The sequence below is a fragment of the Loxodonta africana genome, chromosome 10 (assembly GCF_030014295.1).
Source record: "Loxodonta africana isolate mLoxAfr1 chromosome 10, mLoxAfr1.hap2, whole genome shotgun sequence".
In the NCBI taxonomy this organism is placed as follows: domain Eukaryota; kingdom Metazoa; phylum Chordata; class Mammalia; order Proboscidea; family Elephantidae; genus Loxodonta; species Loxodonta africana.
In genome coordinates this window covers 26,564,842-26,636,930 of record NC_087351.1, presented here as the reverse complement: position 1 = coordinate 26,636,930, position 72,089 = coordinate 26,564,842, and the positions used below count along the sequence as shown (strand labels likewise).

Genomic DNA, 72,089 nt, shown 5'->3' with positions numbered 1-72,089 from the left:
CCAATTTGGATGCACTTTATTTCCCTTTCATGCCTTTATACTCTAGCTGGTACATCCAATACTTTATTGAATAAGAGTGGTGATAAAGGGCAACTTTGTCTGATTCACCTTCTCAAAGGGGTATGCTTTCACTCTCTCTCCATTGAGAATAACATTGGCTGTTGGTTTTACATATGCTCTTAAATACATTGAGGAATTATCCATCTATTCCTATCTTGCTGAGTGTTTTTTCAGGAAAGGTTATTGGATTTTATCAAGTACTTTTTCTGCATGGATTGAAATGATGATGTACTTTTTTTTACTTTGTTGGATTTATATGGTGAATTAAGTTGATTAAGTTTCTAATGTTGAACAGTCCTTGCATACCTGGTATGAATCCCACTTGATGATGATGTATTATTTTTTTGATATGATGCTGAATTCTATTGGCTAGAATTTTGTTGGGAAGTTTTTCATCTATATTCATGAGGGACATTGGTTTATAATTTTCTTTTTTAGTGGTGGCTTTAAAAAAAAATTTTTTTTTTTGCCTGGATTTGGTATCAGAAATATGCTGGCTTCATGGAATGAATTAGGGAATATTCCTTCTTTTTCTAAGTTCTGGATTAGTTTGAATAGAATTGGTGTCAGCTCTTCTCTGAATGTTTGATGGAATTCTCCAAGGAAGCTTTTGGACCAGGGCTTCTTTGTTGTTGTTGTTCAGATTTTTTTTTTTTTTTTAAAGACCTCTTCAATTTCTTTTTGTCTTATGGATCTATTCAAATTTTCTACCTCAGTTTGTGTTAGTTTAGAAATTTGTCTATTTCTTCTAGGTTTCCAAATTTTTTGGAGTACAATTTTCCATAATATTTTATTATCGTGGAACTATTTCCCTTTTCAGTACTGTTAGAGTTTATTTTATGTATTTTGAGCATAAATATTTATTATGGTTATGTCCTCTTGGTGGATTGACCCTTTAATCATTACATAATGCCTTTCTTTGTCCCTTATGATAGATTTTACCTTAAAATCTATTTTTATCAGAAATTAACATTGCCAATCTTGCTCTTTTTTACTGTTTGCTTTATGTATTTTTTCCCAGTCTTTGTGTTTTAATCTATTTATATCTTCATGTTTAAGGTGTGTCTCTTGTAAGCAACATATTGATGGGGAATGCTTTTTTTTTAACCCATTCTGCCACTTTCTGTCTCTTGATTAGTGCATTTAAGCCATTTACATTCAGCGTGATTATCAATAGATATGAATTTACTGCTGTCATTTTTTGTGCAGTTTATTTGTTCCACTTAATTTTCTGTGCTGGGTTCTTTTTGTTTATGGATTTTCCTTTAATTTCCTTCTTTGTTATTGATTTTGTGTTTACTGAGTCTTTATGATTTTCTTTTTTATTTTAGAGTTTTGGTTTGTTAATTTTCTCTGTGGTTATTCTGAAATTTCCCAAGTTTATATTTCCATGTTTAAAAGAGTCTGTTATTTCTTGATATCACCTTGACTTCCTCCTCACATGGAAGTTCTATAACTGCAACAATTTATTATCTTTCTTGGCCTTGAAGTTGTCATTATTTACAAAAAAACTTTTGTAACTTTATTTTGCTTTTGAAAATTCTTTATCTGGGTTGGTATCTGAGTGACACTATTGTGCGTCTTAACCTCAGGTTGTCTGATGTTGTTAGTTCTCTGTCTGAAGGACTCCCTTTATAATATTTCTTGCGGGGTTCATCTGGTTTTTATAAATTCTGTTCATTACTGTTTATCTGAGAATATCCCAGTTACACCATCATATTTTAGAGACTATTTTGCTGGATATATGATTCCTGAATGGCAATTACTTTCTTTCAGGGCTTTATATATGTCATCCCATTCCCTTCTTGCCTGCATGGTCTCTGCTGAGAAATCAGAGCTTAGTCTTATTGATTCCCTTTTGCAGATGACATTGGTTTTTCTTGAGCTGCTGTCAAGATTCTTTGTGGATCTTGGTTTTTGAAAGTTTGATTATGATATGTCTTGGTGACTTTCTTTTGGGGTCTCTCCTGTATGGGGTTCTTTGAGCTTCTTGGATGGAAATCTTCTCATCTTTCATGATATTAGGGACATTTTCTGCCAACAAATCTTTAACAATTCTCTCTGTGATTTTTTTTTTTGTCTCTTCCTGCTCTGGAATTCCAGTCATGCATAAAATATTCTTCTTGATAATGCCCCACATAACTCTTAGGCTTTCTTCATTTTTCTTCATTCTTTTTCTTAATTTTTTTTAAAACAAATTAGTATAAGGGATTTGTCTTCTATTTCACTAATTCTTTCCTCCATTGATTCAATTCTACTTTTATGTCCTTCCATTGAGTTATCTATTTCTGATATGTTGTTGTTAATCTTTTCGATTTCTATTTGTTGTTTTTATATGGTTTCTAATTGTCTATTTTGTCAATTTGTTCTTGTATTGATTCCCTATATTCTTCTAGAGGTTTATCTTGTTTTCCTTGAACCCTTTGAGGATCCTATATATCAGTCTTTCAAATTCCTTTTCTGGCAGTTCCATTATCATTTATTCCTCAGCAAAGTTTTTTAATCCTTTATTGTGGCAACTTACTTGAGCCATCTTGTCCTGTTCCTTATATGATTTAATATTGTCTGTTGTCTCCAAGGTATTAAGGTGTTATTTTATTTATTTATTGAATGTATGTCTGTTTGCTTCATCTGGGCCTGTGGGACAGGTATACTCTGCTGGTCATTAGTCTGGTGGTACAGGGGTGCTCACCACCTGTCTTCAGGTATGTGGGGCAATGGCTGCTAGTGTAAACACAGGTCTTTGTCTTCTGGTCATGCATGGCAGCTGATGGCAGACTGGGTAGGCATTGGTCATACTTGTCATCTTTCCAGTGGCATGGGTGTGGTGAACAAGTAGGAGCAAAGGAGCATGTTATCTTCTCTTCCCCTGGTCAGTGGGGGGATGGTGGTGGTGGGTGAGTGGGCATGTGGGAGCATATTTACTGAGATGGGGGTGGGTGGCAGCTAAGCAGGTATATGACAGCATGCTTACACTCGCTCAACAGGTGGGCAGGGGAGGGTGGTGTATAGGTTTGGGTGGGGAGAAAAGGGGTTCTTGTGTTTTGTCCCTGGGTGGGCAGGGTGGCAGGGGTATGGAGTTTTTCACCACTGTTGACCAGGAAGGTAAGGAAAGAGGGAGTGTGCTCCTCTGGTCACCAGATGTGGGTGCCTGAATACTTCCTGTTGGCTGTAGTAAGCAATCTGGACCTGGCCCTGACCAGATGCAAGGAGGGAGTGGCTTCTTAGAGTCTAGTTGGGTGGGGGAACTTCCACTGACACTGTATGGATCTATTATTTCATGTGCACCACCCACCTTAATGATCAGGGACCACAGCTGCTGAGTCTGACTCTGGGTCCTGGTTCCCTCTCTACCCTGTAGATTTTATAGACTTTGGACATAGTCATTTTTATAATCAGTTAGACTCATATGTGTGAACATTAAAATAACTTAAAAGGACATTAACATCTACCTTAGGATTAGTATCTTTATTTGCTATTAATGTGATCCTCATATTGACTTTGTAGAATTTTGACATAGCCTTTTTTTGTTATTGAGACATAACTAAATACTATTTATATATTTAATAACAAATATTTGTCAAGCATCCACTCTATTTCAGATCTAGGCATTGAACTAGGAGTGGAGATAGAGCATTTAAGAAGATACATTCCAAGACTCAAGGATCTTTCAGTTTAGAGGAATAAATTATACAGGCGATCACAAAGTATGTAGTGAAGTGAGAGCTGTGATAGGAAAAAATAGAATATGTTCTGAGAGCCCATAAAAGGGAAACCTAGCCCAGTACTGATGGTTACTAAAAACTTCCTGAGATCCTTCCATGTCTCTCTGATTTCAAAGGATTCCATACTATTAAATTAAATAATGTATATAGGGTGTTGAGCATATAACTGGTCATATATTGAGTGCTCAAACACATGCCATATCTCACAAGGTGTTTCTGACTCTCTAGAACCATCCAATGACTCACTTCCTATTGCCAGTTTCTTCTCAGCTTCCACCTTGTTGTGGCTAAATTCATGAAGATGTATGTGGCCATTGCAGTATCCATTCGGGGCGGAAATCCCTAGGGTATAGTTGTCTGGACTGAATAAGCATGACTGCAGGATGTGTTACTGAAACTTAAGTGAGAGGAGTCACCAGTTACTGTTTGACACAAACTGTGGGCTCTTGCAAAGGGTGCTCACCATTTTCAGTGTATAGAAAGCCACAGGTTCCGAATAGATGAAATTCTTTGAATTTTCTGGAAATATTTATGAAATAAATAATAAAAATAAATAATTTTCACAGGGTTTTTTTTTTTTTTTTCCGTTTTAGTGCTTTAAACATGGCACCGTATTGTGTTCTGGTGCACATTGTTTCTGCTGAGGTATTGACTGTTAATCTAATTGAGTGTCCCTTGTACATGATGAATCACTTCTCTTTTGCCACTTTCAAGATTTTCTATTTGTCTTCGTCTTTCAACAGTTTTATTGTAATGTGCCTTGGATGGATCTCTTTGCAGTTATCCTTTGTGCAGTTCATTTGCCTTCTGGAATGTGTAGATCCAAGTATTTTATCATACTGGGGAAATTATGGAAATTATTTTTCAAATACCCTTTCTTTCCTTTATTCTCTTTTTTCCTTCTCGGACTCTGATTATGCATATGTTGGTATGCTTGACAGTATCCCATAGGTCTCTTAGACTCTGTTTTCTGCATCCTTTTTTTCTTTCTATCTGTGAGACAGAATAATTTCAATTGACCTATCTTCAAGTTCTTTTATTCTTTTTTTTACCTCCTTAAATTTATTACTGAAACTATATAGTAATTTTTTTTTAATTCTGTTACTCTACTTTTCAGCTCCAGAACATTTGTTTGGTTCCTTTCTATAATTTCTATCTCTATTGATATATTCTGCTTGTTGAGATGTTTTCTTCTGGCTTCTTTGGGCACTTTGAGAATATTTGAACTATTAACTCAAAGTCTTTATCTCATAAGTCCAATTTTTGTGTTTCCTCAGGGGCAGTTTCCATTAATTTCTCCTGTGAATGGGTCATATTTTTTTTTCTTTCTTTACATGTTTTGATTTTTTTTCCTGAAAATTGAACATTTTCAATTTAATTATGTGATAACTTTGGAAATCAGACTCCACCCCCCCTTGTTAAGATTTTTTTTCTTGCTTCCTGTGGGTTGTAGTTGTTTGTTTAGTGACCTTTCTAAACTTTTAAAATTGAATTTAGTTTTTCTTGTGGGAAAATTTGCTATTTTAAAATTTTTAATATGTACTATTCAATGACATTAGTGCCAAAAAAGAAGAAAAAAAAAGGGGGGAAGGATGAGAAAAAGAAAATTCTTTCAGTCTTTGAAGATTGACTCTATGCTGGGGCACTCCTGAAACATTTAGCCTAGCCATTTTCAACTCTGTTTTAGCCTTCTCTTACTGTTTGCTCTGAACCTGAAGATCAACCACAGCTAAAATCTTCGGACATTTTCGTGTCTTTCCTGAGCGTGTGTTCTGCCCTGTGCCTATGTGTAGCTCTCTAAATTCCTTTGTATGCTTAGACACTTTTTTTAATTTTCCAAAGAAACTCTCTTCAGATTTTTCTCCCAGAATTTCAACATATGTATTATTTACTTCAATTGTTACTTCAATTGTATATTTCTGCTCCAATTAGCAGGGATAATTTACTTGCCTTACAATGTTTTCTAGGAACGGAGGGGTCGATTATTAGTGTTGGGGAAGGTGGAAGTTTATGCTTTCCACTTTTTTCCCCCCTTGGTGGTGTTTGGTTGGTACAGAGCACTTATTGTCTGAAAGCTTTTATCTTGGATGTATGTGCTTTACCTTGTTCTTTGCCTAGAGGGTCAGCTTTTCTTAGAGCTAATTTTATCTGCACCTGCTGGCATTTCTGAGTTTCTGGCTTCTGTAACACTCAGTCTGAATTATACAAAGCAAAAAGAAAAACGAAGTATCTCACTGCCATGTTGTTCCTTGGATCTTGAGATCCTTACCTGGTCTGACTTCTCTCTACCATTCAGTTTTCTTATATTTGTTTTTTATTTAATGTTCTGGATTTTTAGCTGTACTTAGTGGGAAGCATATAGAAAAGTACATCTACTCCATCTTGTTGTAGAATTGGAAGTCTACAATTGATTTTCTTGTATTGACTTCATATCGAGTAATTATTAATTTTAATTTACTTAGTTTTCTTTGAAGTTTCTATATATAGTGTCATCTGTGACTAATGAGTGCTTAAGCCTTCCTTTCCAATTTTTATATCATTTTGTGTATTTGCAAATAGGTGCCCAGAAAAATACTGAATTGAAGTGACTGTACCATGTATTTTTGTCTAATACTCTTGAGGTAAAAGTTTTCAGTATTTCATCAGTAAACATAATATTTGTTTTAGGTATTTTTGCAGATACTCTTTATTAGATTAAGTATTCCCTAGTATAAGATTCTCTATTATTAATAGAAATTTGGAAGACAGCTATTTGGCCAACCATTTGGAAGAGATCTGTATTTGTGCCAATTCCAAAGAAAGATGATCCAATAAAATGTGGAAATTATTGAACAACATTATTAATAGCACAGGCAAATAAAATTTTATTGAAGGTAACTCAAAAATGGTTGCAGTACTATAAAACAGGGAACTTCCAGAAATTCAAACTGAATTCAGAAGAGGATGTGGAACAAGGGACATAATTGCTGATGTCAGATGGATCTTTGCTGAAAGCAGAGAATACCAGAAAGATATTTACCTGTGTTTTATTGACTATGTGAAGGCATTCAACTGTGTGGATCAAAAAAAATTATGGATAATATTGCAAAGAATGGAAATTCTGGAGCACTTAATTGTACCCATGCGGAACCTGTGCATAGGCCAAGAGGCAGTTGTTCGAGCAGAACAAGGGGATACTGCACGGCTTAAAATCAGGCTAGGTGTGTGTCAGAGTTGTATCCTTTCACCATACTTATTCAATCTGTATGCTGAATAAATAATCTGAGAAGCTGGACTATATGAAGAAGAACATGGCATCAGGATTGGTGGTAGACTCATTTACAACCTTCTATTTTTTTATATGCAGATGACACAACTTTCCTTGCTCAAAGTGAAGAGGGCCTTAAGCACTTCCAGATGAAGATCAAAGATTATAGCCTTCCATATGGATTACACCTCAACATAAAGAAAACAAAAATCCTCGCAACTAGACCAATAAGGAACATCACAATAAATGGAGAAAACACTGAAGTTGTCAAGGATTTCATTTTAGTTGGATCCACCATCAATGCCCATGGAAGCATCAGTCAAGAAATCAAACAACTTATTGCATGGGGAAAATCTGCTGCATAAGACCTCTTTAAAATGTTGAAAAGAAAAGATATCACTTTGAGGACTAAGGTGTGCCTGACCCAAGCCACGATATTTTTAATCACCTCATGTATACCTAAAAGGTGGACAGTGAATAAGGAAGACCAAGGAAGGATTGTTGCCTTTGAATTATGATGTTGTCAAAGAATATTGAATGCACTGTGGATGCCAGAAACAAGTCTGTCTTGTAAGAAGTACAGCCAGAGTGTTCCTTGGAAGCGAAGATGGTGAGACTTTGTCTCATGTTCTTTGGACATGTTATCAAGGGGCCATTCCGTAGTGAAGAACATCATGCTTGGTAAAGTAGAGGGTCAGAGAAGAAGAGGAGGAAGACCCTTGACAAGATGGGCTGACAGAGTGGCTGCAACAATGGGCTCAAACATAACAATGATTTTGAGGATGGCACAGGACCAGGCAGTGCTCATTTTATTGTGCGTGGGGTCACTATGGTCAGAAATGACTTAATACCACCTAACAACAACAACAGAATAAGATTTCCTATTATTAATACCTTTCAAAATGTTTTTAGCCAAATCTGTGTTGAATTATATAAAATTTTTCTGCATTTATCAATATGTAAATGTTGTGAATCACATTAATTAATTTAAAAATCTTAATTTAACCTTACATAGATATCTTGGATAATATAAATTGGCCAGTGGATTCAATTTGTTAATATCTTGCTAAGGATTACTGTATTAATGTTCACATGAATGTCCATATGTTTTTATGTTCATGTTCATTCTTGTGAGATTGTTCTGTAAGTCTCGTTTATTAGAACATCTTTATTGAATTGTGAAATTAAAGACATGCTGGTGACATAAAAATAATTAAAATTGTTCTCTATTTTTTATTTATGGGGAGAGTTTGTGCAAGTTTGGTGTTATTTCTTCCTTAAGTTCGAAGAATTCACTAAAATGGGTTTTCTTTGTGGAAAGGATTTTAAGAATAAAGTTAATAAATAAATCATATTCTATGCACATTTTGTAAGTCTGCTGACTGCCTTGAATAATTATATTTTTAAATAAATTTTTATATTTTACTCAAACATTGAATATATTGGTGGTATTCCATTGGTCAATGAAATATGAGAGTAAGATTCATTAGCTACTGTTAAGATTTACCACATCCCTTTTCCTCAACACCATCAATATTAGAATTTTTTGCAATAGTTGCACCTTCATCAGTGTAGATCTATTAATGACTACAATAAACAGAAACCAGTTGACCTGTAGCCCACATTAGTTTTATGATATGAATTAAAAATAAACCTCCCACCTGTCCCCTCTCCCTACTTTTGACACCAGCCCAGCATCATTCCTAGCCCCTCACACCCTAAGCCAAGAGCCAGGGTTTAAGCGCATCTGCCACTAGCACTGGGGTTCCATGGATTTTCAATGTCCTCCACCCACTCCAATCACTCCTGATAATGCCTTGCTGGCCAAGTCAGCACAGCGTAGCCATCCTTGGACACCTGGGCAGCATTCCCAGCTGAAGCCCCCTTCATCTTCAGCAGCTAAATGTGAGCGACTCTGCGTGCAACTCAGAGTCTTGCAAAGATTAAGTTCAGGCACCCCAGACACCACCCACACAGCCTACCCCCCAGGCATGTGAGGCCCATGGCCTGAGGAGCACTCCCACTCTCCTTGCCCATCCCCTTCTCCCACGTTTAGCAGCTGCAGACCTGTGGCCTTTGATACTACAACATCCCCTAAGCCAGTAGCTTGTGGCCTGGTCTGGCACACCTGCCCCTTCACCCAGCCACTGGCACAGGGGATGCATGGACTTGCAGTGTATTCTGCCCGCTCCAGTTATCTGTGCCAGTGCCCTGCTGGCCATCCCTGCACAGTGTGCCACACTGAGAAAAGCAAGCAGCATTCCCAGCCAAAACCCACTCCACCTGGTGCAAACAAGCAGGAGTTACTCTGCACTCACGGATGGAGTCAGCCAGGAGTACTTCATGCCCTACGAAAGTTAACTGCACAAACCCCATTCACCATGCACAATTCAGCCCCCCACCCTGTGCTGAAGGTCTGTGGGTCTGAGGAGCACACCCACCCTGAAGAATCTTGAGAGCAGCTAGGGAAAAACGCAAAGCACCTGCAAAGGAGAACCAATAAGACTAAGCTGTCACTAAGCAGAAGAAACTATGCAGCCAAGAAAACAACAGGATTACATATATAAAGCATTAAAGGAAAAAATTGCCAACCCAGAAATATATATTCAGCAAAATTCTCTCTCAAATATGATGATGAAATTAGGTCATTTCCAGATAAACAAAAATTAAGGGAATATGTAAAAACCAGGCCAAAATTACAAGAAAAATTAAGGGAGTCATCCAGGTAAAGAACCAACAACACCAGACAATAATCCAAGACTAGAACATAAAAAAAAAATCAACCAGATAACAACCCAGATGTGGAATTCTCAAAAATAAAACAAAGCAAAAAGACTGAAAATAGGGAACCAGAGACACCAATATGTAAACAACAAAAATGTCAAAACAAAAAAGAGTGAATAAATGGTGTAGTTATAAAACTTCTAATGGATAGGAAATCAAGGCAACATCAAGAAATAAAAAAACAGATTTAAAGTTAGGAAAATACAGGCAAAAACCAAGGTAACCACAATGAAACTAATGATTTCTACCCATCAAAAACCAACAACAACAACAAAAAAACATAAAGACTCAGTAAGCACAAAATAAAAAATAAAGAAATGAAAAGAAAATTCATAAACAAAAAGAACTCAGCACAGAAAATTAAGTGGAACAAAGAAATAGTCAACACCACACAAACACACACACACACACTCAAAACACAACACAACAAAATAACAGCAGTAAACAGACACCTATCAATAATTACGCTGAATATAAGTGACTTAAATGCACCAGTAAAGAGACAGAGAGTGGCCAAATGGATTATAAAACATGATCCATTTATATGCTGTGTAAAAGAAACACACCTGAAAACACAAAGACATAAACAAACTAAAACTCAAAGGAAAGAAAAAAGTATATTAAGCAAACAATAACCAAAAAGGAGCAGGTGTGGCAATATTAGTCTCTGAAAAATAGACTTTAAAGCAAAATCCACCATAAATGATAAGGAAGAACACTATATAAGATTAAAGGGTCAGTATACCAGGAGAACATAAAAATAATAAATATATATTCACCCAATGACAGGGCTCCAAAATACATAAAACAAACTCTAACGGCACTGAAACAAGAAATAGACAGTTACACAATAATATAGGAAACTTCAGCACAACACTTGGTGATGGACAGAATATCCAGAAAGAAATTCAATAAAAGATACAGGAGATCTAAATGCCACAATTAACCCACTCGGCATCACAGACATGTATAGAACACTCCACCCAACAGAGGCAAAGTATACATTCTTCTCCAACACTCATGGGACATTCTCCAGAACACACCACATTTTAAGCCACAAAGCAAGCCTAAACAAAATCCAAAACATAGAAATAATACAAATCACCATCTCTGATCACAATGCCATAAAAGTAGAAATCAATAACAGGAATACCCATCGCTGTCAAGTTGATTCTGACTCATAGTAATCCTATAAGACAGAGTAGAACTGCCCCATAGAGTTTCTGAGGAGCGCCTGGTGGATTTGAACTGTCAGCCTTTTGGTTATCAGCTGTAGCACTTAACCACTACACCACCAGTGTTTCCATAATAACAGGAATAGTAAGGGGAAAAAAAAATCAAATACATGGAAAGTGAACACTATCTGGCTTAGAAACCACTGGGTAATAGAAGAAATAAAGGATAGAATAAAAAAAAAAAAATCATAGAGTCAAATGAGAATGAAAACAAATCTTACCAAAAACTTTGGGACACAAAGTAAAAGCAGTGCTTAGAGGTCAATTTATAGCAATAAACACCCACATCAAAAAAGAAGAAAGTACCAAAATCAAAATATTAACTCTACAACTCTAACAAGTAGAAAGCAGCAAAAGAAGCTTACAGTCACCAGAAGAAAGGAAACAATAAAGATTAGAGCAGAAATAAATGAAATAGAGAACAGAAAAACAATAGAAAGAATCAAGAAGACCAGAAGTTGGTTCTTTGAAAGGACCAACAAAATCTATAAACTATTAGACAAGTCGATAAAAGAAAAACAGCAGAGGAAGCAAATAACCAGAAAGAAAAATGAAAGAAGTGATATCACAAGAGAGCCAACTGAAATAAAAAGAATCAGAATACTAGGAACAATTGCACTCCAAAAAATCTCAAAACCTAAAGGAAATGGACAAATTTCTAGAAACACTCTACCACCTAAACTAACACAAATTGAGGCAGAAAAAATAAACAGATACATAACAAAAGAAGAGATTGAAGAGGTCATTAAAAAAAAAAACTCCCAACAAAAAAAAAAAAAAAACTTTGGCCCAGACAGGAAAGCTTCACTGGAGAATTCTACCAAACATTCAGAGAAGAGCTGACATACTACTCAAACTATTCAAAAGCACAGAAAAGGAAGTAATACACCTGAATTCATTCTATGAAGCCAGCTTAACCCTGATACCAAAGCCAGGTAAAGACACTGCTTAAAAAGAAAACTATAGGCCAATGTCCCTCAAGAATATAGATGCAAAAATTCTTGACAAAATTCTAGCCAATATAATTCAACAGTATATCAAAAAAAATAATATATCATGACCAAGTGGCTTGCATACCAGGTATGCAAGAACAGTTCAATATTAGAAAATGAATTAACATAATCCACCTCAGAAATAAAACAAAAGAATCACATGATCATCTCAATTGATGCAGAAAATGCATTTGATAAAGCCCAACACCCACTCCTGATAAAAAACTCTTAGCAAAATAGAAGAGAAATTCCTCAATATAATAAAGTGTGTTTATACAAAAAACCAACAGCCAACATCATTCTCAATGCAGGGAGATGGAAAACATTCTCTCCTGAGAGTGGGAAACAGACAAGGATGCCCTTTATCATCACTCTTATTCAACACTGGGATGGAAGTCCCAGCTAGAGCAATAAGGAAAGAAAAAGAAATAAAGGGTATCCAAATTGGGAATGAAGGATAAAACTATCCCTATACGAAGATGATGTTATTCAATCTATACATAGAAAACTTCAAACAATCTACAAGAAAGCTACTGGAACTAATAGAAGTTTTCAGCAAAGCAGAAGGATGCAAGATTAACATAAAAATGTAAGTTGGATTCCTCAGAACCAACAGAGAGAACTTAGAAAAGACTATCAGGAAATCAATACCATTCACAATAGCTCCGAAAAAGATAAAATACTTTGTAATAAATCTAATCAGGGATGTGAAAGACCTATACAAAGAAAATTACAAAACACTACTGCATGGAAAACAAGAGACCAACATAAATGGAAAAACATGCCATGCTCATGGATAGGAAGGCTCAACATTGTGAAAATGTCAACACTACCCAAGGTGATCTACAGATTAAATGCATACCAATACGAATTCCAAAGGCATTTTTTAATGAGATGGAGAAACTAATCAACAACTTGATAGGGAAATGAAAGAGGACCTGGATAAGTAAAGCATCATTGAAGAACAAAGCGGGAGGCCTCACACTACCTGATCCTAGAATCTACTATACTGCCACAGTAGTCAAAACAGCCTGGTACTGGTACAATGACAGACACATAGACCAATGGGACTGAATTGATGACCCAGACATAAATCCATCCACCTATGGGCACCTATGGGCAGCTGATATTTGACAAAGGGCCAGAGTCCATTAAGTAGGGAAAAGACAGTCTCTTTAACAAAGGTGCTGGCATAACTGAATGTACATCTGTAAGACACTGCACCAAAGAAGACATTCAGGCGGCTAAGAGACACAGGAAGAAATGCTTGAGATCATTAGCCATTAAAGAATTGCAAGTCAAAACTACAATGACATTCAATCGAAGCCCAACAAAACTGGCACTACTAAAATATCTGAAAATAATAAAAGTTCGAGAGGGTGTGGGGAGGTTTGAACTCTTATGTATTGCTGGTGGAAATGTAAAATACTGGAACCTCTATGAAAAATGATGTAGCATCTCCTTTAAAAGCTAGAAATAGAAATATCACATGATCCAGCAATCCCATTCCTAGGAATATATCCTAGAGAAATAAGAGTCATCACATAAATAGACGTATGCACATCCATGTTTATTGCAACATTATTCACAATAGCAGAAAAATGGAAACAACCTAAGTGCTATCAATAGATGAATGGATGAATAAACAATGATACATACACACAATAAAACACTATGCAACAATAAAGAACAATGATGAATCTGTGAAACATCTCACAACATGAATGAGCCTGGAGGGCATTATACTGAGAGAAATAAGCCAATCACAAAAAGACAAATATTGTATGAGACCACTATCGTAAAAACTCAAGAAAAGGTTTTCACACACACAAAAAACAATCTTTGATAGTTACGAGGGAAGGGTATGCAGGGCACATCACTAGCTAGATAGTAGAAAGCATCAACTTTGGTGTAGGGGAAGACAACACAGATACAGGGAAAGTCAGCACAACTTGACCAAGGCAAAGCTTATAGAAGTTTCCCAGCCACATCCAAACACCTTGATGGACTTAGTTGTCGGGGAAGGGGGCTCAGAACTATGGCTTCAGGAGACATCTAGGTCAACTGACATAGCTTATAAAGAAAATATACAACATCCTACTTTGGTGAGTAGAGTCTGGGATCTTAAAAGCTTTCGAGCGGCCATCTAAGACACATCTATTGGTACCATCTTGCCCAGAGTAAAGAAGAATGAAGAAAACCAAAGATACAAGGAAAATATTAGCCCAAAGGACAAAAGGATCATGTGAACCACAGCCTCCACCAGCCTGAGCCCAGAGGAAGTATGCGATGCCTGACTACCATCACCAACTGCTCTGACAAAGATCACAATAAAGAGTCCTGGACAGAGTGGGAGAAAAAAAGGACAATAAAATGAAAATTCACGCAAATAAATCGGACTTAGTGGTCTGACAAAGACCGGAGGGACTCCTGAGACTATGGCCCTTGGACGCTCTGCTAACTCAGGACTGAAACCACTCCACAGCTCACTTTTCAGACAAAGATTAGACAGACCTATACAACAAACAATAACAAAAACACACATGAGGAACGTGCCTCTTAGTTCAATCAAATACACAAGACCAGTTGGGCAACTCCTGCCCAAAAGGAAGACGACAGGAAGGGACAGGAAAACTGGATGTATGGACACAGGGAATCTGGGGTGGAAAGAGGAAGACTGCTGTCACATTATGGGGATTGCAATCAATGTCACAAAATATTTTATGTATCAATTTTTGAATGAGAAACTGATTTGCACTGTAAACTTTCACCTAAAGCACAATAAAGTTAAAAAGAAAAATAAACCTTTCTTGTGCTAAGTGAATATGATTTTAGGTATTGTTTTTGAGTTCATTATAAAGCGGCCTATTTGACTAATAGTATCAAACTGGTGGAATTTTTTTTTTTTAAACCTGAAGTCTACATATTTTATTTAAATAGGAGTATTAGATATTGGATTAAAGATTAAATGTATAATATATGTGTTGGTTACCATATAAAGTCCTTAACTTTGTGTCTCAGTATTCTTAATATAAATTTGTTCTTTTCTTACAGCATTTGATGTTACATTGTAAATGAACATAGCCTTTGGAAAGAATAAAAGCAATTCAAATTGCTAGTGTGGTTAATAAATTCTGAGAATTTACTTACACACAAAGAAATACTCTTCAATATGGGTATTTCCTTGAGAATTTCTAGAACGCCTTATTTAGACATGTATTCTAATTTATTCTGTAGAATATTTTCTTTTTATTATACACATGCTAAGAATTGTGACTTTATTTTGCGTGGTTTTGGTCATGTCTTACTCCAAAATGGTAAATAGTTATTTAATTCCTAAGTATCACTTTTTCTAGATATTTTTGATTAGTGGGAAATTCTGGAAGCATAGATAGACTCTATATTAATCTCTTGCAAAATCAACTAGATTATATCTGTACGATTAATTGCCACAATTCTGTTCAAGTTTAAACCTCAGCTACCTCATCCGTTAGTAGTAATGTTCAAATACAGACTGAGAATTCAGATATAGACCTCTCTGATTACAAAGTGAATTCTTTATAGATGAAGTAATACCATCTATAGGTGCATGTACTCTGAAATGCATTACTTGATTAGAAGCTCAATGTTGAAATACCATCTGATTTATCTGATAAATGTGATGGCATATCCAAAAGTGTTCCGGTGTCTATATAGGGTTTCAGAGTTATATAAAAAGGCTTGGTCAATTCTTGCTTCTGTAAAACCTCTCAAATAGTTTCCTATGTTTCACTGAGAAACTATTTCCAATTTACAAGTTATATTTCCAGTATGGTAAAGGTAAACAGCTCTTCAACATCTCCTCCCTAATAATTAACTCCCAATTCCTAGAAAATTACATCGTGATTGGTATAAAGTGGAGGTGCAATGAAAGCAAGGGAGGCCTTCAGTGAGAAGGATTAACACAGTGGACAAAACAATAGACTCAAACATAACAACGATCAGGAAGATGCTGTAAGGTTCTGTCATACATAAGGTCAGCATGAGTTGAAATCAACTTGATGGCAACTAACAACAACAACAATCATTACTGTATTGATCAAAGATCTTAAAGCCTCCTTTATTCATTCAACAAGTTGGGCTTTTTAGTAGATGTTAGGAATATAAAGATGGTAAAGATACAATCTCAGCCTTTGAGGAATTTTCCAAACATTCTTACCTTCTGTGCCTGTTTGCTGTACAAATTAGATATTGAAATAGCTTCTATTATCCACTGACTAGAAAAGTTATAAATATGAAAATACTTCATAGCCCATTTGTATATTAAATTTACATTTTATTTGGGACTAATATATTCTAACCTTGAATGTCAATTTAATGTTCTTATCTTTGATTATAAAATCTCAATAAGCAGTAACCAGACCTATGGATTAGTTTAATTCTAAGCATAGAACCTATGTCAGTGAGCTGTTCCTCGATGATGATGGTGACAGTAACATAACCTATCCCCAATAACTGATAGAAGTAAAAATGTCATGAGCCTATTTCTGCACGCTTTACAACATCCTTCAAAAACAAACAGCAGTAGATCAGACTGTTGTTGCATTAAGGCAAATTAAGTAATTTAGAATTTTACCACCTGCATCTTACTGTTACTAAAAAAGCTATTTTAATGAAAAAATGATTGGTGAACCCTGTTATGAACCAGGCACCAAGATAGACCCACTCATATTTATTGTCATTTTTAGTCCTCACAACAGCACTAAGAGGTGGGCACTTGTATGCTACAAATGGGAAAATTAGGGGTTCAATAATTAAAATGACTTGTCCAGATACACTTGGTTTGCCATTCAATGAGTTAAGTTTGAACTCAAACTATCAGTAAATTGCTCTCTCATTTACACTATTGGATGGTGAGTGAGTATTGTGGTGACGTGAGAAAGCTAATATATCTCATTTGTTTATTGTCAGGCAGTCATTTAAATCTAATGAATTCTAATTCGTTTAACTGATATCTCTTTAAATGTTTATGACAGTAAGAAATACATGTAAATTCCTTATCAATTAACTGCAAACATTTAGTTAGAATAAGATGCACCTGATAAAAAAAATAGAACCTATGTCAAGGTAGAGAAGAAGATGACATGAGAGCTCGAAAGAGTGGTTTGTACACTATGCAATGGCAAACTGAATGGAATAAAACTTGGTCAGATGAATGGATACCATGGGCGAACACAAATGGATAGAAAAAATAGTAAGCAGATTTACTTCAAAAAATAAAAGAAAGCTGAAGACAGAATAATTTGGTTTGACAGAACTTTTTCTAAGTTATAATTCACATTTAATTCATGTAGCTAGAACTATGATTATTATTTAATAAAAGAAAATAAAACTAGCCTACCATCTCCTAATTCATTAGTCATTCAAATGACTATTCAAAAGTCATTATTCCAACCTCAGGTTCTCTACCTTCAAAAAACTCCCTTCAACTTCTTATGTCTCTTGTTTTTTCTTAGTAAGTCCACTCCTGTCCCACAGCTTCCACATGGCTGATTTGACATTTTTGTTCCGTAGTGTGTAGATGAGTGGATTCAGCATGGGGGTAACAACATTGTAGAGCACAGACACCAACTTGTCCACAGAGAAAGTGGAAAAAGGCCAAGCGTAGATGAAAATACAGGGTCCAAAAAAGAGTGTTACCACCATGAGATGGGAGGCACAGGTGGAGAGTGCCTTTTGTCTCCCCTCCTTGGATCGAATCTTGACCAGGATAGTGGTATAAGAAGAAATCAGAACCACAAAGGAGCTGGTAGAGATCAACCCACTGTTAGACACCATTAGTAATTCAATGACAAAGGTGTCTGCACAGGCAAGTTTGATGACAGAAGGAACATCACAAAAGAAGTTGTCCACCTGCTTTGGCCCACAAAAAGGCAGATGGTTAGTGAGAATTGTCTGAACAATGGAGTGCACAAATCCCCCAGTCCAGGAAGCAGCTACCAAAAAACAGCATAACCTTCGACTCATGACGGTGGTATAGTGAAGGGGGCGACAAATCGCAACATAGCGATCATAGGCCATCACCGTGAGCAGGAACATTTCAGCTGCCCCTACAAAATGAAGGAAGAAGAGTTGCACAATGCATTGGTCATAGGTAATGAGCTTTTCATTTTCAAGGAAGTCAGCCAGAAGCTTAGGAGTAGTTACAGTTGAATAACAGAGATCCAGGAAAGAGAGATTGCCAAGAAGGAAATACATGGGTGATGAATTCAGGCAGTTATCAGAGACCACTGTGAGCATGATGAGGACATTGCCCACCCAAATGGACACATAGAAGAAGAGAAATAATACGAAGAGCCCTGCCTCTATAGCTGGTGTCTGGGAGAAGCCTGCTAGGACAAATTCTCTCACAAATTCTGTCTGGTTTTCATCCATTTGACCTGGCTCCCCCTAAGGGAAAAAAAAAAATCTGGAATTAGTAACATTAAAAAGGAAGGGCATATTTCACGCCAAATTCAAAAATCTGCTCATAGCAAAAGAGATATATTTTCTCTAGGATGTATGCAGATTGATTACATAAGAGAAATTATTTCATCCTTAGCTGATATATATGCTTTCCAATGAGTTCCAGCCTTGACTCATTGATGAAGTGGGCTAAGATGCTTTGGAGCATGAAGTCACCTGGTCCTGGTCCTTCAACTTTGACTTGATTCATCCCTTTCTTTCATCAGTCAGTATTTTCTTTCTCTCTCCTTCATGTTTAGTCTCGAGGAATATGCTACGTTTCCTCAAGATACTAATATTTAAAATATAAAAACCTTTAGGGGGGAAAAAAAAAAACTTGAAGGGAGAATTTCAGGAGAAATTTTAAGATTCCAGAGAACAGATTTTAGGGTGGGTAGAGGTTTTATTTGGGAAAGAAAGTCATATTATGTAGATGGTTAGGCTACTATGATTACCCTGTGCTTTTTCTTCCCCATCAAGCTAATTTGGGTGAGGCTGTCCCTAATGGAAATGGCTGCAGGAAGGATCACATTTCATGTTAGGCTTATAGTTATTTCATCAAGCCCTACCTAAGTTTCCTGATGGCCTGTCCAACTCATTATTGTCTGTATAATATACTTGTCATCTTAAATCATACTGTGGGCATAAAGGCACAGATTATACTTTTTATGATTCAAACACGATCATAAAATAGCTCCTCATGCATTCGAATGACTCTCCCTTTTGACTATCCTACCAAATTGAGTAAAAAAGACTTGCTTCTCTAAAATAAAAAAATTAGCAATTCTTGTGTGTGTGTGTGTGGTGTGGATTTTATCCATCTCTGTGTAAGCAATGAGTAGAAGGTGCTATTACCTGAGATGAAATAGGTGATAGTTTATTGAGAACTCTGGGGCTTGTAAGAGCTGCTATTGAGTCATATCCCACAGCCAAGTTCTGTGCGACACTGAGCAACATTTTGAGGAATTAACAAATATTTCATAATTTAAAGTTTAGAATAATTTGGAGAATTTTCTTTATTTTGTAGTTTGTATCGCCTCTAAATCTATGAACCGCATACTTGCATTTGACCAAATCAATAAAAATAAAAATCTTTTCAAGAAAAAAAATTTAAATAATATAATTAGCATAAATAAAATGTAACAAAATAATATACTCCTTAGTCAAGGCTATTATGTAACTATAATATTTCATTTGTATTATGCTCTTTCATAAAAAAATTAAGAAATTATATGAAGAAAATACCTCAAAATTTAATATTATTTTATCAAAATGATGTTTACAAAGAGCTTCATTAACATGGAAATAGTTACATAATAAATCAAAAAGGATAGCAAGTTATTTTTAAAATATGTTAAATCTATAAATGCAGAAAATTAAACTGTAAGAAAATAGACTAATGGTAAAGACAATGAAATATTTATACACGTTGATGTTGAGTATTGGGACTTTCTTCTTTCTTATTGATAATTTTCATTTTTTTATAATTGAACTCAATTATATTTATGATAAGTATATAAACTTTCTATGAATTTATGTGAACCTATGCATATCCCCAGGTTTTATGACTTACCATTTTGTTTTTATATAAAAATTTAAAAAAATGGAAATTGTTAGCATCCTTCAACTTACTTGTTATTTACTTACAGTAACTAAATTTCGGTGAAATTTCACTCGGTTATTAACTATATAGTTTATTTTGAGATTAGCAGTTGTTGTCCAAGTACAACAAAAATAACCTCAGATTTTTTCAAGATGGATTTGTTTTGCAAAATATATTGCACTAGTTATTCAACTTTTGTGGTTTTAATTGTTTTTTCATTACCAAAAATAATGCATGCTTATTGCTGAAATTTAGAAGCAAGAAAAATATGAAGAAAATAATCACTCTCCCAATACTCAGAGGTAAACACTGTTAACTTTAACCAAAATTCTTAAACTCCTTTTAAATTTCATTGTTTTACGTACTTGATATAACATTGTACATGCAATTTGATGTACTACTGAAGAAGACTGCTGTAAGCATTAAGTGCTGGTCATATGGTAGCAAGAGACACTGTGTCAAGTAGATAGATACAGATAACAGGGTCATGAAGAAAGGCACTCACTACAATAGACTTTAAGGCAAATTACATACCTTTTGTCTATAAAACATAGATTTTTAGATACTACAGTCACAGATGCCTAACACATTAACACTACAGAACTGACCCAGTCAAGAAGATAAATAAAATAGGGTAGAACTCTGGTTACGCTAGAAATCATTAAGAATTTTTGATGTTTAGGGACTTAGGGATTTAGGTACTCATAGTCAAATCGCAAAGGGAATCATTAGAAAAACTTTAATCACAACCTTTTGCCAGAAAGTATGGAACGCAAAAATGCATGTGTATTGGGGTTATAGTGTGATACAAGAGTAAAAAGCAAAGAATGGAGGGGGAAAAAAAACCTGATGTAACAGACACAATAATGTCAGTTGGGTTTTACTGAGGAGAGTTAAGTGCTCTCCTGGACCACAGAGCTGAGGCTGATGGGAAGGATAATGGAACATTAAGGAAGATTTGACTACATGTGGCTTGCGTTTCTCCTAAAACTACCACTTCACTTGTGCACCTTTCCCCCCTCTGGAGTACCTTTCCTGAACAGGGTTTTTGACTTCAGATTTTATTTCATTTTATTCTTTCAAATGTGATAGAAATATGTAAAGTAAAAAGAGGATGGGATGGAGGGAGGGAGGGAGGAAAGAAAGTAGGAAGATAAAAAGACACACACATAGAGATTGAGATTTAAAAAGCTTTTTTTTTTAACATCTCTAAATCAGATGACTGAATACGTGTTACACTACCACTATCTACACGTTTTTCTACAACTTGATTTTATTCCTCAGAAGTACATTGTGGATATCCTTGAATGTTTTCATGCACTGTGTCCAGATCTAATTATTCTTAACTGATACATAATCTTTCAAGATCGTGGGTATGCTATAATGAAATAAATACTCTATCAGTGGGCATTTAGGCAATCAATTATTTATCACTATTACAAATCGTGCTCCAATAGTAGTTCCTCAGACACTTATTAAGTATTTTTAAGGCAGATAATCCTGAGAATGAAATTTCTGAGACAAAAGCTGACAATTTTTTTTTCCCCCCAAAAGGTTGTACTAATTTACACTCACTGGGATAGTGTATATACAATGTTCTGAGAAAATAAATCAAACAATGCAGGGCTCTTTGGGTCAGAACAAGTCATGACAATACTGACTGGTACCAAACACACTGCTGTCGAGTCAATTCTGACTCATAGCGACCCTACAGGACAGAGTAGAACTGCTGGATAGAGTCTCTAAGGAACGCCTGGTGGATTCGAACTGCAAACCTCTTGGTTAGCAGCCATAGCTCTTAACCACTGTGCCACCAGGGTTTCTCTCGCTGGTACGGTCACAAGCTTTTATTACTTACACAGCAATCAGGGCAAAGAGGAACAGAGAAAGGTTTATCCTGAGCCAGTCTCCCCAGTAAGGCCGTCCAAGGGTGTAATGTTTAGTTACCTCCATGCACACCTCTTGTTGCATCATGGATGAGAGACAGAAGAGGCAAGGGACCCTGGGTTTATAGCAGGGACCAAAGGAGGGAGGAGAGAGAGGAGGGTTTCTTTGTTGAGAGGCAGAGAGTATATTGTAACTTTCAGCCTTGTGGGATGGAGGAAACACTCTTTTCGTGGCTTCAAAGAAACACTCCCTCTTTCTCCAACTACAAGATTACATTTCACAAACCTACACCTGCTAACTGCACAGTGGATTAGAAAAACACCAAGCGGTCAGTTCCTCATGGGGCACACTCTTTGATGTTGCCCGTAGAGACAGTGGGGGCCATACCGCTTAACCTCTAGTATATGACCCTATTTCCATACTCTTTCCAACAGTGGATAATATATTTACTTTTATTTTAATTTTTCAAATGTGCCAGCTAAAATTTATATGTTATTATCTTAGTGTGTGTTTGCCTCATCATCAATGAGAATGAACACTTTTTCGAGGGTTTATTATATATTTTTTCTTTTGTGAATTGCATGTTCATAATATTTTTCACTTTAGCTATGGAGTGTTTATCAAAATTCTTTATTAACATATAGAAGAGCGCTACATTTCAAGGATATTACATGATTCAAATGTTTGAAATATTTATTCCCAGCCTACCATTGTATATATATAACGGAGGTAAAAATTACATAAAGTACACAAATCTAAAATTTAAAATTGATCACATTTTTACTTTTATAAATTTTTCAATCAGATGGAAATATAAAACATTAACTACCTCAGATGGCTTCTACGTGTCCCTATCTCAATCAGTAACCTCCAAAGATTACCTCTTTTATAACAAACTTTGCTTAGTTTTGCATGTTTGAACTTCATATAAATGGGATTACTAGTATATACTCATTCTGTGTGTGTGTGACTCTTTTCACCTGGTATTATGTTTGTGAAATTTACCCATGGTATTACATGTATTAGTGTTTGTACATTTTTATTGCTAAGAGCCTTGTTGTCGCTTCCATTCTGTGAACAGAGCCCTGATGGCAAAGTGGTTAAGGGCCATGGCTGCTAACCAAAAGGTCTGCAATTTGAATCCATCAGCTGTTCCTTGGAAACCCTATGGGGCAGTTCTTCTCTGTCCTACAGGGTTGCTATGAGTCGGAATCGACTTGACCGCAACATTTTCCTTTTTATTGTGTGAATAAGCTATAACAACATTGAGTGTTGTCATACATGAACATGATATATCTTTCCCCTTATTTTATATATCTCAGTTATGTTTTGTAGTTGTGTGTGTGAATGTCTTGTATAAATTTCATCATATTTAATCTAACAAATTTGAAGTTTTTACATTATTGTGAATTTTTTTATTTTCCTTTAATTTTTTTGATTGTTGTAGCAACATTGGTATTTTTAGTAATCTCTAGTATTTTGCTCACAGATTCTACACTCACCGTCACATCATCTGCAGAAATATGACAGGTTTGTTTTATTTTACTTTTTTCCTGAACTCCTTTTTCTATCCAGGATCTCTTGCCATTCCATGTGAATTTGCAGATCAGCTTTTCCTTTTCTGCAAAAAAAGCCACTAGAAATTTGATAGGAATTGGATTGAATCTGTAGATCACTTTGGGTAGGACTGACATCTTAACAATGTTAAATATTCCAATCCGTGAGCATGGATGTCTTTGCAATTATTAGGTCTCTCTAATTTCTTTCAGTAATATTTTTAATTGTACAAGTCCTTCACCTCCTTGCTTAAATTTTTTTCTGGATATTTTATTGTCTTATACGCTACTATAAATGGAATTGTTTTCTTAATTTACTTTTCAGATTGTTCATTGCTTGTCTATAGAAATAGAACTAATTTTTTATATTTTTATTTTTGTGGGGTAAAGGATGTGGTTTTTCCCTAAGTAAGATGGCCTTTCTCCTTGGCTCCAGAGAAATAACTCTTGGAGTAATTAAAATACCTTAGTCTGGAACTTCCAGGCCACACCTGAGAATTTGTGCTGGTGAATATGGGTTGGCCAGGCAAGAAAGACTTATCTGGGAGGCTGATATCAACTAGCCTCAGGAGGCATGATTTAGCTTATCAGGCAGGACTGGCCAATAAAAGCAGGAAACATGGAGGACCAAGGAGCCTCCTGGTTAACAAGAACATATGATCTCAGGAGGGCAGTGCATCCTTTGGGACATGAAATGTCCGTGCTGGGAACCCTTCCATACCTCGCCCTGTCATCTTTTCATTTATATCCTTTTTGGTTATAATAAATCTGTAGACATAACTATGGTATACTGTGAGTTCTGTGAGTAGTTCCAATGAATTATCAAAAACAAAAGGGATTGTGGGAGCCATCAGGTCAGAAAGTAAGAGTGTTATGTGGACTCCCAAGCTTGTACCTGGCATCCTGAAGTGTTAGTGGAAAACCAGCCCCAAATTGGTGAGAAGGTTAGTATGTCACGTGGACTCCTCAAACTTACTGCTGCCATCTGCCCATTTGGTAGTCTGAAGGATGATGTCTTTTTAAATTGTAAGCTCTGATCTAGGTAACCAGGGTCAGAGAAAGACGGTGCTATGCAGGCAGGTAGTGACGAGGATGAAGAAGTGGAAATGTGAGGGCCGGATGAATCTCCATGTTTTGGGAATTAGTTTCATGCTGATCCTTACTGTGTAATCTTGTACCCTGCAACTTTGCTGAATTCACTTATTAGCTTTAGTAGTTTTTTGTTAGATGCTTTGTAATTTTCTATACATAAGACCATGTCATGCGAATAGGTATGATTTTACTTCTTTTACAATTAGGATGTCTTTTACTTGTTTTTTTTTTTTTTTTTTTGCCTAATTTCTCTGGGCTGAAACCTCTAGTACAATGTTGAATAGCTGTGGTGAAAGTGGACATCCTTGTCTTGTTGCTGATCTTAGCAGAAAAGTATTCAGTCTTGACCATTGAGTATGATATTAGCTGTGGGTTTTTCGTAATCATTCTTTATTATGTTGAGGAAATTCCCTTCTATTCCTAGTTTCCTGAGAGTTTTTTAATCATGAAAAGGTGTTGGAGTTTAGCAAGGGCTTTTTCTATATCAATTGATATGATCTTTTTTTTTTTTGTGTGCTATTAATGTGATGTGCTGCATTGGTTGATTTTTATCATGTTTAACCACCCTTGCATTTCTGGGATAAATTTCACTTGTTGGTCTTGGTGTATAATTTTTAACATCCTGTTGTATTAGTTTGCTAGCATTTTGTTCAGGATTTTTGCAGTTATATTCATAAGGGATGTTTGTTAATCTATACTTTTTTTCTTATAATGTGTACACTTGGCTGTGGTACTAGTGTAATACTAACTTCATATAACTAGTTAGGAACTGCCTCCTCCTTTTCTTTATTTTTGAAGAGTTTGAGAAATATTGGTAGATTAAATGTTTGGTAGATTATACCAGCAAATCCATCTGGCAATGTATTTTCTTTGTTGGGAGGTTTTTGGTTACTGATTCAATCTCTTTATTTGTTATAGGTCTGTTAAGTTTTTCTGTTTCTTCTTGAGTCAGTTTAAATATAATTTTTATATTTCTAGATATTTGCCCATTTCATCTAGATTATCTAATTTACTGGTGTATAATTGTTCATAGTATTTTCTTACAATCCTTATTTATGTAAGGTCAGTAATAATGTCCCCACTTTAATTTCTGACTTTAATTTTCTGTGTTCTGAAACAAGATGTGAGAACTGGTGTGCTCATTGCTATTGGGGTATAATAAAACCAAGATCTAGGCACTGAGTATCAGAGTTTCTAGCCTCTTTCAGCGGGTAAAGCTAGGAAGCCTACGTATGTATATTAACTCATGTAAGCACACACATTTATATATTCTCTGTACCTATATACTCCTGTGTAAATACATTAAAATGAGTAAATATTGATAGGACTTCCAGTACAATGTTGAATAGACGTGATGAGAGAGAACATTTTTGTCTTGTGTCCAAACTTAGGAAAAAAATAATTCATTTAACATTAAGTATGATGTTTTTTATCTATATTTTTTATGATGTTAGTTGAAAGCTTATTGAAGAGGCCCTTTATTAGGTCATGGAAGTTCCATTCTATTCCTGGCTTGTTGAATAAGTGTTGAATTTTGTCAAATGCTTTTTCTGCATCTTGAGAAGATCATATGAATTTTCTTTTTTATTCTCTTAATATGGCTGAATTTCAAATATTGAAGCAACCTTGCATTTCTGGAATGGACACCATTTGGTCAAGACAGATTATCCTTTAAATACATTGATGAATTTGATTTTCAAAAATTTCTTTGAAGATGTTTACATCTATTGGTAATGAAGAAGTTAAACTGTCCCTATTTGCAGGTGATATGCTATACTTAGAAAATCCAAAAGACTCCATGAGAAAACTACTGGAACTAATAGAAAGATTCAGCAGAGTAGCAGAATACAACATAAATATACAAAAATCGGTTGGATTCATAAACACCACTAAAGAGAACAATGAAAAGGAAATCAGGAAAACAATACCATTTATAATAGTCCATAAAAAAAATAAAATACTTGAGAATAAATCTAACCAGGGATGTAAAAGACCTATACAAAGGAAACCACAAAACACTACTGCAAGAAACCAAAAGAAATCTACATAAATGGAAAAATGTACCATGCTCATGAATAGGTAGACTCAACATTGTGAAAATGACAATTCTACCTGAGGCAATTTACAAATATAATGCAATACCTATCCAAACACCAACAACATTCTTTAAAGAGATGGCCAAACTTACCATTAACTTTATCTGGAAAGGGATGAGGCCCTGGATAAGTAAAGCACTATTGAAGGAGAAGAATAAAGTAGGAAGACTAGCACTGCCTGACCTCAGAACCTGCTATACAGCTGCATTAGTCAAAACAGCCTGGTACTGGTACAATGACAGATATATTGACCAATGAAACAGAATTGAAAGCACAGATGTAAATTCATTCACTTACTGTCACCTGATCTTTGACAAGGGCCCAAAGTCCACCAAATAGGGAAAAGACAGTCTTTTTAACAAATGGTGCTGGCAAAACTGGATGTCCATCTGCAAAAAAATGAAACAGAACCCATACCTCACACCATATACAAAAACTAACTCAAAATGGATCAAAGACCTAAATATAAAGCCAAAAACTATGAAGTTCGTAGAAGAAAAAACATGATCAATGCTAGGTCCCTAATACAAGGCATTAACAGGATACAGACCACAACCAACAACAAAAAAGCTCCAGAGAATAAGCTAGATAGCTGGGATCTTCTAAAAATTAAACACTTAAGCTCATCAATAGACTTCACCAAAAGAGTAAACAGAGAACCTATGGACTGGGAAAAAAATTTTGGCTATTACAAATCAGACAAAGGTCTAATCTTTAAAATCTACAAGAAAATCCAACACGTCTACAACAAAAAGACACTCCAATTAAAAAATGGGCAAAGGAAATGAACAGAGTCTTCACCAGAGAAGACATTCAAGTGGCCAACAGACACTCGAGGAAATACTCATGATCTCTAGCCATCAGAGAAATGCAAATGAAAACTACAGTGAGATACTCTCTCACCCTGGCACTACTGCCACGAATCAAAAAAAACCAGAAAATAACAAATGTTGGAATAGCTGCAGGGAGATGGGAACTCTTATGCACTGCTGGTGGGAATGAAAAATGATACAACCACTTTGGAAAATGATATGGTGCTTCCTTAGAAAGCTAGAAATAGAAATACCACATAATCCAGCAATCTCACTCTTAGGAATATATCCTAGAGAAATAAGTGTCATCATACAATTAGATATATGTACACCCATGTTCATTGCAGCATTATTCACAATATCAAAAGATGGAAACAACCTAGATGCCCATCAACAGATGAATGGATAAACTATGGTACATACACACAATGGAATATTATGCAAAGATAAAGAACAATGATGAATCTGCAAATCATCTCATAACATGGATGCATCTGGAGGACATTGTGCTGAGTGAAATAAGTCAATCACAAAAGGACAAATATTGTATAAGACCACTACTGTAAAAGCTTATGAAACGATTTACATACAAAAAGAAACAATCTTTGATAGTCAGGAGGGAGGGGAGGAGTGGTGATGGAAAAACACTTAATGGACAATCAGAACCAAAAAAACCAAACCCAGTGCCGTCGAGTTGATTCTGACTCATAGAGAACCTATAGGACAGGGTAGAACTGCCCCATAGAGTTTCCAGGGAGCACCTGGCAGATTTGAACTGCTGACCCTTTGGTTAGCAGCAGTAGCACTTAACCACTATGCCACCAGGGTTTCCCTAATAGACAATAGATAACCGGTAACTTTCTTTTTTTTTTTTTCATGAAGAGGAGGGCAGTACACGATACTAGGGAATCCAGCACAACCTGTACAAGGCAAGGTCATGGTAGCTCCAGAGACACATCCAAACTATATGAGGGACTGAAATTGTTGGGTTGAGGGCTATGGGGCCATGTTTTCAGGGAACATCTAGCTCAGTTGGCATAACATAGTTTATAAAAAAAATGTTCTACATTCTACTTTGGTGAGTAACGTCTGGGCTCTTAAAATTCTGTGAGTGGCCGTCTAGGATACTCCACTGGTCTCACGCCTTTGGGAACAGAGAACAATGAAGAAAACTAAAGACACAAGGGAAAGATTAGTCCAGAGGACTAATGGGCCACATCTACCACAGCTTCCACCAGAATAAGTCCAGTACAACTAGATGGTGCCCGGCTACCACCACTGATTACCCTGACAGGGATCACAATAGAGGATCCTGGACAGAGCTGGACAAAAATGTAGAACAAAATTCTAATTCATAAAGAAAGAATAGACTTGCTGTTGAGACAGAGGCCGGCAAAACCCTGAGCGTATGGGCCCTGGACACCCTTTCAGCTCAGTAATAAGGCCACCCCTCAGGTTCACCCTTCAGCCAAAGATTGAACAGGGCCACTTTGTAAAGTGCTTTTTTTTTTTAAATTACAGATTCAATTTTATTAATAGATATAATACAATTCAAATTTTCTCTTTTTAATTGTTGCAGTTTTGGACTCTTGGAGTGTTTTGGTCAAATAGCTTGGCTATTTAATCCAAAATTTACTAACATAAAGTGATTCAGGATATTCTTTCATTAACCATTTAATGTCTGTTCTACTGATGCCTGACTTTTAGTTCCCACTATTGTTCGTTACTGAAGTTTTTCCTTATTTTTTCTTTGCCAGTCTTGTTAGGATTTATCAATATTAATTATCTTTTTAAACTCCATACTTTGTTGTATGTCTATTAACTTGTAAATGTATGATCTTGTCTTAATTTTCATTATTTACTTTCATAGTGTTTACTTTGCTGTTCCTTTTTAACGTCTGATTTGAAGTTTAGACCACTGATTTTCAACCTTACTTCTTTTTCAATTTTATCTAATGCCATTCCTACTCATATTAAGAAGTTCCTATGTTTTTCTCTATTTATTAATGAATATAAATTATATTCTTAATGCTATTTACATATGGCATAATATTGGATAATTCCTAAATTAATGGAAAAACTATTTAACCATATATTATTTGGCAATATTCTACTATATAATGTGGGTTAATATATTTAGAATCTTCGTAGTCCTAGTCATAAGTGATTACCAGTTAGGGAGTCATTACATAATATATTATGTGACCATACAACGCTGTATTGTGGAGCCATTAAAAAGATATCATCAAAGTGGTAAACTGTGTGGGAAATTTTCACAAATATGCCTCTTACTGAAAGAAAATATTCATATCTTAGGAATTTATCTCTTAATGCAGCAGTGGTGAGCTTGTGGTAGGGCATGCAAAGCGAAGCTGAGAGGATGGGTTACCCTAAAACACATAGACATGAGTCTTCAATATGACTCATTTTATTTGCTTCTAATCTCTATGCTAACTTATACCCCAGGTACTTTTCTCTAAGCTTGGAACTAAGTTTCATTACCAGAGTCATAACTTTTTCTTTACCATCAGAGGGGAGATTACTTTCAATTACAATTAAAGCAGCAAACTTACATCTGGTGAAATGATTTTATTTCTCGTCATTATTCCAAATTTAAAAAAAAAGAAACTGAGTTACAATAGGAAAAGTATAAGGAACTGAAACAAATTCTGGCATGCCGTGTAAAGGGTGGAACAGGAAACCATGGTTCAATATGACCACTGTGTTATAAATTCCCTCTCTAGAGAGCCACTCCCCAAAGATGACCTTCACAAAACGGACAAGGTCTGGAAATTTCAGCTGTATGTTTGATTCTGCTTAATCATGAGAAACTATATTCTCTTTGCAACTGTTAAGTTGTCTGTTGCATCTTCTACCTATATAAGCAAGATGACCACAAAAAGCAAGCCCTAAATGACGTCCTTGAGGGATTTACTAATTCTGCAATGTTCTTGCTACTAAAAGCCTCCATAGCACTTCATATGAGGTTTCACACTAATGTGTGGAACACAATTATGTTGAGTTTTTCTGAGATCTGAGGCTAGGGTTTGCACTCTGATATGGAGGATGACATTCAACTATACAGATATCTATGCTACCCACCTTGTATCTTCAGGTAAGTGTAAAGTTCTGATGACTTCAACTTCCCTGTTACCATCCTCCCACCCCTGCTATAGCTTTCTATTCTACCACTGAATATGTGAATTATGAAAGCATTGATTCTCCGAACAAAACCCAAGGTTTTATCTGAAAGCTTATAAAAATGTTATTTCAAAAGTTTACTGTTAAAGAGGCTTGTCTGTTCCCTTTTTGCATTTCTCCTATATATGAGGGAATTCAGACCCTAAGTCAGGGCAAAGTTTTAGGAAATGAATATGGACATACTTTCCTCAATGAAATGTAAAATAATATATTGCATGGTCGTATTACTTTCTATCAATTTTAGGGACTAGGAGGCAAGAAAAGTTTATTTTCCCTTGGATGGCAAAGTTTGAGGGTTAGTCTTTGTGAACATAACCAACTTTGACATTTCTTTTTAAATGATGTATGTTTGACTTTAATATCAAATATTTTATATCAACTGTAAACTTAGCTGAAGAACAACATAAAGATTAGGAATTGAATTTGATATAAATGACAATGTTATCCTAGAGCCTGGGTCCTTAATTATGCCAGATTGTCACATTTTGCCTCCAGACACATTGATAGAATTAGCCCACTTTTCTAGAAAGCTCTTCGTCTTTTAATTACTAATTTGTAGCACTAATTTGGAAATTCCAGATGCTTCCGATTTAGGTTGCAAGTCCTTATGCTATGCAGATACAAAACAGAACAATGGTATCATAATTTTATTTATTTATTGGCTTATTTTTTCAAAGTAGGACCTCATCGTTCTAGAATGTCTGAATGTTAATTTAAAATAAGCATGTGATTTTTTTTCCCTAAAGATTATTTTTTTGCTCTACATCAAACTGCTGTTTTCCAATGTGGATCACGATGTTTAGAGAAAATACCAAGAATAAAATATGTCAGTGAAAAAAAAAAAATCAGAAACAAGTCAAGCAGCATACAAAGCTCTTGTCCAAACGACAGTTAGCTCTGAACAGCTAGGAAAGGGATTTAATTATCCTAGGCAAGATTGACCTAGAATAGTGGTTCTCAAGCTTTTTGATTTCAAGATATCTTTATGATCTTAAAGACTATCAAAGACCCCCAAAAGCTTTTGTTTGTGTGAGTTACAGCTATTAATATTTTCCATTTTGAAAATTAAAATGAGAAAAATAAACATTTATAAATTCACTTAAAAATACAAGCAATAAACTGACTTTTTGTTAATAAAATGATGTATTTTTAAGAAAAATAACTACTTTTACCTAAACAATAAAAATTAGAAGAGTTTCATTCCTTTACAGTTTTGCAAATCTCTTTAATGTTTGGCTTAATAGAAGACAAATCAGATTCTCATATCCACTTCTACAATTAGTCTGTGTCTGTTGTGGTATCACACATCATATAGTTTGGAAATGTTCACTTAATAATCATAACAGAATTGAGAGTACAAAAAGGAAATAATACCTCATTATTATTATGGAAATAATAATAATTATTCTGGCAGTCCTGGAAGATTCTCAGACACCACCTGGTGTCCCTAGACCACACTTTGAGAACAACTATTCTAGAATATCAGCTTTGAGTATTTGTTCTTTTTACAAATTCATCTGAGGTTTGAAGACTCACACTCCATGCAAATCATATGGTATCGAAGAGCCTTACTAAATGTTATCCTGTATCTCACATATTAATTTCATTTAAAGGGTTTATTGAGGTGATAATTATGAAGACTACAGTTTCAAAATACTTAAATTGCAAGATTAAAAGAACCAGTTTAGACAAAACGTTATCAAACAATATTTATCACTAGTACCTGAAATGAAAATGATGGAATTTCTTCTCTATCAGATTACAAAGAGGAGACACATCCATTTTTCTGGGTGTCTTTGCTGATACAAATCCAACGATCAATATCTCTTTGACCTCCTATGCAGTATTCCAAGTATTATAATGCAATGAAAATTTTTTTAGAAATTTATACATGTAGTATTTTTAAGAGGATACTTTAATAAAAAGAAATTTGAGGTGTGAAATTTTCTAATAAATATTCATAATATTTCTCCTTAATATTGGGTTAGAATATATTCTAAAAATAGATGTAGGGATATAGCCCATATTCAAACACAATAAAGCTAAAATGAATCATTGTGCATATAGTATTTTAAATCTATAAATGCACCTGGATATTGTCCCTAAATCAGTTTGACAGTACATAGAGGTGTACATTATTCAACATAAATCTCTTTAACCTATATGTCAAGAACATGTGTTATCTCCACTGTATTTAGTTCTTATTCATTGACTGATTGATATAAAATTGTAAGTTACAGTTTTCAATATCAATTCTCTTTGATTGTAAACCTCAAGACAGCTGAAAAGTGTCTGTTTACTTTGTATTTATTGTGTCCAGAATGTTGTTGCTATTAGGTGTCATTGAGTCAATATTGACTCATAGTGACCCCATGAGACAGAGCAGAACTGTCCCATAGGGTTTTCTAGGATGTAATCTTAATAGGAGCAGATCACCCTATCTTTCTCCCACAGAGCTCCTAGGTGGACTTGAACCACCAACATTTTGTTTAACAGCTGAGTGATTAACTGTTGTGCCATTAAGTCTAGGATAGGACTATAAATATCTGAAAATCATGAAAAAAAGCCTGAATGAGTCATGGCATTATGTTATTGATTGACACACATACTCGTTTGACCCTACTTAAGGCATCTGCTTAATGAAAATTCTATGTAACATCACTTTTAATACAGAAATCTGTGGTCTTTGCAGCTTTAAAATCAAATAAAAACGCTAATGTTAATTGCTCTAGTTCTGTGAGTAAATTCATCCTCTTAGGCTTCCCTTGTACCTGGGAGATTCAAATCCTCCTCTTCTCATTCTTCTCTGGAACATATATCCTGACGTTGATTGGGAACCTATCCATTATCTGCATTGTAAGGTGGGATCATCAACAACAAACTCCCATGTATATCCTGCTGGCCAATTTTTCCTTCCTGGAGATCTGCTTTATAACTTCAACTACCCCCAATATGCTGGCCAACTTTGTCTCTGCAACCAACGCCATTTCCTTCTCTGGCTGCTTCCTCCAGTTCTACTTCTTCTTCTCCATGGGCACCACTGAGACCTTCTTCTTGTCCGTCATGGCCTTGGACAGGTACCTTGCCATCTGCAGGCCCCTGCACTAGCCCTCCATAATGACAGTTCGACGCTGCATCAGAATGGGAGCCTGCTGCTGGGCGTGTGGCTTCTTATACTTCCTCTTGCCTGTTTACCTAATCTCTCAGCTCCCATTTTGTTGTCCCAATAAAATCGATCACTTTCTGTGTGACCCAGGACCCCTTATGAAGCTGTCCTGTGTGCCATCTCCTGCCACTGAGGTCATCTGTGCCATGTTTAACCCTGTCCTCATGTTCTCCACCTTCCTCTTCATTATTAGCTCCAATGCCCTGGTGATCAGAGCTGTGCTGAGGGTCCCCTCAGCAGAAGGCCGGCATAAGGCTTTCTCCACATGTAGCTCCCACCTGGCCGTGGTATCCCTCTTCTATGGTTCCATCATGATTGTATATGTGAGCCCAACAACAGGCAACCCAGCTGGGATCCAGAAAATTGTGACTTTATTTTATTCTGTGTTGACTCCTCTTTTCAACCCCTTGATCTACAGTCTCCGAAATAAGGAGATGAAGGAGGCACTGAGAAAATTATTCAGAGCTGTGAGGTTTAACCAGAGGCATGGAAGAAATGTTTGAAGAACTTGTGATCAAAACTGAACTAATGCATGGAAAATAAACGATTAAAAGATTGATATTAACTAAATGAGCAAGATATCTTTTTGAAAGGAGGAGGAAGATAGCTATGTATAATAAAATGTTTATAAAGGTAACTGTAAGATCCATTTTTCTGTCCATTTTTATCACCAGAGGAAATTTTATATTAATAGTATTTTGAAAATTAAAAAAGGAAAGAAAAATGATCATTCATCTTGCTGGCATTCAGAGTTAACATCAGTTAATATTTTTCTGTCCCTGTGTACACACGCGTGCATATATACATACAGTTTTCCCTAGGTATCCCCAAGGGATTGGTTCCAGGACCCCCTTGAATATCAAAATCCCCAGATGCTCAAGTCCCTTATGTAAATGGCGTAGTATTGGCATATAACTTACTCACATCCTCCCATATACTTTAAATCATCTCTAGATTACTTGTAATACCTAATATAACGTAAATACTATGTAAATAGTTGCTATACTGTATTGTTTCAGGAATAATGACAAGGGAAAAAATGTCCTTTTTTTTTTTCTCCCAAACATTTTCCATCTGAGGTAGGTTGAATCTGCAGATGCAGAACTCACGGACACAGAGGGTTGACTGTATAAATTATCTATCCTATATATTACATAAGTTCTAAAATTTTCACTGATGATTTGAAAACCAAGCATGCTAAGTTTACAAAACAACATTTAAATATTACTTCTATCAACATTAAAATATAAGACTCAGTCATCTTTCTTATGAAAATTGATTTCTCATAACTTGTATTTCTTCTCACTATCTCATCAAGGTTTACTTAAAAGAATCTTAGTACATCAGTCAGATGGTGACATTATTTTCTTTTACATAATACTTTCACTTCTAAGAATTGTTTTTGAAAAGAGCTCTACTTAGGACAAGACATGCATTGCCTTTTTCTGATATGTTATTTATGCCTAGTGCAGGTTAGGAGATAATACCAAGTAACTCCTAAGTACTGTTGCCAAGAACACTAGTATTTCATACTCGTGGATTTTGGGGAGAATGTTCTGCTGAGTATCTTGACCACTTTCCAGATGAATCTTTATTTCACGTGTTTCAGGTAGATGAATAATTCCTTTGAAACCAGTTAATCACTGGTATGTCTTATATCTAACACATTTAAACAAATTAAACGTACCTAAAATTTTCTAAATTACTAAACACAAATTTATACCATTATTTTTCTAATAGCTTTATTGATAGTTTTATTGATATATAATTGACATACAATAAATTCATCTTTTTAAAGTGGTTTCTAGGATATTGACAGGATTATGTAATCATCACCTCTATTTAATTCTAGAATATTTTTCTCATGCCCCCCAAAAGATACCAGACCCATTAGCAACCACTCCCCACATGCCCTTTGACCCAGCCTCTGCCAATCACTCTTCTACTTTCAGTTTCTATGGATTTGCCTATGTTGGGCATTTCATGTAAATGGGGCTGTACAATATGTGGTCTTTTGTAACTAGCTGGTTTCATTTAGTGTAGTGTTTTGAAGGTTGATCTAAGTTGTAGCATGTGTTAATACTCCATTACTTTATACTGCTGGATGTTATCCATTGTATGGATATACCACAATTTTGTTTATCCACTCATCAGTTAATGTACTTTTAGGTGTGTCTACTTCTAGCTATTATTAGTAATGCTGCCATGAATATTTGTGAACAGGTTTTATTTTTGAACATATGTTTTTGAGTCTCATGCATATATAAAAGTGGACTTGCTGGGCCATATGCTAACTCTGAGTTCAGTATTTTAAGGGAACTACCAGTCTGTTTTCCGAAGTGGCTACACTGGTTTAAGAGCACAGCAATATATGGTTTTTTCAATTGCTCCACATCTTCCCCAACATTTGTGATTTTCCATATTTTTAATTGTAGCAATCCTAGTGGGTGTGAAGAACTATCTCGTTGTGGATTTGTTTTCCATTTTCATAATAGGAAATGATGTTTAGTGTCTTTTCAAGTGCTTCTTGTCTATTTGTATGTCTTCTTTGAAGAAATATCTACACAAATCCCTTGACAATTTTTTTTGGTTGTAAATTAAATTTTTATTAACTTTCAAATATAAATTTTTGTGTTAACATTCAAATTTTTAAAAATAGCTTTTATTGTGGTTTAAGTGAAAGTTTACAAATCAAGTCAGTCTCTCACATATAAACTTATATACACCTTACTACATACTCCCATTTACACTCCCCCTAATGAGTCAGCCCGCTCCCTTCTTCCAGTCTTTGTTTTTGTGACTGTTTTGCCAGTTTCTAACCCCCTCTACCCTCCCATCTCCCCTCCAGACAGGAGATGCCAACACAGTCTCAAGTGTCCACCTGATACAAGTAGCTCACACTCCTCATCAGCATCTCTCTACAACCCATTGTCCAGTTCAATCCATGTCTGATGAGTTGTCTTCGGGAATGGTTCCTGTCCTGGGCCAACAGAAGGTTTGGGGACGATGACCAGCGGGATTCTTCTAGTCTCAGTTAGATCATTAAGTCTGGTCTTTTTATGAGAATTTGGGGTCTGCATCCCACTGTTCTCCTGCTCCCTCAGGAGTTCTCTGTTGTGCTCCCTGTCAGGGCAGTCATCGGTTGTAGCTGGGCACCATCTAGTTCTTCCGGTCTCAGGATGATGTAAGCCTCTAGTTCATGTGGCCCTTTCTGGAACTCCAATTACATGCAAGTTATTCTTCTTGATAGAGTCCCATATGATTGTTAGGGTTTCTTCATTTTTTAAATTCTTTTATCTGATTTTTCTTCAACTCTATTGGTGTCAATTGCGTTGTCGTCCCACTCCCCACTCTGCATTCTAGTTGCTCGATTCTGCTCCTCTGACTTCCTATGGAGTTGTCTAATTCTGTAATTTTACTGTTAATCTTTTGGATTTCTGAATGCTGTCTCTCTATGGATTCTTGCAGCTTTTTAATTTTTCCACTATGTTCTTGAATAATCTTTTTGATTTCTTCAACTGCTTTATCAGTATGTTCCTTGGCTTTTTTTTTTTTTGTAGATTGCCTTATTTAATTTCTGAGGTCATCCTTGATGTCTTAAAGTGTTCTGTATATTAGTTTTTTATATTCTGCAACTGGCCATTCTAGGATTGTATCTTCATTTGGGAAAGATTTTGATTCTTTAATTTGGGGAGTTGTAGAAGCAATCATGGTCTGCTTCTTTATGTGGTTTGATATCGACTGCTGTCTCCAAGCCATCTATAAGATATTGTAATGATTTATTTTATATTTGCTCACTGTGTCTTACCTTGTTTTGTTTTCCTTCAATATACCCAGATGGGCTATTAGATTGTGCTGTCCTGATTGTTGTAGTCTTTGAATCACTTGTGTCCTATTACCGGGTGTTTTGGGCTGTCACCAGATATATAAGCCTAAGAGCCCATTCACTATTCTTGAATAGAATCAGCTTAGGTGTTCTGATTTTGGGCCACCAAGTGTGTGGTGTACACTGTCACCTATTATCTTAGAAGAGTAGTGGTGATAGTTGTGTGCACCAGATTCTAGTAGCAGCAGGAGGTCGCACTCCAGGAGGGGCAGGATGCTAACAGCCTTCTGCCAAGTGCCAGTGAGGTAGGTGTGCCTATATTCCTAAAGCACTTTGGTGAGTGGGCTCTGCAGCTGTAGCTTAGGCACCCAACATTTGTACCTCTAAAGATTGGTAGGCATCAGTAACCTCAGACCCCTTTGGCAGGTGGCTAGGTAGTTTGGGTGGAGCTTCAGCCTTCAGTTCCCCACTGTGGATGGGTGAGGGCTCTGTTTAATAGGTAGAGATATCAGACCTGGAAAACTTGTCTTTCCAGTGATCTGCTAAAACAATTACAGTCAGATCTCTATCAGAATTGCCTTTGCATTGTAATAGCCACCTTGTTGCCTGTAGGGATGAAAGCCGAAGACTGTGGATCTCATATGCTTGGCTGGAGCTGGTTCTGTATTTTTATTCCAGTTTTGGGAAGTCAGGGAAGGATTTTTTGTCCCTGGGTTTTTAGTAGCTGCTTCTTACAGGCCAGGAGAATGGGTTAGGAAAAGAAAAGAAAAAAAAAAAAAAACTGCAGAGCACTTCACACCCTGGCCCAGGAAATTCCAATGTTAATGAAGCCAAACGGGGCAGGGAGGGGAGATCAGATAGATAGGAGAGAGTAGCACTCAGCAATATAGACAAAGTTACTTATCTTGCTTGGTGATGACTGTTTTATCTGAGATTCCAGAGGGGCATTGGCTGGGTCAAGATTGCCCCTGAAGGTGAGGCCTGCATCCTGTGCTTATGCTGTCTCAGAAGCCGTGGTCAGCTCCTCTGCCTCCTATCCAAAGCCCAGTGCCAAGGTTCCCAGGCTCCAAAACCAGTCGCTGCCTCCCGGTGACTTCTCCTCCTGTCAGCCCCGTATGGCTGGGCTTCCCCCGAAGTCACTTCAGGAGGCTAGGGCTGTGACCCGTGCTTGCGCCATCTCAGGAAGCCATGCTCAGCTCCCCTCTGCCCAGTCCAAAACCCAGTGCCAAGGTTTTCTGACTGGGACGCTGGCTCCAGGCTTCGAAAACAGTCGCTGCTTCCCTGTGGTTGCTCATTCTTTCATTAGCCGTGTCAATGTGCAGCCTGCTTGCACTGGCTGAGTCTCTATCGAGGTTACCCCAGGGGGCTAAGGGTTAGGGCTGTGTCCCATGCCTACCCCATCTCAGCAAGCCACAGTCAGCCCTGCCACTTTGCACCAGGGAACCGCGAGGGCTCAAGGCTGTGGAGTGGGACACCGGTTCCAGAAGCGGTCGCTGCTTCAGGGTGCAGATTTCTGTTCCCTGTCACTCAGATCAACTCTTTAGATCTGTGTTTGATGGTCAGCGTTCATAGATTGTCATGTATGTGATCGATTCATTTGTTTTTCCGAGTCTTTGTTGCAAGAGGGATCCGGGTAGTTTCTACCTAGTCAGCCATCTTGGCCCCACCTCCCCTTGACGATTTTTAATTGAATTATTTGCCTTTTTATTGTTGAAGTGTACGAGGTCTTTATACATTCTGAACAAGTCTCCTACTAGATATATAATTTGCAAATAGTTTATTCCAATTTCTGTGTTTTCTTTTTACTTTCTTGAATGTGTCCTTAAAAATATCCTTAGATCTTTTTAATTCTGATAAAGTCCAATTTATCTATTTTTTCTTTTGCCACTTGTGCTTTTGGTGTCATATCTAAGAAACCATTGCTTAGTTCAAGGTTACAGAAATTACTCCTATGTTTTCTTTTGTCATTATTTTACCATGATGACTTTTTTCAGCTTCTATATTCATTTGGTTATTTCAATAGTATTTTGTCAGGACAGGAATCAAATTCATGTTCCAAATAACTACCTGAGATAATAAAGCTCCTGAAGCACTTTATGGAATAGTCAAATGTGTAAAATAATTTATAGGGTCATATGAGTCTCTATATAACATTTACATCTTGTTTTGCAATGTTGTTATTCCTAAATGCTTTGTCTCATATAACACATTTTCAAATGAAATGTATTTGATTATTTTCCCAAACCTGTTGAATCTCCATCTAATCTTTTAAAGATCATATATCCACACAATTTATTGCCAAATAATACCTCTCAGAGACACTTAATGCACAAAGTCATGATAGGAGTAAAGAATGAGAAATAAATTGTTGAAAAAGAAAACAGAAAATAGAAAAAATGGTGGCATATGGAGTAAAAGGAAGGATGAAATTAATATTATAATTATAATAATGTATACTAATAATGTTCTTTTCTTCACATACACTATAGGGAAAACAAGAGGTATGTAAACAAAGGCTTAGCATACCTAAATTATTGGTATCTTCAAAAACTTTGTTCAGTTTTTTCTTTGCTTTTGTTTCTATGTGATTGATAATTTTCATATGGTCAAATAATTATGTGAAAAACACATTTTAATAAATAGATTGAATTGGTCGTCCTTTAGTTTATTATATCTCTATTTGTTGTGGTGTTTTTTGGAATATATATTTTGAAGCAGCTAAAATATTTTCATAGAGGTGGTTTTGATGGGGTCCAGGCTGCAGCAAATAATATACTTATGAGTATGTGAAAGGAAAGAGTTGCAGCAACTGGCCTGCTACCCACTGACCCCTTCACCATAAGAATATCCTTTGGGGTAAAGGAAAGAGGCAGAAGGATCTGACTCTTGTCCTTGTTAACTGGACTCTATGTAAATCAACTACAGGTACTTGGTAAAAGAAAAAGATTTTATCTCAGAAATTCCTTTAGCAGAATTTTGCTCGCTAAGGATTACCCAGAGTAAATGGAATCCAAAGGATATATAAGACATAAAAAAAAAAACAAAACATTGCCATCAAGTCATTTCCAACTTGTAGCAACCCTATTGGACAGGGTAGAACAGCTCCAAAGGGTTTGCAAGGAGTGCTGGTGGATTCGACCTGCCCACATTTTGGTTAGCAGCCCTAGCTCTTAACTGTTAAGCCACCAGGGTTCTATATAAAACGTAGCTCCCTGGAAAATCTCATATAAGTTAGGTAACTCTTGAGAATGTAAAAGAGATGTTTCACAATGTATGTGCTCCTAGTTATATGAGGAACCCTTTGAAATGCAATTAGATCTCCAATCAGGACCAGAAGAGAATGTCTGAGTTTAAGCCAGAGGAGTTTGTTTCCCAGGAAGGAAGGATCTGGAAACTTGCCTCAATGTCAAAAATGGTTAACCCTTGGCAACCAGACTGCATAGGTTCACATTCTAGTTCTGACACCACTAGCTGTGTGACTTTTGCCAAATTGCTTCATCTCTCTGTGCTTCAACACCTTCTCTATAAAAACGAATATGATAATCACACATATCTTATAGGATTATGGAGAGAATTGGGTGAGTTAATGTATATAAAGGACTTAAAACAGTGCCTGACACATGTTTGGTACACTATAAATGCTTTTGTGATTCTTGCCACCATCATAATAAAATCAGGCCTTCAGAAAAGTAACAGTTCCTGGGGCTGATTGATTTTAATATATTTAACAATATTTACATTATTTAACATAACTAATATTATATTTTATAGAATTATATTTTATAGAATTATATATAATATTAATATATATTTGATAATGTTCACAACAGTGTGGACATTTTTCTCCTGTCTTTTGTGGGTTCTTAATACCTGGATTATCTTTCACCTATGTGCATTATAAAGGTTTCTATTTTCTTAGTTTCTTTACGATTCGAATGTACAATAATACTTTGTACCAGTCGACTGGCGTTCTTGCCGTTATGATTAACTTTGCAAGAAACTTGTATAACCTGAGTCTAAATCCTAATCTTCTTGCTGTGAAGACTTTTTGATACTATGAGTAGGAGACTATGTGTGAGAAAGGTAAGCAGAGAATCCAGTTTTCTGCAAAGGTCACATACCTATTCCACACTAGGCAGTAGTACATTCTAAACTGGGCTCTTCTGGACCTACAAGAACCCAAAAAAACAAAGCACAGGAGACAAAAACAAAATGAAACAAAACACAACAAAAACCTAGATATAAAATTCACTCTGCCACTTTCTAACAGTATTCTGATGTTGTGAGGTGCGATGGAGTTGATTTTGACTTGTATCTATCCCTGTGACAGAGCAGAACTTCCCCATAGAGTTTTGTAGACTGTAATCTTTATAGGAGCAGATTGCCAGATCTTTCTCCCTCGGAGCCGCTGGGTTGGTTCAAACCATTGACTTTTGGGTTAGCAGCCAAGCACTTGACTGTTGTACTACCAGGGCTCCTTTCTAACTGCACAAGCTTGCTCAATTTCCTTAGCCCATCTTAATATCAACCTTACTTATATCATGTATAAAATCAGCAGATAAATACCTCATAGATATTTTAAAACTAAAAAAGATGATATATATAAAATCCTTATTACATTGCTTGTTTCACAGAGTTAAATTGTGATTGCCACTAGTTTCACAATGGTATATCATTTATTTTACACATCCAATTAGAAAAGTATGCAAAGATAATGTAGAATTCTGGGAGACCTGTATTACTATAAAAAAAGTCTGAGTAAATAAAATACTTAGATACTTAATTCATTTTTTTTAATGTCCTGAATAACTTGGTATCATATGGTTCAAAGATGAACATATTTTTTTCCGCTTTGGTAGTGGGAATTATAGACTTGTTTTCTGAGACTCTAAAGAATGGGGACTAGAAGAGTCAGTTAACATTACACCAGATTGTAAAACTAGAACATAGTAGAAAAATCTAAGAGATGCCTTTAATATAATAAAAGAGAGAAAGCCTAAAATAATCTGCAGTGGGGAATCCTAAAAAACCTTAGTCTTATAAGAAACCTTGGAGGGGTGACTTCATGAGAATCCCATTGATCTCCCAATAGGATTCTGTTGCCTTCTGAGCCTGCTCTAGGCAATTTAAAAATAGAATATTGACTAAATAAAAAGGTAAAAATACAAAAGCAATGATTTATATCAGTATTAATATGTAAAATTATTCTGTTGAAAAGCTAGGGATCATGAAGACCTAGGGGGAGAGGGAATATTTTATACCAGGATTCAGGCTTTCATCATCATGAAGACTGTGGTAGAAAATTATAACTCATCTCTGAAGTAACCCAAGTTTTATTATTATTAAGCAGACAATAACATAACCAAATACAAAATACATTGGTAAATTTATTCAATAAATTGTTACCCTTGATTAATACTTATTAAGCAGCCACTTTGAACAAAGGTTTGTGAAAAGTGTTGATGTAAATGTCTTCTGCTAGATAGATGTGACCTTTTACACATTCACTGATGCCATTATCATCAATTATAGAATTGTCTTTAAGCTGTTAGTTATGTAGTACAGTATTAAATCTCTTCTTAACTAGGTATTTCATATATTGTACATAATACATCATCTGGTATATATCGTAAGTTACTTATGTAAGTATATCTATTATATCTATGGTATAAAGAAATATACCCGTTATCATTCAAAAGTGGGGTCTGAACAGTACTTTTTTGAGAAGGAAGGGCACAGTTTATTTGTGAGTAAATGTCATTTCCCATTGGTTCACAGCCAATAAACCCGCGTCTTAGGTATGATTTGAATAAACAATAAAAAAGTGCAAACAGAAATAAAAAGAGAGGAAAAAAAAAGTGCAGGGAAGAATATTAAAATGGCTAACATTCATTCTATTACTTTTATATTATCATAGAAAATCATCCTTTAATCCCAGTTACTCAATCAGTCCTTTCCACTAGTCAAAATGATTTGCTTTAACATCCCAGCAATTACATTTGTAACAGTCTAGAGACAAGACTAAAGTGACAATGGTCTTGTGGGCTTATTTTGTTTCCAGGACAAAAGCATTTCTTATGACTGTTGATGCCTGGCCAGGCTACAGATACCGGTTTTTCAGTTTTGACATAGCAGCCTTCATCTCTTTGTTTCTTAGAGTGTAGATAACTGGGTTTAAGATGGGAGTAATGATGGTGTAGAACACAGCAAGAACTTTGTCTACTGAATAACCACTGAAAGGCCATACATAGATGAAAATACATGGTCCAAAGAACAATGTGACCACAGTGATGTGGGCAGTAAGTGTGGAGCGGGCCTTTGCCATGCTAGCAGAGAAGCGATTTCTCACTGTGATCAGTATCACCGTGTAGGAGACCACCAAGAGGAGGAAGGAACTCATAGAAAGAAAGCCACTGTCTGCCACAATTAGTAGACTGACAACATAAGTGTCAATGCAGGCTAGCTTGGTCACTAGAGGGAGGTCACAGAAGAAACTATCTACCTCATTAGGACCACAGAAAGGTAAGTTAACAGTAAATGCCAACTGGCTAACAGTATGGATGAAGCCAACACACCATGGAATGAGGACAAGAATAATACACACATGGCGGCTCATGATTGTCATGTAGTGGAGAGGTTTGCATATAGCAAAGTAACGATCATAGGCCATAGACACAAGGAGCACCATTTCACCACCAGCAAAGAGATGGACGAAGAAAATCTGGGCCATACAGGCTTGAAAAGAAATAGTCTTCCGCCCTACCAGTAAGTCTGCAATCATTTTTGGTGTAGCAAAAGAGGCTACACATACATCTATAAAAGAGAGGTTTGCAAGGAGAAAGTACATGGGGGTATGAAGGCGAGCATCTGAGGTCACAGTGAGGATGATGAGAAAGTTGCCCAGCAGGATAGCTAGGTAGAGTACAGAAAATAGGACAAACAAGAAAGGCTGGAGTTCCTGAGAAGTAGAGAGTCCCAGCAGCACAAATTCGGTCACCTGAGAATGATTAGTCTCATTCATTGGCTTTGGAAGGGTCTTTATCTTCAGCTACCTGAACGGGAAAGATAGTTCAGTTAATCAACCGTAAAGGAGCTTGAGGACATGGGAGGGGCTTTGGAGTGTTAATGTTCTTTTTTTAATATAGTTGGTAGTTAATTGGCTTTTAGGGGTGGTGTGGAAAGAAGGGATCATGTTTTCCTCTTCCTTTCATGGGTTCTAAAGACCTTCTGCTATAACATTTGAAGCTCTATTCTCACTGCGAACAAGGCAGTTTTTGATATTGACTTCAGAAATTGTCTCCTTCTACAACTCAGCATTCATGGAAGGATAATTACTTGTTTTATATCCCAAAGAAGTGAAATTTACTTAATAAATGTTTATTTCCATCTTTGAATTTCCCCCACCCCCCTTATGCTAAAGAGCTATGGATATAATAGGATAAATGGTTACGGGTATACAAGAGGAAAACTTAGCTTCTACCTTTGTTTCAAAGGAAAATACTTCGTGAAGGATAAAGAGGTAGATATGTTAACTCCCTCTTCTGCCACTGACTAACTTGGTGACTTCGAGCAAATTTCTTAAATCAAGACCTGCATTTTTTCAGAATGTAAGATTAAGTTGTCAAGCAACCCAAGCACTTTTCTTTTCAACATAAATCTACTCTTTTTTTAGCTCATCCTTTTTAAAAGAAGTTAAACGCCTGCTTTGCTCAGAGCACTGTATCAGGCACTGGTAATAGAGCAGTTAGTTCTGTAACTCTCTCCCTGGATGACCATTTACTAATATCATAACCTCTTGTTCATTTAGAGAAGAGCACATTCCTTATTAGATGAAACAAGAATAGCTTTAGCTTTTACTAAAATAACTATTTTTAGGCCCATTAGAATCTCTATAGTGAAAACATGAAACCATTGGAATAAAATATTCTAAGTTAAAATCACAGGTACGTCATTGGGCAGCTGTATGATTTTGAGCAGCTCATTTATTTAGCCTTTTAGGGATCAGAGAATAATATTACTCTGAAGGGAACGTTGAAAATGTATCTTAAGAGATTATGTAGATGAGAGCTCTGTAAACAGTTGTAATGACTACACATATATAAGCACCCTCAATGATGTATTATTTCAGATCAGAATAAGTACTTATTTCTAATAAATACAGCTACTCAAAGAGGGTGTGATGTAACTTGTACAAGAATGAGTTCTCATTTCCAGATGTGCTAAAGTAAAGCCAACTTTTTGTTTTTTTATAATCTTTAAGGTGAATTAAGACATGCATAGAAGGTTTTACTTGATGAGTCTCAAAAACCAAACCAAACCCACTGCTGTCAAGTCAATTTCGACTCATAGCCACCCTATAGGACAGAGTATAACTGCCCCATAGGGTTTCCACGGAGGGCTAGGTAGATTCAAACTGCCAATCTCTTGGTTAGCAGCTATAGCTCTTAACCACTAGGCCACCAGAGTTTCCTGGTGAGTCTCAGGTCCCTTCTATTCTGAATCCCTGTAAAGTCAGCCTTTTCCCCAAACCTTCTATCTCTGGATAATGATGACTGGCGGATAAAGTGAAGTAGATATAAGTATAAATTACAGATGCCATCAAACCCTACCAGTTTAAAGTTAGATTCTTTAGACACTTGCTTTCATTACCTGCTCCATCCACTTCCATTTCCCCCTCCTTAAAAAAAAAAAAAAAAAAAGTTTTTTTTTTTTTCCTCTAGTGTTAGTGCATGGTTCTCAGGAAGATATTAACAAAAACCTTTCACTTGCCTAAGAAAAAAAGAAGAGTGTGGACACATCTTTCAATCTATAGTTATTCAGGTTTGGAAAAGATTTAATTGTCAAATATGGGTTGCTGGAAAAACACTGACCTGACCCTGAGGAGATGCGTCATAAAAAGGTTTATTGGTAAAGAAGAATGAAACAGGCATGGGGGTCTGTGGCCAGGATGCGGCAGTCTTCAAAGAAGCGAGACAGGTCTGGTTGCAGTATTCTAATGTAATCCCTTAGGTGCCTTGAGGAGCACTTTGAGCTGTCAAAAATCTGAAAGAGTAAATAAAAAGAAAGAAGCCAGGAAGCACTGAAAACAAATTTACCAATTTCAAATGTTGCATAGAATTTAGTGTAATTGTTGCTGTATTGCTTCTGTTGGCAATAACGGTAAACTAGGAAATACATTGATATTCACAATAACTTGCAAAGACCTCTAGATGTTAAAACCAATCACATCTCACTAACGGTCACATGAACATTGATGTTCTGGCCTGCGCTCAGCTGCATATCCTAAGACAGTGCTGCCTTCCAACTTCATCTCCTGAAATATGAATGGAGATCGTCAAGGAGTTACAGCATTGATCTCAAGGTGGAGCTCAGAAATTTCAGTAATTTTTTTTTTTTTTTTTTTAATGTAAGCCCTGCCTTTTTGATTAGGAAAAAGTTTTAGTCAGAAACAGTAATCAAACACATTATAAAATATGTTTTAGGAAGTAGCCTCAGTAAAAATAGTCATCGGTATATCTGTAAAGTCCCTGAAGTGTCAGGAAATTGAGTCATTTTGTCAAAATCCTAGTTAGAAAATCCTTAGACTTTTTTCTTCCTTTGTTTCACTCTCCCTAGATTTACAGTGCAGATACAATATTTTGTCCTCCTCAGGGTTTTCTTGTATATGATCATCATATAATTAAATGAAATATTTTGTCCTGTAATAATACAATGTGTTTTACCACAGTAGTGATAAGATTCTCAAACTAGGCATCATACATGGGGTATGCTTTTCCTTACCTAGGTGCACAGCAGGTGATTCTTATTTTCATTAGTTATTTTATTTTAATATTGTCCTGTTTTGAATAGAGGCCACTCTAAATTATAAGCTTTAAAATAACTACAATAAATATATAAATGTGCTATAGAGGGAGCATTAGCCTGGATTTAGGCAATCTCCATTCTATTTGCCACAGATTTACAAATTTTTGGCAAATCACACACCCTCCCCAGCACTCTTCTTCTCTTTAAAAAAAGGGAGAGGGGCAGAATTCTCCCTCCTAAACTGTCATAATCTATAATCTTCTGGCTTTTGAAAGCAAATCAATTCGGTGTTAAAAATAATGCAACTGGTTGTATCGATGGAAACAGTATATACATTTAGATAAGTAAAACAAGCCTGGTTTTAACAAATATGATCAGGCATCATTCACTCTGCAGGGTCAGGTATTTGGACAACTATTAATAGATGAAATGGGCACAGAACCTCAGAAGATTAAAGAAGAAGACAGAGAATAAATTGATTCTCTCTGCTTGCTCGTCTGACAGAATCAAGAGTCTAGGAAGCACAGAGCTCTCCTTGCCTATGCCTTGTAATACCTGCACCAATCGAGTGAATCAAAATTTTTGAGGAACCACTGAATGAGGAGCAAAGGTAGAGAACCCAAGTCTTTCTAGACTTCAGCCTAACCCTTCATGCTCTCTAGGATGTTATCATCCTCAGAACACAGAAAGAAGGAAAACCATGATAATGAATAGAAGCTAAGTAGATATTTGACATCATAGATTGTAACGATGAGTGTAAGTGATGATAATATATGTGCCTGGAATATAATAGACACTGAAATGGAAGGGGAGTTGTAGGGAAGGAGGGGAGAGAGAGAGGAAAATCTGAGGTTTCATACCATGTTAAAGTAATCTTATAATCCATTATTCTATTGGGCTGATTGTCTTATCTCTGAAAAAATGTTTCTGAAAATATCATAATTTCGTAAACATTCATCTTTCTAATATCTAGTGAATAATAAGGTCATTAATTTTCATTTTTCAAGACAAAGGAAATAGCTAGAAAATCTTATTCACACTAACTTCTCCACAATATACAAATACAAATGTTACCTACTAGGCCAATGTTATATTTCATGTTCTATTTTCTTCTTAATAATTAAAGTAGGTACATGCTAATAAAAATGAATGATATTCTTCTAGTTGATAATGTAAAATGAGCTAGATTATCATGAAGGCTCTTTTTATCTCAAAATTCTAAGTGCAATATGTAATGAAAATATGTGGAGTTTGGAAAAGTCGTTCAGAATTCCTTGGACTATAATCAGAGCATCCAGCAGCTTCTTTGTTAATCAATTATTTACTTTTACATTGCCAATGTACCTCAACCTTAAGTTTTTTCATTTCTCAAAACACACCATAAAAGAATTTCCCCCTTCTGCCCAAGTTTGACACATAGGAAATTATATTAATATTCATCTCTAAAAACATCAATAGAACTCTGAAACCATAAAGTTGCATAGTTTTTCCTTGTACTTAATTTAATATTATAATACTTGATTTCTGAGAAGCAATAAAGGACATTCTATTAACCATTATTATACTTCATGTAGCTACTCCTTCCTTCATTTCAGGCAGCTTTTGATAGTTAATAAATACTTGTTTAACAAAAAGCTGAATGTCCTCTGAGTAAGAAGCATAAATAAAACCAGAGACATATAATGTTTGTAACATCCTTCTGTTCATCAGATTCTGATTTTACTCCTATCAGAGCTGCCTGTACACCAGTGTGGGGGGCGAGTCATGTAGACAGACAGGAATTTACCTCTTCCAGGAAGAGTTTCCAGTTTAACTGAGACAAAAAACTGACGTCCCCTTTGCTGACTTCTAGTTGTCAATTTTGCATCTAGAGGACAGTTTCCTCATTGTTAATCTATTCCAAGAAAATATGTTTGAAATACATTTATAATATATGTATGAGTCCTTATTTTTCTCTAAAACCCAACCAATTTCCATTTACCTGTGAGTTTTTACAATGGAAATATTTGCATAATATCCTTGACTTGATGAATTTTAACTTGGCCTGCTGTACTCAACTATGCTAAAATAAGTTCTTCAGGTAAAGTAGTGAGGGGTCTTTTCCTTTTGCTCTCAACCACCTAATATAAAGCCTTCAATCCTGATGCCAGGAAAGTGATATCATTGGAGAAGTGAAAAATCACCCTTTGGAGATCTGTGAAGTCACCCTGCATTGGGAGTAATTATGTTTTACAAAAGAATTTTTCCAGAGATGACAAAAAAAAACAAGTTTTTATCTAATGGTTACTCCATCTCAAGGCAAAAGACTATTTGATTTCCACTCAGACTCTTAGTCAGCAAAGTAGTTTTTTGATCCTCTCAACTTTTTGTCAATAAAACAATGATACATTCTTAAAAATGATCACCTATACTCAAGGTCATTTCCCCCAACTGCAAGTTTAATCTACTGTGAAATGTCAAATGCTCAAATGATTCTACCATATATCCTTTCATAGAACAAATTTACTCCCTCTTCAACATGACTGGTCTTCACATATTTCGTCTCAATGGCAAATCTTCTATTTTCCCCAAGGAAAAAATCTTGAAATGTTTCAACTAGATCTTTAAAATATGCTTTACATACTTGACTATCTCTTGAGGTTTTGATGTAAATATTAAATGGTCATCTTTAAAGAAATTGAAGATGAGTTTCTGTACCACTAAGCAAACTCAGTTTTCTGCATATACCCTAGTAAACGTTTCACATACACAAGGACATATGCCTAATGACAGACAGTGAGAACAACCTAAGGGTCTGCAGATTGGGGAATGGAAAAGTAACTTGCAATATTTTAATGCAATGGCATACTATTCAATAATTAAATTAATCATTTGTACTTTATGTGGGGACATTCAGAAATTTCAAACGCACACTGAAGAAAACAATAAATTGAAGATTATTATTATTATGATCACATTTGCATAGACTGAAAAAAGTATAAACACACACTTATAAAACAAAAGTTTTAAAACATCTGGGAAAGGAACACACACAAAATTCTAAAGAGTCTTGGAAGAGAATTTAAGGAAAGAGGTCAAGAAGTATATGAAGGGTAATATTACATATATTTTAAAGTTCTCCAGCAGCTATAGTAAAATATCATTATTTGCTATACATGAGGGGAAATGCAGGATGGCATTTAAATTTTTTGCTATGCTTTTTTTTCTTGAACATTTTGCATTAAAAGAGATTCTCATATTCTTGAGTACAGTACAGGACTGGTAAATATGTGATGATGAATTTGTCAAAATCCATAGAAGTGTTCATTAAGAGGATTTAGATTTAGATTTAATGTTCGCAAACATAATCAAACACGCAAAAAAGCAGAACATCAACTAGAGTGTTGGGCATCCTGGATGCAATGTAGAATCTAACAACCAAACCTGACTGTATTTCAAATGCATGACATAGCTGCACAGAAAGAGATGCAACTTTGGAACATCTCAGTTTTTATTGGACACTTTAAGGCTAAAGATAAACGCAATTGTACATTACACAAAAAGAAACAGTCTTTGATGGTTACAAGGAGGGGAGGCATGGGGACGGAAAAACACTAAATAGGCAATAGATAAGTTGTAACTTTGGTGAAGGGTGAGATAGCACACAATACTGGGGAAGCCAACACAGCTTGTCCAAGGCAAGGTCATGGAAGCTCCATGTACACATCCAAACTCCCTAAGGGACTGAATAAATGGGCTGAGGGCTGCAGGGACCATGGTCTTGGGTAACATCTAGCTCAACTGGCATAACATAGTTTATAAAGAAAATGTTCTGCATTCTACTTTGGTGAGTAGAATCTGGGGTCTTAAAAGCTTGTGAGCAGCCATGAAAGATACTCCACTGGTCTCATCCCATCTGGAGCAAGGGAGAATGAAGAATACCAAAAAGATTAGTCCAAAGGACTAATGGGCCACAACTACCACAGCCTCCACCCTACTGAGTCCAGCACAACTAGATGGTTCCCCACTATCACCACTGACTGCTCTGACAGGGATCACAACAGAGTGTCCAGGACAGAGGGAGAGAAAATTGTAGAATAAAATTCTAACTCAAAAAAAAAAAAAAAAAAAAGACTGGACTTACTTATCTTACAGAGACTGTAGAAACCCCAAGTGTATGGCTCCCAGACACCCCTTTAGCTCAGTAATGAAGTCACACCTGAGGTTCATCCTTCAGCCAAAGATTATCCAGGCCCGTAAAACAAAATGAGACTAAATGGCCACACCAGCACAGAGACAAGGACGAGACGGCAGAAGGGGACAGGAAAGCTGGTATCAGGGAACCCAAGGTCGAGAAGTGGAGAGTATTGACATGCCGTTGGGGTGGGCAAACAATGTCACAAAACAATATGTGTTCGAATTGTTTAATGAGAAGCTAGTTTGTTCTGTAAACCTTCATCTAAAGTACAATAAAAAAGTAATTGTACATTAACATTGTACTATGGTTAATAAGACGACAAGTAGGCTTAAATATGGATCTCTTCCAGTCAGTTGGCCAGAAAGATGTCTTCCATATTTCTTGGCATAGACCAGTGAGCACCTCCAGCACCACATCTGTTTGTTGAAACATCTCAATTGAGATTCCATCAATTCCTGGAGCCTTGTTTTTCGCCAATGCCTTCAGAGCAGCTTGGACTTCATCCTTCAGTACCTTCGGTTCCTGATCATATGCCACCTCTTGAAATGGTTGAATATCGACTACTTCTTTTTGGTATAATGACTCCGTGTGTTCTTTCCATCTTCTTTTGATGCTTCCTGCATCGTTTAATATTTTCCCCATGGAATCCTTCACTATTGCAACTCAAGGCTTGGATTTTTTCTTCAGTTCTTTCAGCTTGAGAAATGGTGAGTGTGTTCTTCCCTTTTGGTTTTCCATCTCCAGCTCTTTGCACATGTCATTATAATACTTTATTTTGTCTTCTCAAGAGGCCCTTTGAAATCTTCTGTTCAGTTCTTTTTCTTCATCAATTCTTCCTTTTGCTTTAGCTGCTCAACGCTCAAGAGCAACTTTCAGAATCTCTTCTGACATCCATCTTGGTCTTTTCTTTCTTTCCTGTCTTTTCAGTGATCTCTAGCTTTCTTCATGTATGATGTCCTTGATGTCATTCCACAACTCGTCCAGTCTTCGGTCACTAGTGTTCAGTGCGTGAAATCTATTCTTGAGATGGTTTCTAAACTCAGGTGGGATATACTCAAGGTCATTTTTTGGCTCTCGTGGAATTGCTCTGATTTTCTTCAGTTTCAGCTTGAACTTGCATATGAGCAATTGATGGTCTGTTCCACAGTCGGCCCCTGGCCTTGTTCTGACTATGATATTGAGCTTTTCCATCATCTCTTTCCACAGATGTAGTCAATTTGATTTCTGTGTGTTCCATCTGGTGAGGTCCATGTGTACAGTAGCCACTTATGTTGGTGAAAGAAATATGGAGGACAGCTTCCTGGCCAATTGACTGAAGAGATCCCTATTTATGCCTATACCCGAGAAAGGTGATCCAACCGAATGTGGAAATTATAGAACAATATCATTAATATCATATGCAAGCAAAATTATGCTGAAGATCATTCAAAAATGGCTGCAACAGTATATCAAGACGGAACTGCCAGAAATTCAGGCCAGTTTCAGAAGAGGATGTGGAAAAAGGGATATCATTGCTGATGTCAGGTGGATCCTGGCTGAAAGTAGAGAATACCTGAAGGATGTTTGCCTGTGTTTTATTGACTACGCAAAGGCATTTGACTGTGTAGATCATAATAAACTATGGATAACATTGGGAAGAATGGGAATTCCCGAGCACTTAATTGTGCTTGTGAGGAACCTTTACAGAGATCAAGAGGCAGTTGTTCGGACAGAACAAGGGGATACCGATTGGTTTAAAGTCAGGAAAGGTGCACGTCAGGGTTGTATTCTTTCACCATACCTATTCAATCTGTATGTTGAGCAAATAATCTGAGAAGCTGGACTATATGAAGAAGAATGGGGCATCAGGATTGGAGGAAGTCTCATTAACAACCTGCATTATGCAGATGACACAACCTTGCTTGCTGAAAGTGAAGAGGACTTGAAGCACTTAGTAATGAAGATCAAAGACCACAGCCTTCAGTATGGATTGCACCTCAACATAAAGAAAACAAAAATCCTCACAACTGGACCAATGAACAACATTATGATGAACGGAGAAAAGATTGAAGTTAAGGATTTCATCTTACTTGGATCCACAATCAACAGCCATGAAAGAAGCAGTCAAATCAAGAAATGTATTGCATTGGGTAAATCTGCCGCAAAGGACCTCTTCAAAGTGTTGAAAAGCAAAGGTGTTACCCTGAAGACTAAGGTGCACCTGACCCAAGCCATGGTATTTTCAATTACATCATATGCACGTGAAAGCTGGACAATGAAAAAGGAGAACCGAAGAACTGACGCCTTTGAATTGTGGTGTTGGCGAAGAATATTGAATATACCATGGACTGCCAAAAGAACGAACAAATCTGTCTTGGAAGAAGTGCAGCCAGAATGCTCTTTAGAAGCAATGATGGCGAGAATGCGTCTTACATACTTTGGACATGTTGTCAGGAAGGATCAGTCCCTGGAGAAGGACATCATGCTTGGCAGAGTACAGGGTCAGTGGAAAAGAGGAAGACCCTCAACGAGGTGGATTGATACAGTGACTGCAACAATGAGCTCAAGCATAACAATGATTGTAAGGATGGCCCAGGACTGGGCAGTGTTTCGTTCTGTTGTGCATAGGGTCGCTATGAGTTGGAACCGACTCGATGGCACCTAACAACAACAACAACAACAACATGGTTAATAAATTTGTTACACTTGATGGTATGTTGTTGTTGCTGTGTGCTGTCAGTTCCGACTAATAGGGTATAGGTTAACAATTCCAAAACTGCTTTGCATGTATTCTAGAGTTGAGCAAATAAGTAAATGGATGCATGATGGTTAAGTCAGGTTTTTCACTCTCAGTGAGGTAAGTTATAAATAAACTAGAAATGAAGGCTAGAATAAACCCTGTGGTATTGGATTAGAGTCAGAGACATCAATATGAACTGATGTTTAGCTTAATATAGATGCAGATGGATACATACAGAAAGAATAATAGATATGTATGTATACATGGGTTACTATAAGTAGATATATTTCCTAGCTTTGTATGCTGAGAGGGCATAGAAACAATGACACTACAATAGCAAAGAACGTTCGTAGTACCCAAATCATGGTTTTTAAATACCATTCTCCAGGATCATTTTCTAAGGTTGTTTCTCTACGGCCTGTAATAAACTGCCAAGCCATTTTTCACTGTCCAAAATTAATGCTTATTTTTACCTAAAGCCAATTCTCCATCCAAAGCTGATATTGTTGTTGTTGTTGCTGGCTTCATGGAATAAATCCAGGAGCATTCCTTTGTTTTCTATTCCCTGAAATAGTTTGAGTAATACTGTTGTAAGCTCTTCTCTGAACTTTTGGTAGAATTCTCCAGTGAAGCCTTCAGGCCAGATTTTTTTTTTTTTTAATTACCTCTTCAATTTCTTCTCTCATTATGGGTCTGTTCAGACTTTATATCTTAGTTTTTGTTACTTTATATAGGTAGTATGTTTCTAGAAGTTCGTCCATTTCCTGTAGGTTCTCAAATTTGTTCTCAGGGTTATTTGACTCCTCTCCCGTTTTCCTTTCGTTAATTTGTCCAGTGGCTTGTCAATTTTGTTGCTCTTTTCAAAGAACCGACTTTTGGTCTCATTCTTCCAGTTGTTTTTCTGTTCTCTATTTCATTTATTTCTACTCTATTATTTCCTTTCTTTTGATGGCTGTGGGCTTCTTTTGCTGTTCTCTTTTATTTGTTTAGGTTGTAAGGCTAACATTTTGATTTTGGTCATTCCTTTTTGATGTGTGGATTTATCGCTATAAATTAACCCCTGAGCACTACCTTTGCTGCATCCCAAAGGTTTGTTATGTTTTCATTCTCATTTGATTCTAAGAATTATTTATTCTCTCTGTGATTTCTTTTATTATCCAGTTGTTTTTAAGCAAGATATTATTCAGTTTCCTTGATTTATTTTTTTTTTTAATTGTTGTTCTTCCCCTTATTGATTTCTACTTTCATGGTGTTGTGATCAGAGAGAACATTTTATATTATTTCAATGTTCTGGATTTTATTGATGGCTGTTTTACAACCGAAAATGTGGTCTATTCTGGAGCATGATCCACGTACATTGTAAAAGAATGTATACTTTGCTGCTATTGGTTGGAGTGTTCTATTTATGACCAAGAGGTAAAATAATTTAATTTTGGCCTTTAGATCTTCTGTATCTTTGTTGACTTTTTGTTCTAGATGTTCAATCCTTTACTGTGTTGTTAGAGTTTGTTCAAATCTACCAGCCACTCCATGGTAGAAAAATGTGGCAGCTTGCTTCCATAAAGATTGTAGCCTTGGAAGCCTTTTCAGGCAGTTCTACTCTGTCCTATAGGGTCACTATGAGTCAAAACCAGCTCAACAGCAAGGAGTTTTTTTGGCCCTTTTATTATTGAGTTTTAAGAGTTAATTATATATTCTGAATACTAGTTCTTCATCAGATACATGATCTGAAAATATTTTCTTTCATTCTATGAGCTGTCTTTTTACTTTTTTGATAGTGTCTTTGAAACACAAAAGTTCTTAATTTTGATGAAATCCAATTTATTTTTTCTTTAGTTGCTTGTGTGTTAGGCATCATGTCTAAGAAATCATTACCTAATTTAAGATTATGAAAATTTTCATCTATTTCTTTCCGAAAGTTTTAGTTTTAGCTCTTACATTTAGAACTTTGATCCATTTTGAGCTAATTTTTGTGTGTTGTGTGAGGTAGGAAACTAGCTTCCTTCTTTTGCTTGTGTCTATTTTTTTTATTCAGTTGCCACAATAAAATGCAAATTGAAACTAAAGAACAATTTCATTTTCCCCTATCATATTAAGGAAGTATAAAACAAAACAATAATAAGAAACAGGAGTAAAAATTTGGATATATGGGAGCTCTATTTTGTCAAAGTTACTGAACAGTTTTTATAAAGGAATTTGTTGAATTTATTAAAATATGTTCAGACTCACGATCCAATAATTATACCTCTAGTTAACCTCTAAAATCCTTCTGATTCAGCTATGCTGTAACCCCAGCCTCTCTTTCGTACATATTTATATTTTTTGTTTATTTTTGTGGGCATTGTTTTTGTCTTCTGTGTTGTCATTCCAGATGAGTGGAGCAGATAACTGTGTGATTCATGTTTTTTGGAAGTTTTCATCCACAGTCACTTCTATTCCTAGTTTTCCAAAGTTTTTTATTTTTTCCAACAATGATTGCTAATAATTATCAAATATTTTGTATACCTTTTGAAATAATCATGTATTTTTTTCTTTTATTCTTTTAATGTGGTAAATTATACTGAAGGATTGCAAAATGTTAAATCAGCCTGTTCCTAAGTACTCATAACTGGATCATGATTCACTATTCTTTTTTATGAATTTCTGAATTCATATTGCTCATTCTTTCAAAGAAATTTATACTTTCATTTATGAATGAGATTGTTTATAATTTTCCCTTATACTGTGCTGGTTAAAATTTGAAATCAAAATTATATTGGCTTCAGTAAGAGAGTGAAGGAATATTCTCCCAGAAAAAGGAAGAAATATCATTCTCTCTTTTCACATGGCACTCTTAAACTGAGGGAATCCTAAGTTTTCTTTCTTTCTTAATAACTTACAACAGCATTTTGTGAGGACTATATATTCTAGAAGAGCCTTGGTGGTGCAATGGTTAAGCACTAGGCTGTTAATCAAAAAAAAGTTTGAACCCACCAGCCGCTCTGTGCAGGAGAAACATGTGTTATTCTGCCTCTATAAAGATTTACAGTCTTATGGGGGCAGTTATGCTCTGCCCTATAGGGTTGCTGTGTGTTGGAATTGACTGGAAGGCAAAGGGTTTTTTAGTTATATATTCTAGAATTCATGATCTCCAAATATATACCCATTTAACTTTGTGCTATAGAATTGGGAGCTAAATTACTCCGAGACAGTATCTTAGAAATAAAATTACTGGATCAAGAGATTGAAAATATTTTTATAAACACAATAAATTTCTTTCTAAAAATGGTTTAGTAACATTCGACAAAATAGAGTTCCCATATATCCAAATTTTTGGTACTATTTAGTATTTTTGTTTTGTACTTCATCAGACTGGGGAAAATGTCATTACTGATTTGTTTTAACTTACATTTTTATTACCTGTTAGATTGACTACTTTGTCTACTTTTTTGCCATGTGATATATGACCCCTCAATACTTTAGAAAAGATGAAGTAAGGCTGTCACTTGAGAGTTAAATTGTACAGGTATATATATTTGACAAGAGAACATATGCCAACTCTCAGAATGATTCCCAAACCAGTGAGACTTGATTTTACCTTTCTTAGAGGTATTAGCACACCTAAAGTAAGGCAGTCTCAAGCCCTGAATATGTGTAAAAATAAGAGGAGTAAAAATAATATTACTTCCTGTCCCAACATTAGTCAGATAGGTAATTCCCTGTCAGGCTATCATAGCCTGATGACCTTACACATGCCAATCCTGTCACCAAAATTTTTTATTTTAACACAGGCTTACCAAAGCCACTTACTGATAATTTGGCTTCTGCTCCAGTCACACTGCTCTATTTGTTTCATTTGATGATTATATTTTTCAATGCAATCTGAAAAAGTTATCTTCTAAGTTCTTACAATTATCAACTTGGGATTTCTGAATTTGTGAGTCTGTGGGCCAAAACTTCAATTGGGCCAAATTCACTGAGTTAGTGTCCAGTTATGAGGTTTCCTGGTAGTTGGCCCACTAAGTGCCCTCTCCAGGCAATACCGTTTTGTAACACTTATACAGAGTCATAGCCAATGAAAACCTTAAGTCTCACAACAGACCCACTTGCTTTGAACATGTCATCAGGAGGGATCAATCACTGGAGGAGGACATCTTGTTTGGTGACTAGAGAGCCAACAAGGTTGTAGGAGGCCCTTGGTTAAATGAATTGGCACAATAACAATAACCAAAACAAAGGCCTCAAACATGCTGGCAGTTCTGAGGATGGTGCAGGTAACTTTTTGATCTATTGTGCATAAGGTTGCCATGAGTCAGAGTCAACTTGACAGCATCTATCTATCTATCTACCTATCTATCTAGCATCTATCTATCTATCTACAGTGTAAACTACTTTTCTTTCAAAACCTCTATGACATCTTTGTTTATGACTGCATATTTCTTAATATGCAGTCATTTCCATGAGATCGGGGATCTATTTCATTCTCCTTTATGTGTCCAAACTATCTGGCATAAATTAAGTAAAAAAGTTTGCTGAAATGCATCTTTTTGCTTTTAATTGAATAGAACTGAGCATTACCACACTGAGATTATTCACACAATATATGTGTTTTTTAATTCCTCTAATACCTTTTACTTTCCTCTATTCTTAATTATTTCTGAATGTGTTTATTGCTATACTGATTGATTTGGAATCTATTCCTGAACGAGGACTATGACTTTTGCCTCTTTTTTTAATACCTTTCATTGTCCAATTCAATGGTATGCGTACAGCCAATTTTTAATCAAAGTCAGTTTATTAAAGTAATATCCAATAAAGTAACCTCACATCTGAAGAACATAATGTGTAAATGAAATCAGATTCCTACAAAGTGCATTGACTACCTGAATTTGGAGACTTAGGGATGTAAAGATTAGTTTTCTGTTGGCTTCCTACCCCAGTCATTCCCAAATACCTCATATGTTTGAAACAATGATATAACGTACTTGAAAATTAATGTTTTGTTTATAATATCTCCCATATGGTACTTACTGCCTATGCTTTCCTGTTAAGCTTTTTGTACTTTGACAAGTGTGGTAGGAGATAGAATAATATTTGTCTTAGAATAATCTATCCTAAGTAATAAAAACAAAAGACAATCTCACCTTCCATTCTGAAACTACACATTTGAATTGAAAGCTAGCACGAACAGAATAAACTCTTCCTGGACTAAATTAAATAATTCAGTGATGACAGCATGTGGCTGAAAAAAGAATCAATCATGTGTTCACCCTTCTCTTTCCCTTTCCCTGATAAGATGGTTGCTGGCATGCTTCTGAAGTTTCACTCGAAGTTTGAGAAAAAGGGAACAATTGGAAATACTTTCTAATTACTTATATATGAGCTTTCTGTAACTGCCTTAAAATTGACCCTCTCAAATGAAATTAACTAAGCAGAATCCTACACTGATTCTGAACTAATGGTAGGCTTGTTATCACTGCTATAAAATCAATTCATATGTAAGTTTTGTGACATTTCTTCCAGAAGGTACAAAAGTACTGCAGTAAATTTAAATAGAAACGCTTGTATTTTTGGGGTGCCATTATTTGTTTCAGAGGTCCCTAGGTGTCACAAACACTTTGTACTTGTCTTTAAACCTAAAGCCTGATGGTTCAAACCCACTCAGCTTCACTGCTTCATAAAGATTACAGTAAAGAAAATCCTGTGGAACAGTTCTACTCTGTAACACATGGGGTCACCATGAGTCAGAATCCACTCCATGGCAGCAGGCTTATTATTTCTTTCAAAGCCAGAGCGGCAAAACTCAATCTCACAGTTGCTTCTATAGTATTTTATGTCTTTAAGCTTTAGCACAAATGAAAAATATAACAAAATCTGATTTTACAAACATCAATGTCTAATTTGTGTGTCTGGAATTTTAAAGGACCCAAATTTTCGCTAGAAAAATTATGAGCTATAAGTGATAAAGGCAGAGAACATACTTTAGGGTATTCATACAGCCTCTCATGCCAGAGCAGACTGTTCTTAACTCACATTATGCTAAGTTACCATCTATGCTAACATGATCAAATCAGAAGAGTTAGGAAATCATCTTTAATGCTTAAAAATGCTGCAAGAAATTAAAAAAAAATACATCCTATATAATTGAAAAAATATTACTTAGGAGTTTTAACATATGGAATTGATATATTTTAGCAAAGATGCTGTGAGCCACAGAATATAGGAACTATCATTGTAATATGAGTTTCTGCAGTGAATTTACCAACTTTAGATCACTAGGTTCTGGACCTCTAGTAGTGAAAGAATAATTATGATAGAAACACAAGGATAATAATTATACATGGTCACTACAATGGCCAAGAAGTAAGGATGTGTGTTCCTTCCTCACAGTTATCAAAAGACCCACTTGGAACCCATATGTCGGTTCCTTAGCTTCCTCATGGCTTTCTTCACATCTTTATTCCTCAGTGTGTAAATGATGGGGTTAAGGAGAGGAGTAAAGACAGTAAAAAACACAGAGATAAATTTATCAATTGGGAAGCTTTCAAAGGGCCAAATATAGATGAAGATTAATGGGCCAAAAAACAGAACCACAACAGTGATGTGGGCAGACAGGGTTGAGAGAGCTTTGGATGTCCCACCAGAAGCTTGGCGATGGACAGTGGCAAGGATGATAGTGTAAGAAATAAGCAAAAGGAGGAAACAGATAAGTGATAGCAGACCACTGTTAGTGAGCACCAGGATCTCCAAAATATAGGTGTCTAAGCAGGCAAGCTTGATCACGAGAGGGAGGTCACAAAAGAAATTGTCTACCTTGTTGGGTCCACAGAAGGGCAGGTTGACTGTGAATGCCAGGTGGCTGGCTGAGTGTAGGATGCCAATGGCCCAAGAGACTCCCACCAAAACAGTGCACACCTTGTGACTCATGATGGTCATGTAATGCAGAGGTTTGCATATAGCAATGTATCGATCATAGGCCATGGCAACAAGAAGCACCATCTCACTACCTCCAAAGACATGTAAGAAAAAAATCTGTGACATGCATCCCTGGAAGGTGATGGTCTTGTGTTCATTGAGGAAATCTGCAATCATCTTGGGAGTAGCAAATGTAGCCTGACAAACGTCAATGAAGGAAAGATTGCTAAGGAGAAAGTACATTGGGGAATGCAGGTGAGAGTCTGTAATTACTGTGAGGATGATAAGGATGTTTCCCAAAACAGCAGCTCCATAAAACACAGAGAACATAAAGAAAAGGAAGACTTGGAGTTCTTGAGAGCTAGACAAGCCCAACAAAACAAATTCAGTAACCACTGACTTATTGCTCCAACCATCAGTTGAATCTAGGCTGCTGATGTTATCTAGAGGGTGAAAAAAAAAAGTAATTGGAAATGGATAAAGATAAGTCCTTCATCTTTCATGCAAATTAAATAAATGTTTTAATTCTAATAACTATAAAAAATGGTGATAGTATAAGACAGTAATTATTCACATTATTTTTAGGAAATAGATACTTTTCTCTGTGGTTACTTAAATAATTACAAGGATTATTCTTTACTTTTGGCATGCAAGATAGATAGATGACAGATGGACGAATGGAAGGAAGGAAGGAAGATAGATAAATGTATCCAATTAACAATAAGTCAATAGAGATGGAGGGAAGAAGTTGAGAGAAGCATTATTTCCCGTTGTAGTCTAACATATTAATGCAGAAGAAGTGTACAAGATTTCCACAGCACTTTGAAAGATACAATCTGTACTTACACATTCAGATATAGCACAAAATGAATCTTTTGCCCTTGACAAAACCTTGGAGGGAGAGGAAATTTAGATCAGCATAAAGAGATGGAAATTAGCCCAATTACTCTGATATATTACATCAAAGTAATATGTGGTCATGTAGTGAGATATCTGCAATAATAAGAATAAAGAGAAATTTATTTGTAACAAATTAAACTAGCATGAGCCAGAGATTGCATTTGCTTTCTTATAGTAAAGCAATTTAAATTTTATAGCAGTGAGATATAAAAAAGAAAAAAAAAGGTATCTTCCCAGGACCTTGGCAACATACATTCTTTTAAACAAAAAAGTGATTCTTTTCTTTTCCTAGTCATAGTTTCTTCCTTCCTCAATATGATTTCCCTTTTACAGCAATTGGGCTGAGCAGCTACTTACTCTTTAAAGAGGAGACTATGCACAGTGTTAATTTGCATCAGATATTTCTGATTAAACTTATATTTGAACTATTTATCTTGCTGGTCCTTTTACAACCTCTTCATTCTCTAGTATAGTTAATTTTACAATTAAAAAAGTCTTTTCCAAAGCCTATTGATTGCCATCTGGGTTGTAATTAATTTATTTGACAAATAAAGCATCTGCTATGCACCAAACATTATTAAGACTCTAGAGAAAAAACAACTGACATGAATGTAAAAAATCCCCACACCCATGTAGCATACATCCTAAGTGGATAGGGAGCTGGCGGATTTAAAAATAAACAAAATCTATATTGTGCTAGTTAACGATAAGCACCATGGAGAAAATGTTCTTCTGTTAGTCAATTTTTTCAGAAGTAGACTGCCCAGGTCCTTCTTCCTAGTTTGTCTTAGCCTGGAAGCTCAGCTGAAACCTGTCCACCAAGGGTGACCCTGTTGGTGGCAAAAATCCCAGTATCACAGCAGCAGGCAAGTCAGGACAAACTGACAGGCACATTGAATCTGAGCAAATAGTCCAAGAAGCAGGGCTATATAAAGAAGAACTGAACACCAGGTTGGAGGAAGACTCATTAACAACCTGCGTTATACAGATGACACAACCTTGCTTACTCAAAGTGAAGAGGATTTGAAGCACTTACTGATGAAGATCAAAGACCACAGCCTTCAGTATGGATTACACCTTAACACAATGAAAACAAAAATCCTGACAACTGGACCAATAAGCAACATCATGATAAAAGGAGAAAAGATTGAAGTTGTCAAGGATTTCATTTTACTTGGATACATAATCAACTCTCATGGAAGCAGTCAAGAAATCTAAAGACACATTGTATTGGGCAAATTTGCTGCAAAAGGTCTCTTTAAAATGTTAAAAAGCAAAGATATCACTTTAAGGACTAAGGTGAGCCTGACCAAAGCCGTGATGTTTTCAATTGCCTCATATGCGTGTGAAAGCCAGACTATGAATAATGACGATCGAAGAAGAATTGATGCCTTTGAATTATGGTGTTGGAGAAGAATATTGACTATACCATGGACTAGCCAGAACAACAAAGAAATCTGTCTTGAAGAAATGCAGCCAGAATGCTCATTGGAAGCAAGGACGGCAAGACTTCATCTCACATAGTTTGGACATGTTATCAGGAGGGATAAGTCCCTGGAGAAGGACATCATGCTTGGTAAAGTAGAGTGTCAGCAAAAAAGAGGAAGACTCTCAATGAGAAGAACTGACACAGTGGCTACAACAATGGGTTCAAACATAGCAATGATTGTGAGGATGATGCAGGACTGAGCAGGGTTTCGTTCAGTTGTACATAGGGTTGCCACGTTAAAATCGACTCTACCGCACCTAACAACAGGAACAAAGTGGAGAAAATAAATTAGAGCAAAAAGAATACAGATGATAACTGGGTGGTTAGAGAAAGCCTCCCTAGGCAGGTTACATTTCAACAAAGTCAGGAGAATAAGGAGCAAGCCATGAGGAAATCCATTCCAGACAAAGGAGGTAGCTAGCAAGTGCAGTAACTAATTCATGTGAAATGAGTGCTCTTTTTGGAAACATCTGTATAATTCTGGCAGGTTTGTTAGAGTTAAATGAATGGAGATCTAGCTTTTAACCTTATTATGCACTTGCCAGGTGTATAATTGGCTTTACTAAACAAATTCTGCCTCATGAGTTTAAATATGTTTTTAACTTAGGAAACTATAAATTCAGTCTCAAGAATGAAGACACACAAGTAACTTACCTTTGTATTTTCTGTAATAAAATATGCATACATAATCACTTTGCAAATGCTGTATTTCCAGGAAATACATGGTATAATTTTTATCTTTCAGAATAAAGTCAGAATGGCCTCAGCTTTCCAGGAAGTACCCTTCAAAATGCAGCTCATGGCCAAATCTCATAAGCCAGGAGGTGCTCCCTGTGTGTCTGTAGTGACACTCAATGATGGTGCATTTAGATATATTATTTATTCATGGCATGACTTTCAAATATTGAGGCCATCAACAAAAACATAAAAATTGGTCATTGCTTCTTATGGTAACACCTCATAGAGTCTTGAGCCTTGTAAAAGTCTTCCTGAACTATAGTTCTGTATATACAAGGTCTGATAAGAGTTTGAATAGTGGTAAAAGCATTAAACCAAAAGTTTTCTTATCTAAAACCATTTTGTATCCAATTTTAATTGAATTGAGATATTAGTTTAGTTTTACAAGTGTAGGCAGAATTTCTCTAAAATTCTAAAAGCATTTTTTTGCATATTAAGGGCCAATAAGAATCCTTATTTACAGCTTTGTGATAAGCCAGACTTCAGGAAAAGGAAAAGATTGAAATTTCCATAGGAAGCCATTATATAAATAGCATACAATTTGAGATCAGAAGATGTGGGTTTAATTCCTGGCTTCAGTATTTATTTTGTGGTATTGTTTGTTCATTCATTTATTCAACGTATTGAACACATTCTATGATTATATGCCAAGCACTCTGTAGGCATGGGAATATAACAGTAAACAAAATATATAAGATTCATGTCGCCAGCAATTGACCACAACTCTCTGAACTTTTGATCCCTTATCTGTGATAGCATACATTTGAAAGAGGTATGAAAACTATAAAGTGACATATAAATATTACTTGTGTTAGCATGCTATTATAATTGAAAATCACATTATGTTTTAGCACCATACAATCAGAATGGAAAAGTATCTGCTTCTGAGCAGATTCACAAGCTATGAGATTTTTTAAAAAACCAAAAAATAAGATCAATGAACCAATATTAGAATGAAATCATTTTTCTGTAATAAGTGTACCCATCCACTGAACCCACTGCTGTTGAGTCGATTCCGACTCATATGAGCTATGAATAAGTGCACAGCTTGTTGAAACGATAAGATGAAATTCTGCAAAAAGGGGCCAGGTAGTGTTCCTTAGAGTGCTCTCTGTATTCACCTGTAGTCACTTCCAATCTTCAGAATTCTTGAAGTCTAACCTGTAAAAAGAAAGGGTGAGATAAACCAGAGGTACAAATACTTATCATTGTGAAAGACAGGGAAACTTTCTTTGATGTTTTATAAGGAAACCTACTTTAGAATTCAAATACATGGCTTGGACATGAGAGCATCCTAAGGATAATATGCTGACTTTGGAAAGCTGCTACAGGCTTCTAAGCTAGAGATAAAGTGAATGTAAAATTAGCCTTCCATTTAAAGAAGAAATGTGAAATCCATATGTGGTACTTTCTGGACTTGGAAATTGGTTTGGTTTAGCCAAAAAGTTCAACTAAAACCATGCTAGTCAAGCATAAAGAGGGAAGCAAAAATCACAAGGCAAATTGTAGCATCTTCTCCTTTGGGTTAAGCTCTAGGTTTCTCAGCTCAAATTAACAAACAAAATGATTTGGTGTTAATGATGGTGATGTGAGAAAAGAGTCAATCAAAGATGCCAAAAAGAAGGAAAATAGTTTGCCAGTGAAGATAAAAAAAAAATTAAAAATTTAAAGTCATCGTTATATGAGGAAATTGGTTTCTTGTCTCTGTGTAGATAATTAACCAAACTGAATAAAGGATTTTGTTTACAAAGAACTTGGTTTATTTAGCTTGCGTCGATATGTGACTAATCACAGCATAAATAAATATGTAGTTCTGATGCAAGAGAGTGCAAAATAATAGATCTTAGAAAAGTCCCTCAACATTAGCATCTGAGGTCTTAAAATCTTGTAAGCATCCATATAAGATACTCCACTGCTCTCACCCCATCTGGAGGAAGGGACAGTGAAGAAAACCAAAGACACAATGGAAAGATTAGTCCAAAGAACTCATGGTGCACAATTTCTGCAGAACTGAGTCCAGCACAACTAGATGGTCCCTGGCTACCACCACTGACCTTTCTGACTGGGATCACAAAAGAGAGTCCCAGACAGAGCTGAAGAAAAAGATAGAACAAAAATCTAACTCACAAAAAAAAGACCAGGTTTACTGGCCTGATAGAGACTGGAGAAGCCCTGAGAGTGTGGCCCCCGGACACCCTTTTAGCTCTGTAATGAAATTACTCCTTATGTTCACCCTTCAGCCAAAGATTAGACAGGCCCATAATACAAAACGAGACTGAAGGGGCATACCAGCCCAGGGGCAAGGACTAGAAGGAAGGAGGGAACAGAAAAGCTGGTAATAGGGAAACCAAGGTCTAGAAGGGGAGAGTGTTGACATGTGATGGGGTTGTTAACCAATGTCACAAAACAATATGTGTACTAACTGTTTAATGAGAAGCTAGTTTGTTCTGTAAACTTTCATCTCAACTACAACAAAAAAAAGTCCCTCAATGAGAAAAAACATCAAAATATCAAATTACAGCACTCTCTATTTGTAAAATGCTTGGAAGAAAATGGCTCTGCCACTCATAATTATATTACCCTTAGTCTATTTTCAAGTCACTTGTGCAAAGCATTGTGCTAAACACTTCATGCATTATCTCATTAATTCTTACAACAAAGCTTTGATGGATGTACGATCAGAACCCTAATGTTACAGTAGAAAAGCTGAGTTCAGCAATAAAGTCAGTGTCACAGGGCACACTGTTAGTTAATGAGGGTTTGCATAAGTATGTACTCTTGGATTATGCAAACCTTTGTTTACTAGCAGCGTGCCCTTGTGACACTGACTTTACTGCTAAACTAAGCTTCTTCTACTATAACATTAGGATTGTGATAGTACATCCATCAAAGCTTTGTTGTAAGAATTAATGAGATAATGCAGAAGTGAAGAAGTTCACCTGGTCATTAAAATGACAATTTTATGTCCCATTTTATACTCTTAACATCATCTCTGTTCTCTCTGGACTAAATATCAGCAGGCTCACATTTACTTGTATTCCCCAGTCAGTTACCAGTGTTGGCAGTGACAATAATCAGTCATGGTTTGACATTTCATTTCATATTTTAGAATCTCACAAGCAAACTTCAAGTGTCCTTCCTAAGAACTCAGGTCATCTTAACTCTGGTAATAAATTTAGTCACAATAATTTACCTCTCTGAATGGTAATATCTATGTTTAATCGTTTGCTTGATATGATTAAATTCCACATACCAGTTCTGATAGAAATCCTAAGGGAGTAGCAAAGTTTGAGGAAGACAAGCCTCCAAACCCATTTGTTTTTTAAAAAAGTGAACCATAAGGGCCTACAAAACAAATATTTAAATACCATACCACACACCCCCAAATCTCAGATAGCCAATCCCGTTACAATAACCGGTTAAGGAACTTCCTTTGTGAAGTGAAGTCGTCTTGCTGTGGGAGTTATTAGCATCATTTTTGTTGCCTTTCCCAAAGCCATGATGATGATAACTTTTAAATTATTGGCCTGTAATTGCAAGTGAGGGCATTTATCTCCAGGGAAAATGTAGTGACCCAGAAGCTTGAAAAAGTTACATTTAGCCTCCCTTAATAATCTGTCTCCCTCCATGTGCCTCTTGAAAAAGTTACATTTAACCTCCCTTAATAATCTGTCTCCCTCCATGTGCCTCTTTTCCCTTACCCAAAATGACCGCTCCACTAAGCACCAGCCTGCATGTTCAGAGCCTGAAGAAAATCAGATCGGAAGAAATGTGAATCTGGCAGAGGCCTAAGAAATTTAGAAATATTTTTCTTTAACCTTTGCTTCTTCCTTCTCATGGCAGTATTTATGATAAAGTGTTTCAAACACCATACTACTTAATATTCTATTAACCAAATTCAATATTTTAATTTTGCCTGCTTGGTACTTGACCATGAAACAAAATCAGAAAGAAGGCTTAGTTGGGCATATATGGGTGAAGCTGCTCAAACGTACATAGAGCTCGCTTTTGGCTGTTGCGGAAAGAAATCCCATCGGAGATGTAGAAGAACTGAGAAAGTCTATAGAAAAGAGCACTATCCTTTTTTACGCATTTCTGAATTCATATCACTGAGTCTTTGAAAGAAATTTATATCTTTGCTTATGAGTGAGATTATTTATAATTTTCCCTTATGCTGTGCTTGTCAAAATTTGAAATCAAAATTGTATTGGCTTCAGTAAATGAGTGAAGAAATATTCTCCCAGACAAAGGAAGAAATATCATTCTGTCTTTTCACATGGCACTCTTAAACTGAGGGTATCATAAGTTTTCTTTCTTCCTTAATAACTTACTTGCATCAACATTTTGTGAGGAGTATATATTCTAGAAAAGCCTCAGTGGTGTAGTAGTTAAGCACTCAGCTGTTAACCAAAAGGTAGGTGATTTGAACCCACCAGCTGCTCTACTCAGGAGAAAGATGTGGCAGTCTCCTTCCATAAAGATTACAGCCTAGGAAACCCTATGGGGCAGTTGTCCTCCGTCCTATACAGTCTCTCTGAGTTGGAATTGACTTGACGGTGACGGGTTTTTTAGTTATATATTCTAGAATTCATGGTCTCCAAATTATATACCCATTTAATTTTGTGCTATAGAATTGGGTAATAAATTACTCCAAGATCCCACCCAGCCCAGTGCCGTCGAAGCGATTCCAGTATCCTAGAAATAAAATTACTGGGTCTTGGGTCTGAAAATATTTCTATAAACTCAATAAATTCATTTCTAAAAATAGTTTAGTAACTTTTGACAAAATGGAGTTTCCATATATCCACATTTTTAGTACTATTTAATATTAGCTTTTTGTTTTTTACTTCATCAGTCTGATAAGGGAAAATGGCATTACTCTTTTGTTTTAACTTACATTTTTATTACCTGTTAGATTGACTATTTTGTCTATTATTTTGCCACTTGTACACTTTTTTCTTTGAATGATATTTGACCCCCACACTTTAGAAGTGATGAAATAAGGCTGTCATTTTAGAGTTAAATTCTACTGGTATACCCATTGCCATCGAGTCGATTCCAACTCATAGCAACCCTATAGGACAGAGTAGAACTGCCCCATAGAGCTTCCAGGGAGCACCTGGTGGATCTGAACTGCCAACACTTGGGTTAGCAGCTGTAGCACTTAACCACTACACCACCAGGCTTTCCTTAAATTCTACAGGCATGTAGAATTGACAAGAGAACATATGCCAGCTCTCAGTTAGAATGATTCCCAGACCAGTGAGACTTGAATTTAACACATTAGATGTATTAGCACACCTAAAGAAAGACTGTATCAAGCTCTGAATGCATGTAAAAATAAGAAGAGTCACTAGGATAAATAATATTAGTGCCTGTTCCAACATTGTTCAGATAGGTAATTCTCTGTCAGGCTGTCATAGCCTGATGACCTTACACATGTCAATCATGTCCCCAAAACTTTTAATTTTAACACAGAGTTACCAAAGCCACTTGCTAATAATTTGGCTTCTGTTTCAATCATAATGCCCTATTTGTTTCATTTGATGATTATATTTTTCAATGCAATTTGAAAAAAATTATCTTCTAAGTTTCTTACAATTATCAGCTTGGGATTTCCGAATTTGTGAGTCTGTGGGCCAAAACTTGAATTGGGCCAAATTCACTGAGTTAGTGTCCAGTTATGAGGTTTCCTGGTAGTTGGCCAACTAAGTGCCCTTTCCAGGCAATACCATTTTGTAACACTTATACAGAGTCATAGCCAATGAAAATCTTAAGTCTCACAACAGACCCACTTGCTTTGAACATGTCATCAGGAGGGATCAATCACTGGAGGAGGACATCATGTTTGGTGACTAGAGAGCCAACAAGGTTGTAGGAGGCCCTTGGTTAGATGGATTGGCACAATAACAATAGCCAAAACAAAGGCCTCAAACATGCTGGCAATCCTGAGGACGATGCAGGTAACTTTTTGATCTATTGTACATAAGGTTGCCATGAGTCAGAGTCAACTTGACAGCATCCAGCTATCTACAGAGTAGACTACTTTTCATTCAAAACTTCTATGACATCTTTGTTTATGAGTGCATATTTCTTAATATGCAGTCATTTCCATGAGACCAGAGATTTTCCTCATTCTCTTTTATGTGTCCAAAGTATGTGGCATAAATTAAGTAAGTAAAAAAGTTTGCTAAAATGTATCTTTTTGCTTTTAATTGAACTGAACTTAGTATAACCACACTGAGATTATTCACTTAATATATGTGTTTTATCATTTCTCTAATACTCTTTACTTTCCTCTATTCCTAGTTATTTATGAACATGTTTATTGCTATCCTGGTTGATTTGGAATCTATTCCTGAACAGAGGACTATGACTTTTGCTTTTTTTTTTTTTAATGCCTCTCATTGTCCAATTCAATGATATGCATACAGCAAATTTTTAATCAAAGTCAGCTTATTACAGTAAGATTCAATTAAGTAACCTCACGTCTGAAGAACACAATGTTCGAACAAAATCAGATTCCTACAAAGTGGAATGACTACATAAAATTCGGAGACTTAGGGATGGACAGTCAAGTTTTCCATTGGCTTCCTACCCCAATCACTCCCACATACCTGATATGTATGAAACAATGATATAACTTACCTGAAAATTAATGTTTTGTTTATGATGTCTCCCTTATGGCACTTACTGCATATGCTTTCATGTTAAGCTTTTGCTACTTTGACAAGTGTGCTAGGAGATAGAATAATATTTGCCTTAGAATAATCTATCCTAAGTAATAAAACAAAAGACAATCTCATTTTCAGTTCAGAAACTACACATTTGAATTGAAAGCTAGCACAAACAGAATAAACTCCTCCTGAAATGAATTAAATAACCCAGGGAAGACAGGAACAGATCCTGTGGCTGAAAAAAGGCAGAGTCAATTGCATGCTCACCTTTCTCTTATCCCTTCCATGGTAAGATGGTTACTGGTATGCTTCTGAGGTTTCACTTAAAGTTTGATAAAAAAGAGTATTGGAAATACTTCCTAATTACTCATGTATGAGCTTTCTGTAACTGCCTTAAAATTGACCCTCTCAAATGAAATTAACTAAGCAAAATCCTACAGTGATTCTCAACTAACAGTAGGCTTATTATCAGTGCTATAAAGAGAATTTGTATGTACGTGTTACATTTCTTCCAGAGGGTACAAACTATTGTAGTAATTTCAGCTACAGACGATTATATTTTTGGTGTGCTATTATTTGTTTCAGAGGTCCCTAGGTGTCACAAACACTTTGTACTTGTCTACAAACCTAAAGGTTGGTGGTTCAAAACCACTCAGCTTCACTGCTTCATAAAGATTACAGTCAAGAAATTCTATGGAGCAGTTCTACTCTGTAACAGATGGGGTCACCATGAGTCAGAATCCACTCCATGGCAACAGGCTTATTATTTCCTTCAAAGACAGAGCAGCAAAACTCAATCTCATAATTGCTTCTATAGTATTTTATGTCTTTAAGATTTAACAAACTCACTAACCAAACCCACTGCTGTCGAGTCGATTCCTACTCATAGCGACCCTATAGGACAGAGTAGAACTGCCCCATAGAGT

The 72,089-nt window shown here is 36.1% G+C and overlaps 3 protein-coding genes and 1 pseudogene across 3 annotated transcripts; 1 reads left to right on the top strand and 3 right to left on the bottom strand.

The window, feature by feature from the left end:
- Positions 1–16,951: 16,951 nt before the first annotated feature.
- Positions 16,952–18,524, bottom strand: LOC100673810 (olfactory receptor 4Q2-like). Its single transcript, XM_003418694.3, has one exon. The coding sequence runs from the start codon at positions 18,455–18,457 to the stop codon at positions 17,516–17,518; it is 942 nt and encodes a 313-aa protein (XP_003418742.2). The 5' UTR covers positions 18,458–18,524; the 3' UTR covers positions 16,952–17,515.
- A 12,114-nt stretch (positions 18,525–30,638) lies between these two features.
- LOC100677214 (olfactory receptor 11H6-like) lies at positions 30,639–39,105 on the top strand (annotated as a pseudogene).
- A 4,242-nt stretch (positions 39,106–43,347) lies between these two features.
- On the bottom strand, positions 43,348–45,347 carry LOC100676642 (olfactory receptor 4K15-like). The gene has a single exon (XM_064291903.1). It carries the CDS (start codon positions 44,784–44,786, stop codon positions 43,866–43,868), a length of 921 nt encoding a protein of 306 aa, XP_064147973.1. The 5' UTR covers positions 44,787–45,347; the 3' UTR covers positions 43,348–43,865.
- A 7,940-nt stretch (positions 45,348–53,287) lies between these two features.
- Positions 53,288–67,122, bottom strand: LOC100676361 (olfactory receptor 4K1-like). The gene is made up of 3 exons (XM_003418701.2): positions 67,112–67,122; positions 60,870–61,765; positions 53,288–53,483 (listed from the first exon to the last, which is right to left on the bottom strand). The coding sequence occupies exons 1-3, from the start codon at positions 67,120–67,122 to the stop codon at positions 53,404–53,406; spliced, it is 987 nt and encodes a 328-aa protein (XP_003418749.2). The 3' UTR covers positions 53,288–53,403.
- Positions 67,123–72,089: the final 4,967 nt, after the last annotated feature.

What these genes read in the sequence shown, in the direction of transcription:
- LOC100673810 (XM_003418694.3), bottom strand. Translation starts at nt 18,457, where the DNA reads ATGGATGAAAACCAGACAGAATTTGTGAGAGAATTTGTCCTAGCAGGC.
- LOC100676642 (XM_064291903.1), bottom strand. Translation starts at nt 44,786, where the DNA reads ATGAATGAGACTAATCATTCTCAGGTGACCGAATTTGTGCTGCTGGGA.
- LOC100676361 (XM_003418701.2), bottom strand. An exon ending in AGCCATGAGGAAGCTAAGGA is followed by an intron (nt 53,484 to 60,869) that starts ACCGACATATGG and finishes CCTTTCCTGACT; the next exon opens with TTAAACCAATCGGTATCCCC.